Source organism: Sesamum indicum, linkage group LG5, assembly GCF_026168435.1.
Source record: "Sesamum indicum cultivar Baizhima isolate 11 linkage group LG5, ASM2616843v1, whole genome shotgun sequence".
NCBI classification, from domain to species: Eukaryota; Viridiplantae; Streptophyta; class Magnoliopsida; order Lamiales; family Pedaliaceae; genus Sesamum; species Sesamum indicum.
This window is the reverse complement of record NC_142661.1, coordinates 13806958-13879046: the sequence shown is the minus strand read 5'-3', so window position 1 is coordinate 13879046 and position 72089 is coordinate 13806958. Positions and strand designations below refer to the sequence as shown.

Genomic DNA, 72089 nt, shown 5'->3' with positions numbered 1-72089 from the left:
TCCAATCCACTAGAAAAGGTGGTCGTGAACTTCAAATCCTTGGATCTCCGCACCACGTTGATGAAAATGGCTGGGAGTTGTCTCGTTAAACTCACAAGGAAGAGGTGAGTCAAATTGTGGTGGTCCGCGATAGCCGCTGGTACGGATTGCAGCGAAGAAGGTAAAAGCCCAGTCTTTGTGGTGATCGAAACTTAAAATTGATTGAGGGGTTTTGTTCATCTTGAGTTGGGAGTCGAACGATATATGTGGCTCTCAGCAACTTTGAGTGACGGTGGCAGATTTTTAGAAAGAAGTGGCGGTGAAACTAGGGCAAAAATGGATTGATTTTTCGGCGAATTGGATATTTTTCCGACAAAAAAAAAAAAGTCCCAAAATTGAGCAATTAAAATACATAGAGGACCAAATCCAAACCCTAACAAGTTAAAGAACTAAAATGGAATTTGACTATAGCTAGAGGACCAAAATTGCATTTAATCCAAAATTAAAAGTATGCTAGCTCTTAAAATATTCGTCCTTGAAATGGGTTGAGAGAATTTATACTTTATTATTAAATGAGAGTCTCGTTTTTAAAAGAAAAAAAAATACAATAAGATTAAAATTAACAATTCTAAGCCCTAATTTAAAAATTACATAATTTTATCAAACATAAAAAAAATATTTATAATTATATCAAATTTCAAAAAAACTGACCGTAATTTAGCACGAAAAGAAAACACCCTTTGAGAATGAAAAGGAGACAACAATCACATGAAGAAGAAGACATTTGAAAGAAGTATGATTGAGAATGGGACCATATCATTAATTATTTTCAATTGTTTTTGTAACCTTTTGTAGATTCTCTTGTTATTATTAATGTTTTGGTGGCACCAATTGATTTGGTTAAGGTTCAATGTCCAATCGAAATCCACTAACTCTCATGTGGTTCCAATTATATTATAATATAATTTATCAAATCACATCAAACTTACATATTAAATTCTAACACGCGTCAACTCTTAATTATCACAACTATGAATTATTAAACAATTATTATTTATTATTTTTTTAGATTAATGGGATTGTCATTTCAGTCCGCATCAAAGCTAAAATCAAAGATAAATTATTATATATGTGTTGAATTGATCAAAAGTTCACTACAAAAAAATAATTCAATTGTATAACGAAAAAAATTATAATATCGAGCTGATTATCAAGTAAATTTTTTTTGTTAATCGATAAAATTTAATATAAAAATTTACTTGTTAATGAATTTAGCAACAAATATTTATTTGCTAATGAATTTAGTAGTAAATTATTTAATATATATATATATATATATATATATAAGATAATGTAATTTAGTAATGAAAGGTTTATTTATTAATTAGTTCGAAATTGATTTTAGTATCAGATTTAATTCAAATTTGATTTTCTTAATACACAACCGTCGCATTTAATATTTTCATCAACATCACACATAAAATTATACTAATAATACTACAAAAAATATAATATTTAACCATGGTTAATTGCATGATTAAAAATAAAATAACTATAGCAAATAGTTCTTGATCATGATCATTTAATGGTTATTGGCTGTGGTATCTATGAGTGTGGCTTAAAATATTTATCATGATGACATGACAAATAATTTTTTTTATGAAAAATCTATGTTTTTATATTACTTTTATTTAATTGTGATTAATAATAATTATTTATCATGATTTTTAATTCATTGCTACTGAAATTATAGACAATTATATTATTTTACATTTCAAGAATTAGCATCACATTTCCAATAGCGTCAGAAGACAACTTTTTCCGGAAAGTGTTTATAAAAGCGTTCTTGCATCATATTTGAGGATGTTAAGTTGTTAACTACTATTTAATTAATATCTATATTATTATAATATAACTGATGAGTGGTGAATTTGGTATAGAAATCTTTACTTTATAGTAGTTAACTAATTCTCATGCTTTTTTTTTTTTTTTGTTTTGGTCTAAGAAAATTTTGTTAAATACAATATTTATATGACCTTATCATTTTTATACAATTTTAATTGTTTTGTTTATATAAAAAATAAAACAAAAAATAATATAATATATTTTATGCCACAAAAAATATTAGGCCCATGGAGAGGCCGAAAGCGGGGGAGCCCAAGAAGAATTTTAAGGTTATAGGCAGTCTAAAGGACGAAACTCTCGATCCTGATCCTGATTGCTCGTGGAAGCCCATTAAACGAGAAGGCTGCTGGAGATCCAAGAAGGAACAAGGACTCCCTTTAGGGCCATGAGCATGAAAGCCAGGCAAGCCCTAGAAAACGCCTAAGTTCCACATGAATGAGTCCTATTCGAACAACTCGAAGTAAAGGTCGTCCTCCCGTGCCATAAAGGAAGATAGAAGATCTAGGAAGGAGGGTTGGTTTGCTATAATCGTCCTCTCCGAGAAGCTGGGTGACCTTATCCAAGTAGGAATTCTATTTAAAAGGACTCGTCGTCAACAATTAGGAATCCGAGTGGGAGATTAAGAAGATCCCTCTGACAGTTGGAGTTTATCTTCACTAACAACCACTTCCCCGAGTACCAAGGAGACTAGACTATACTATCTGGTAGGGGCTCAGCACTATAAAAAGGGCCAATAAGGGTATCGTTTTCTTAACAGAAAATATTTTTTTGTGGTCCTTTAATTTTGCCCTCGATTAAATTTGGTCAATTAAGTATTACCATTATCAATTTTTTACCATCAATATGTAAAAAGATGTAAATTTAGTCCGATTTAGGGTTTTAACTCAATTTTTCGGCAGTCTTTGTTGGAATTTGCCACGTGTCCGTCAAAATTTCCACCTAGGTAATGAAATTGATGATGTGGCGATGATATGGCATGCACTTAAATGGTTGGAAGCTTCTGTTGCTCATGGGGTCTGAATCTTAGTCACTTAAAATAAAATTTGATTCCTTTACCACTTATGCTACAACAAACTTGTGTTTATAAGCTCAACTATATTATATAACCTATATATTTAGAAGTATTTCAATATAAATTGATAATAATATTACAATGTATTAAATTTTTTTAAACAACTAATATGTTATATTATTTTTTTTATAAAAAATTTATACTAAAAATATGAAGATTTTAGCAGAAATATATATTTATGTACTTGAAAATCAATGTATTGTTTTTAATGCTAATATTTCTATATTATTGTATATTATTATTCTTATTTAATAAATTTAGCAGAAAAAATATATCTATGTATTTTAGAAAATAATGTATTACTTTTAATGTTATTATTTATATATTTGACATAATAATTTATATTAATATAATATATTAGTTGTGTAACAATATTTAATATATTGTACTATGTTATCAATTTATATTAAAATACTTCTAAATATATAGATTATATTACATAGTTGAGCTTATAAAGCACAAATTAGTTGTAGCCCTACAAGTGGTGAAAGGTTTAAATATTATTTTAGTTGATTAGGGTTCATATGGGCAACAAAATTTTTCAACACTCAAGTTCATGCCACATCATCAGTTTCATTGTCTAAGTGAAAATTCGGATTACACGTGGCAAATTCCGACAAAAGCTGCTTGAAAATTGAGCAAAAATCCTAAATTGGACCAAATTTACATATTTTAATAAATTAATGGTAAAAAATTAATAACGATGATACTTAATGGACCAAAATGAATCGAGGATAAAATTAAAGGACCAATTTCTTTTTCCCTTTTCTTAATACTTACACAAGTAGAAACGCCATTTTCAAAATACTCTCGTACCGAATTGCTACTCTATATTATGCTTTTTCAGTTTTAGTTCTTGTTTTCATAATCATATACTAACTTGAGCGTTAGAGTTTTAACATATTTTTTTATAGATCTCCTTTCCAAGACATGAAAAACTAGGCCTAAAGATCTCAAATTGAACTTACTCAAACGACCAATTTTTTGCTCTAGCATTAATTTTATTTTAATGATTTTAAACAATTATATACGCACGTAGAGTTTGCTACAAGTTGTTGGTGTATGTTAACAAGTCATATGATGCTAGATGTGTAAGTATATATATACATATGTAACTTATGTATGTATTGTAGGTATACACAAGAGGGTGTTTATCTGTGCACGTGTGTATATATTTCGTGCAGTTAAAATTTCATTAGGTCAATTTTCTACCATCGAAGTTAACTCAAAATTTTCTATTCAAAGTCGGATCAACTTAGGGTTACCTCAAAATCAAAATAAAATGTACTGGTCATATGCCCGTCTCAAACTCCTAATTAGGAGGGTTGATAATGCTGTCAGACGTCCTACATTAATGGCAGATAAAGAACTCGTATACCTCTCTCCAATAGAATACAAAAATTTATAATACTTCAATTAAAATAAATAATATCTCACACAATATAATCTTGATAGCAGCACGAGTCCGTATTAACAGCTATCATTTAGAATTATATGGACCTTTAGTTGAAATACTGACAAGACGTGTCCTTCACATCAAGTCATTTCGATAGTGCAAATACGAACTATATATTAGTAAAATGTTGACAAGACTTTGTCCATGACATCAAATATCGATAGTAATTTATGTGCATACAGAAATATGATGGTAAGACTCTTGATACACTACATCTTATATGTTGGACATTGGGTCGGATTTATGAATTTATAACTCAACATGTCGGCATGTGAGATAGAGTTTGAAATATGTCAACTTAATATTAGAGTAAAGACTCATTTTGGATATCTCGATCTGATAGAGTTTGTAATCTCTCAAATGTATGATGGGATAAGTACTCCCCTTAAATACACCGTATCTAAAATACAATTTGTAGTCCTTCAAATATATGCTGAAATAAAGAATTCTATTGGAATAAAGTTGAGTACACCTATAACAAGTTACATGACTGTGATCACAGAATAAAAATACAAATACTTGATCATATTATAAAAACTCTCCAAATATTCTGACTCGATACTTCTCTTTATGTTTTTTCTTGAAAAATCATCAGAGATGAAAAATTAGAGAACAGTGTATCATAGAAAAAAAGATGTTCATTGCAGCTCTGACAAAGTAAGATTTTCTATGTTGTCTAAGTTGTTTGATCTACGAGAATCTGAGACCACAGTAGTCAATCAAGCAAGCTAGATGTTTCCTATGTTGATCATAGAAGAAACATGAGTATAGTAGATACATAGATATCAAGTCTGGGATGGGAGTTGGTCGAGAATTTCATACCCCAGATATTAATTGGGAGATAATGATGGAAGGAAAGTACTTGTATAGCACATTCACGAGTTTATAGGGTCACACCATTTTCACCTATTTCTAGTGTCTTGGCCCGTATTAAATTAATCTAGTGCAAATAGTTACCAAATTAAGATGCACAGTGATGCAAGCCCAAATTTATTAATTCATTAACTAATCAATTATAATGATTATAATTAAAAAATTTATTACTATTTAGTTTAAATATATTTAAATAAAAAATTATATTTAAATTTAATATGTTTTTTTTTTATTTTTAAGTTTACAAACAATTAAAATTAGTTTTATTATTTTGAAGAATTTAATAAAAATAATTTTTTTTAATTTTTTTAAAATCTAGGCGAGAGTGGTTGGCGTCACCTAGATCTGTCATCAACAGATTCAGGGGAGACGGCATCGACATCATCGTCGCTCCTTTATGTTGGGCAACGGGGGAGGCGGTAGGGGTTAATTTTATTTAATTTATTTTTTAGAATAATATTTATTTTTTTTATAATATACATTTACAATTGATCAAATCTAAGCATTCAATTTTTTTATAGATTTAAAATATAATGGTTTAAATTAATTTATTAGGCCCGACGGCTCTTATAAAATATAAAAAGATCCAACAGTCATTAAAATAAAAAGATGATAAATGATTATAATTTTAGAAAAATCAATATTATTTACCACATCAAACAAAAAAAGCGTGAATTTTGACCCAAACTACATCTAAAATATTATAATAAATAAATAGAAAAAAATGCAATTCCCTTGTTATATGAAAAATGAGTAAGAACCCCATGTGAATAATAAAATAGCAAATTACCCCTTGTACTTTGAAAAAATGAAGCAAATTGCCCTCTATTAATGCTTTGATAGGGAGTAATTTGCTTCATTTTTCACAGGGGGGCTATTTGTTCATTTCACATGCATATCACAGGGGGTAAGTTGCATTTAACTCTAAATAAATATTATCTACCAAGGTCAGACAAAACGATGCGAAAATTTAAGTTCTGATCACGATTAATTTAGATTTGCTGTGATTTTACCTATGCCTAAATATTTACAACAGATTTTAGTTGTAACAAATATTTTTTGTCGCTTGCAAAAACAACGGGTAATAACACTTGGACAACCGTGATTTTTTATTTTTAACTATGATAAAAAGCCATATTTCTTCTAGTGCCATGATTTGAAGTATAATTTGATGTTCTAGCCTCACTTACAAAATTAAAGACTCAAAAATATTGCATGGTCGTGTCCAATTAATATCCGTAATAATTTTTATTTTTGGTTATAGTATTTTACCATAACAAAAAATCATATTTATTTTAGTACATGAAACAAATAATACATGAAATCAATTTGAATCTGATTAAATTAAAAAAAAAAACAGAAAAGGAAGAAGAAAGAACATCAATAAATATAGCAATTATATATATAATATTAAAGTAAATATTTTTAACTAATATGTATTAGATTTGCTCATTCATTTCACTTAATTTAACAAGTGATAGTTATAAACTAGGACGTATTTTTTTTTCTCTATTAAATTAAAAAAGAAAATACTACGTAAAAGAGATCAAATCCCACTTTATGTAAGATGGGCTTTTCATTTATCTATATTAATAAAAAAAGAAAATTCCTCATGTACTCATAAACGGTAGTTAATGATATATATCATTGCACCAACTTTATTAAAGTAAAAAATGCAAAACACCCTTCAACTAATAAAATAACTAATTTATTCGACTATACAAATTTTACATTAACAGATAAATTAACTTTCTTATTTTTTTTTAATGTAATATGTTGGTTTATATATTTTACTCTTATTTATAATATATTTTAAAATATAAAAATCCATTTATTATATGCACGCAGGAACGACGTGCTATAACAACTAGTTTTAATATAAAAGAGAAAGTCAATTTTCACTTATAACTGACAATTTTTTATATCACAATCGAATCTTAAAATACCAATTATACTTTTAAATATTTGAACTAATATAATTACTTATTTATTTCAGATGGCCTATATCATCTTTTAATCGTCAATGTATTACATTTATTTTTTACTTTCACTCATGTTAATCGCTTGATTCGCTTTTAATAATATATTGATTTTTACTTTTAAAATTTGGATCATATTTATTTGATTATATGCGTACAAATATTATGTGACACGATAACTAGACTACAAAAAAGAAAAGGAAAAATGATAATGAGATTAAAGTAAGAATGCTTTCAATGAAACTAGTGTTAATACTAATTAAACCTAGAAAAAAATATTATTTTAGTCCGCTAAGTATGTTTAATTTTAATTTTAATCTGATAACTATGTCCATTTTTTTTAGGTCCAGCAACTTACGAAATTGCTTACTTTTAGTCATCTGACAGATTTTCGGACAATTTTACCCCTATGCAACTTTTAAAAGGCAGTTTTAGTTCATATGCACTCATAGGGGTAAAATTGTCCGAAAATCTGTCAGATGACTAAAAATAAGCAATTTCGTAAGTTACTGGACCTAAACAAAAATGGACATAGTTATCGGACTAAAATTAAAATTAGACATATCTAACAGACTAAAATAATAATTTTCCCTTAAACCTATACAAAACATTATCAATATGTTACACATGCTTTGGATTGGACATTAAACAACAAGTGCAAAGTGCACATCATCATCAAAACATGAAATGTTTGGCAAAACCTAATAGTTTGGTCAGTGTTATTACTATTTTTTGCACTCCAATTTTGATGTATTCCTAATCTATACAATTGTTAGTATAAGAATAAAAGTATTAACCTAATTAAATGTCATAGCATTTATTTCAAACTTAATTTTCAGAATTAATTCTTATATCAATTATCAACGGTTAATTTGAATTCCGTTGCAAAATCTGTCTCTAATTTTATGATACAACTTTATTATATGATAGGCTTAAGAAAAATGCACTTGAGTGAACAGACGAGCATGCTAAAGCAGTTAGGTTAATAACATAAAAGGTTAAATTACTGCCGTGTCTAATACTTGCTAATCTTAATTGGAAAAAGATAATTGAGACAGATGCTTCTGAAATATAGAATTTGGAGGAGTACTAAAGTAAATTGATGATAATATGCAAGAATATTTCATTAGATTTCATTCAGACAAATGAAAGACAACCTAGTTAAATTATGCCACTGTGACTAAAGAAATCCTTTGCTATTGTTAAATGTATTTTAAAATTTCAAGATGACTTGTTAAATCAAGAGTTCATTATCAGAACAGATTATTATGCTGCTAAAATCCATGTTCAGTAAAGACTTTAAACATGATATCTATAAAAAAAAATATTTGTGAGGTGGTAAACACATTTAGCCTTATTTAATTTTACTATTGAATATATTAAAGGAAAGACTAATAGTCTTATGACTTTCTATCAAGAGAATATTTAAATGGATATAGATCTTGAAAATATTAATGAGTTTGTCGATGAAATTTTTAGAGGAACAAATTTCTCGTCTAAATTCCCAGACACTTGGACTGAAGAATTAATTGAAGGTGAAATTTACTTTGTGAATGGAATAAAGTGCCCTGTTTATAAATTTAAATTTTGGGATGAGCCAATTGAATATAAGCAAGACTCGAAAGAATTCAAACAATAACAAGAAAAGAGTTGTTAGGACCACAGAAATTATTTCGGAAATTCTTGTTCAATTTCCAAGTATAGATGTTTCTAGCGAAAATTGTATAAAATAACTTTAGATAGAAAATTTGCTATATCAACATATAATTGCTAGTCATTATTCCGAATAATGAATTATCGTTATTTTGTAAAAATGCTTCCTCAAAGTGGAAGAGGAAGAAACTTCTCTAATAAAAGAGGAGGTAGATTTCGACCAGGCAAAATGATATGTCAAGGTAATAGGTCATTGCTCAAAGATAATATTTTTGGAATTGGAAAATACAATATGATCTCTGAGGAAGAGAATGGACTTTTCAAACAATTCCTTGAATTCAAGAAAGAGCAGAAAAATTCAGTTGCTAAGGAATCATCATCGTCTTCGACATCCTATGCAAAAATACTGCTAGAAGATGAGGATGAGTTGGTAAAATATAAATTCAGTGCACATTTATGAAGTAACTATACTCCAAGAAAATGATGAGTTAAGATGGAAAAAAGGCCCATGCTATCTAATGTAAAGAAATCGTGATGTTGCTTCATTGACAATAGTATCATATAAGTCAAGGGACCATTACGAATATATTTTTAAGGCCACCTAATGTGTTGAAATTAATCACACCTACTCCAATAACGGTAAGGAGTTTATTTACTCCAAGGCAGTATTAAAAAAAATTGTCATTGTTGTTGAATTAGAAATTAACCCAGGGTGAAAAGGAAAACATCCATCCAGATTCAAAAAATACAATACAATTTAATTATTGAAATTATGTAGAGACCTTCAATAAAACATTTCTCTATGAAAATTACAAGAGGAAGTACATATAGTTTTTTAAAATTTGTCCATTAATTTTTCCGCAAGACATACTAAACTGGGTGTTTAAGTGGTGGTTGAATTAGGGCCCACCAATTTTCAATGTCCTTGAAAATTTTTAGGAATATTATACGGAATGAATCAATTATTCACGTAGAAAAGTCCAAAAAATGGATAGAAGGGATAGTTTCTCTTTACTTCTTTATGAAATTTTCTTTACCCTGGATTTAAAAATAGTTACCCGAAGTACAAATTACCCTACAAATATTTTCTTGCATTAAAAGGAGATCTTATTTAAAATTTTGGAGCAAATTAATGCAAATCAATTCAGAGACAAAAAAAAAAAAAAAAAAAGAAATACTATGGCCAGGAGACTGTAGGTGAGATGGAGCAAAAACTCCAAGAATATAAAACCCTTATTCAGAAGGAAGAAAACCAAGTTCCCAGCCCCTTTTAGCAAATATCTCAAAAAATCATAAACAAAAGAGGTGTTATCTCTGAGGAACAGATGAATGAAGAATATCTCAATCAAGTCCAAAAAGATCTCAAAAAGAATTTTTCAAAAATTGAGAAAGGAGAAATACAAATTAATTATAATCAATAGACTTATGGATAGTTAATTCAAAACTTGCATCCAAGAAGGACTGAATTTATGTAATGAAATCAGGTTAAACCAACAAATTAAAAAATAAAATTTAATAGAGAAAGTCAATTCAGGACAATTTTGTGCTCAATTTGAGATAGAAATGAAACCATCGCAGAAACAAAAATTACTAAGTATAGAACTCCATAATCAATAGACAGATGTTGGCTGCAATCTTTCAGGTGTCAGTTGTCTTAATGGAAGGGAATACAATTCCTTTGTGAAATGAAATTTTGAAGTCCGAAGAATGAGTCTTTTCCTTTCTTGTCTGTAAATAGACCTTTTGTAATTGTATAGGGGAGAGCCTTAAGAAGTTTTCATGAGTTGAAGCTCAAGTATTTGTAAAATCTTTTTTTTTTCAGTATAAAAATCATCTGTAAGTTACTACTGTTGAGTTATCAATGACAATGGAGATTGCAAGATATAAAAGAAATGAGTATTTTAAATTACTAGTAAATATAGGGAGAAATTTGATGAAAAGGAAAAAGAGGCCCCTCGGATCGTTGAGTTAAATTATAGGTATGAATGAAGTTTGTGTTGCCATTACTGCCCGATTTTGCCGATGGATGGCATTGTTTTGGGCTTTTGTGTGGCATTTTGGACTAAGTTCATACTTTCTAGTTTAAGAAAATGTAAAACACTTCCAGAATAGTTTTTTTTCCAATTTATTCGACTTTTCTTATATCTGTCATAATTTAAGATATTCTTTTATTAATTGTCTTTCGTCTACATGGTCGGATTTTACTGCGATATTATTTTTTGAGCATTTTTTCTATCCTTTGCCTTCCGCCTACATGATCGGATTCCATTGTGATTTTTGTATATTCTCGATCCCCTATATCTTCATGCTATGACTCCTAAAATACTACAATACTATATTATGAACTACTATAAGAAAGTATAATTTATGATAAAGGATTATTAAAATACTCCAAAATACTATAAACAATTGTAACATATTAGAAATACTATAAAAACTAAAAGGCAAACTTAAAACGATTTTAGACCTCCTCAAATGTTAGACAACATTCGCATCAGACCACCTCAAACGTTAGATCAACTCCACTGTTAATGATTTTTTTTTCAATTATTTGTGTTGAGGCATGTGTGTGGTGTTTATTAATTCATATTTTCGATTTATTAATTCATAAATAAAAAAACAATAATGCATGTTATAAGTCATAATGATGTTAGGCCACACGTTTCATCCACATGTGCAAGCAATGGAATCGATTGTAGCTAGGATACGCGTTAACCATAGCTACATTCGTCTCCATCTCTTTCACAGATGTTCTAAATCTTAGACCAAAGATGTTGTTAGAAAATGACACACAACACTGAAAGAAACACATACACACAACTTAGCATAACTATACTACAACCTCAAACGTCGTTAGGAACTTACACACACACATATAATGTACGAAGATAAGGAATAATGACGTCAGGCACAAAGCGGAATATGCCTCACCGACGTTAAGGCTATTCATACATTAGGCAATAATGACGTTAGATTTAACGACGAATAGTGCTAACAACAAATAGACCTCAAGCACATACATACTATAATACAAACACGTTAAGGGTATCGTTGGGAAATAATAGTTAAAATCGACTCAATTTCTTAACAGGTGTTCTTACCTTAGACCAAAAATGTAGTTAAGGAATGACACACACACCATATACACTCAAACACACATTATGCACACTCAATAAACACACGGTCAAGCATGACATAACTTTAAGCAACATGACAGCACACGCATATTCATTACCTACAAAAAAGAAACAGAACATAAAACACACTAGAAATAAAACTAATAAATTTTGTTATTGTTCTTAGGTATGACTAGAGGTTTTGGGTCAGCTCCATCGAGTCATGGCCGAGGATGTAGATGCGACCGTGGCCAAATGGTGTAATGTCCTATCCAAACTTCAGTTAAATTTCATCTTCATTACCTTCAAGTGAACTCATTTTTCAAATTAACAATCTTTAATATATATCTCTCTCTTTTAGCTCAAGTACTATTGGAGACTGCCCAGACAACGAAATATAGAAGGTTTTCGGGCAACATACGGGATTCTACCTCAACTGAAAATGCAGTAATGCTAGGAAAACTTTAAGCGATGGCTGAGGAGGTTTAGGCTAGCTGTGCAAGTATTGGGCCTCCCCCAAATTCAAGACCAAAACCAAGAAGAATAAAGCCGACAGGGCAACGAACGCAACATCAGTGTCTACTGTGTACCATGGACTTAATTATAAATTTCATGGGCTGAAGGATTTAAAATTTTCAACAGGAGTCCCAGCTCAGCAGGTTAGTGATCTTCTTCAGATGCTATAGAAAGAAAGTGGACCAAAATTGGAGCGGCTGTACGAAACAGGTGTTGGTAAGTACGCGACTATTATATAATGCTTTTCCTGATTTCAGGAGATATTGTAAAAGCTCCTCGAGTACTAAGCTGATCAGGGGCAAATGCCTAGTCAGGAGGCTCAGTCTTTAGTAACCTTCCTCGCCTTGTTGGAGGAGTAGTTGTGGGTTAATGCAGCCGTGTGCCCGAACAAAGCCAGGATCTTCGGTTTGGGCTTAGAGGTCTGAAACTCCATTGCAAAGGAGCGTGCCACAGCCACTGACATATGACCTGAGGATTGCCGGACTCAAGCGCCCGATGTCACGGATGGAGGGGATGATGTGGAAAATATTGACACTCTTCAGCATCCCACCATATTCGGAGTTGCCCGAGCATCCACTCGATGATCCTGCCACAACGGACAACACCGATCAGGGCCACCAGCAGACTAACAATGAGCAATAAGAGGAGATCCATTTAGATTAAGATTCTTTTTTTTTGTAGTATTTAATTTCAAAGCAAGATTATATAGATTACATTTCTTTTATTGATACAATATTCTTGTTGGTTTTTAAATTTTGTATTTAGTTTAATTGCATTCTGAATGAGCAAAAAGTTACCCTTTATGTAGATCCTTGACTTGGGTCTTTTGAGCCAAGTTTCTTGCAAGCTTGGATAAATCGACCTGCAAGAAAAATATTAGCACTCCGATGCTTAAAATAGTAAGTAGTTGTATAAGATAAGATTTAGCAAGATAAGATGATAATGAATGGTGAAGATGTTGGATTCATGTTTTCAATAGAGTGGTTTCCTGTGAATGCCAATGGGAAAGTGTGTTACTTTTAACTAGGGTAGGAAAGCTTGCTTTAGATTCATAGTCCCCACCAACTGAAGAAGTGTGACCCTTTGGGACTCGGCTCGATGGTTGTCACAGATAAGCTCCTTCAAATTCCAAAGTGGTCGGCAGAAATCTCGAAGGCATCCTCCTAATTAGGGGAACCTTGCTCGGATAAGCCTCTTAATGGATAAGTTATGAATTCCCAAGGAGTTGTTGGAATACATGGGAAACTCGCCCATATCTTTGAGCCTCGTCACAACCTACATGACTCTCTTATCTCTCTAGTAATGAAGTTCTTTTTCCATTTATGGAGGTGGCCAACCTAGCAGCTAGGCCGACATAACTTCTTGTCTTCTTATGGGCTAACGGGTTTTTTCTGCAGCCCATATCTCCTTAAACTACACGTGGGTTCTTGGGTTGAAGGTCTCTTAAACCCTCCCTCTTGGGCCTCGCGCCTTCAAGGACTTCTCTCTGAGTCTCTTCTTAGGCTAAGTGTATTTTTGGGGAATCCCTCAATGTCCTCCCCCCCCCCCCAAACTATGAGGAGGGAGCCAACTCACTCTTCTTTCCTCTTCCTTCCTTATTGTTGTCTTCTCTATTCCTTTTCCTCATCTCCCTCCCATGATTTAGAGAAAAGAAAATCATGAAGCTCTTGAAGTTTTCCTACCTGTTTTATTATCCTCATAAGTGCTTTCATTTATTTTTACCTTATTCCCTCTGTGTCTACATCTTTTTTTTTTCTTGTTTGATTTTCTTACTCTTCTTCCTTTCTTGGACATTTTGTTTGAGTTTTCACATTTTCTTAGTCCGTTAATGGCGTCTTTCGACGAGTTTGTAAGGTTTGTAGGTGAATGGCCAGGAAATGAGCACAATAAGGCTACTTTGTAGGGAATGGGCCATAGCTCGTCTTCTTGCGAAGGGGCTTCTCGATGGAGCCTGAGAAGGGTGGCTGCTGTATAGTATCACTTGGTCGATGAACCTGTTGACATAGAAAGGAAGGTCGTTGGTGAGAATGAGGAAGAGATTTCCTCGAGGGAGGATGAGGAAAGAAAGGAGTCTATAGTGGTTGGTGGTGAAGGGAAGAGGCTACTAGCCCTATCCTGAAAGATAGGGCTCCCTTTTCTTTCCAAGACACGAATGCCCGCTTCTAGAGGAACTACAACATCCCTGACTATTTATGGATACTCCTCTGGCATCCTAAGAGTCATCTTGAGACCCTCCCCCCCCATACTAAACCAATATTTCCAAAATTGGACCGGTGATTGAACTGGATAAGCTATTGAATCATTACGTTACTGATCCAATTGGTCTAATCGGATTGAAATAACTTGTTAATCCAGTATATATTATATAAATGTATATATATTGGTAACATATCAATACATTATATCCAATTTATTAAACTCTATTGGTTGCTAGATGTGATATTGTCCATATTGAAAAAGTATAAGTCAAACTTAAACACATTAGACTATAAATATAAAAAGTTTAAGTCAAGCTTATTATCCCACATTGAAAAAACATAAGCCAAAACTTAAGGCTATGTTTGTTTTTGTGTTTTTGCCTATCTTCACAAAAATAAGTTTGGTTTTGTAACTTTACACCACCACTAGGTGTGAAAATTAATTTTTATATGTTTTATTATTCTTTTTTTATTCTTTTCTCTCTCTTCTTTCTTTTCTCTCACTTCTAACATCTTGTCGCAGCTTTCTTCTCTCTCCTTCTTCTCTTTCTTTCTTTTCTTCTTTCTTCTTTTTTATTATATGTATTATATATTATTTAATATATAATATTTGTGAAATGTAATTAATAATTACTACTAAAATATAATTATTAACTTATAAAATTATTGATATTAAAGATATTTAATATCAATGCTATTTAGTTAAAATATGTAAAAATTTTCTACCTAACAGAAATATTGTAGCAGTTGCGTACACTGCTGATAATATATCAGTACTATATACCTAATTCGTATTTTTATTACTTCAATTATCTATTAAAATTTATCAGTTCACATAGAAAATTCTAATAATGTATTTTCAACATGTTATATAGTGCATTTAACTCTTGATTATAATTTTTTTCAATTTAGACCATTTAAATCTTTTGTACTTATAATTTTTTCTATTTCACTCTTAATTCGTAATTTTTTATTTAAATTTTATATATTATATTTTTTCATTCCAAAGATAAAGTCTAACAAAATCATTTTGGAGACAATACTAAAAGGTATGTAATTATGCATTAAAATTATAATTATTATTTAAAATATTTTTAGAAATTCCTCAATAAAAAAAATTACTTAACATAAATATATATATATATATTTCACTAACAAACAAAATACTATGTACATACACACATATATATTACTAAATATATATATTAAAAGACATGATTTGACAATGAACAGTAACTCCTGTCTCCCAAATATCAACATCCAACCTACACCACTTATTTTACACTATTTTATATTATACCAAAACACAAATCCAAACATACCATTTATCTCAAAACACATGCTTACTTATCTCTATTTTTCTCTCTCTATCTCCAAAATACCAAAACAAAAATATCCAAAACATTAATCCAAATATAATGTAAACATTTTAGACTATAAATATGGAAAAGTTTAAACCAAGCTTAAACCCTCTTGGCTATAAATATAGAAAAGCTTAAGCCCAAAAAAAATTATATTTCACTAGATAAATATTTTTTTTAAATGGTCAAAATGGAATTTTGGCCGATTACCGGGTCATTGATTTTGGTTTATTTTGACTAATCCAAACCAGTTTTGAACATATGAACCAGAATGGACATTCGCCCATTCCTGGTTGAACCACTCAAACCTCCCGATCTGATCCAGTTCTGAAAACACTGCCCCAAATTGTTTGTGCTTCTTTACTGCTTGGTTCAAGGTAGGTCTTTGTTTTCATATTCCTCATTACTATGCTGAGTTTTCCATCATTTTCAAGGTTTCTTGAAACCAATTAGCCCCTTTTCTTCTAGTCTTTTGGCAAGTTTTTCCATAGTTTTTTATTACCATGGTGTCTCCACTACAGTTAGGGATATTTTTATTTGTTTTCAATTAAAAAGAGTTAGAACCTAGCATTTTTTAGTTAAAAAAATCAGAACCTATTATTTTTCACTTCCCCCCCCCCCCCCCATAAAGGGGTCTGTTTCCTCCCTATTTCTAATGCCCCAAAGAATTGGAGGGGAAGCTTCTTTCAAATGGGCGAAGGGGAGTTCCTCCAGCCAGCCCCTAACAGGAGTTCCCCTCTACAACTACTCATCCCCAAGTGCTCCGCCTCCTCCTTCTCAAGATGCGAAAGGGTCTTCCCTCCCCCGAGGCCAGTAGTTTTCCCCTGGTTGGAGCTTTTATATTCATCAATTCGGTCAATAGAAGCGTGAGGGAGAGTTTGGGGTATTCTCTAAGCTTCTTAGGGGGATGCTACTGCCAGAGAACAGGAGGCTGCTATCTTCCGTCTCTAGGGATGAGTTGGTTGACCTCATGTCTTGCCATGTTACCAAGGTAATCTCTTAAGCCCTTTATTTTTGTTGTGGATGTTAGTGGATTTTTTGACCTTCTCGTTTATCTTGTGGCCCCCAAACAACAATGGTGATAGAGAAGTTGCTATCTTGCCCTCAGGCCACACCTCATCATTCTCCTCCAGCATACAGGCAATGAAAGACATTGGATGATCATGTAAAGCGCCTGGTGGAAGAGGTGGACCGACTGAATGAGGCCAAAATGGAGGCCTTGGGGAAATTCCAACCACTGGAGCTATAGCAGCAGCAGCTGAGCTTGAAAAAGAGTCAGCTCGAGGCTCTAATGAAGGCAACAAATGATGCTTGTCTAGCTTTCCCTAACTCTGATGAAGGCCAATCGTATCTATATTTCTACTGGTAAAATCAATTGTTGGACTGCCAAAAGTCAGTGGATTTCCAAAGGGAGGTGGTGAAAATAGTGACACCCTTTTTCATGCATGGTTTCTTTGTCAAAAGCAATTTGCTAATCATGAATACCCCCTTCCTAGGATAGAGGTTTCATTTCTCAACCTTAAGCCTACCCTAGAAGTGCTGCAAATCCCTTCGTGATAGCCCCTCCAACACCTGCCCCTGAGTCATCCCCAGCGGATTTAAGTAACAGACGTATCTGCCTTATTTCTCTCCTTACTAAGATCTTTATGTTGCTTAATGACATATCTGACTACTGTCTTTCAGATGAAAGTTTAGAGAATATCTTGGGGTTGTGATGTAGGAGGTGCCAACCGCCATAAAGGTGGATGCTCCTAGGGAGCATTCTCTAAAGCCACAGCCCAAGCCAATGCAGGCCTGACCCCCTTAAGAGAGCCACACCCCCTTTCAGAGTAGGAGAAAACACTGCATATGGGTAGAAATAATATGTAATTCCCTCCCCCCATGTAAGAGAGAGGAGACAAAATAGTTTGCTGGGATGTCCCTTATGTTTTGGGGATGAAACAGTTATATTTATTTTTTCCTTTCCTCAATATCTTCCCTCCCCATATCATGTCTCTAGTGATCGAGAAATGCAACTCGATCAGGGTCGAGCCAGTTATTGTAATGCTTCACTCACAGCTACAAGAAGGTTCGAATCCCTTCTGCCTTAATTCGTACGCATCTTTTTCTTTGCCTTTTGTGCAGTAGTGTCTTTAGCTACTAAAGTCTTCTATCCACTACATCCCTCAACCTAGCAGATGAAAGACAAAGAACCTTAACAGTTGACTACCAAAGCCCCCTCTAAAAATAAAAATGCGGCACCCCATTCCCGAGCCCAATGGTTAATAGAAAGGGCTTGCTAGCTAGAAAGTTGTTGTCCGAAAAAGCGATGGAAGAAGCTAGGACAGGGAAGCTTACCTTCTTGTTTACTTGAATCCCACTTGCTAAGTTTGATTAGGGGGTTTATATGCATTTATCTTTTTCCAACACTTTTTCTTGTTTGCATGCTTGCCATCTATGGATTATTTCTATTGTTTGTTGATGAGGCTTGCCACCTTTAGTATGCTTGTGCTACCTAGTTTTGTTGGTTTTCCTTATGAGGAACTATTAGAGAGATGCCACCAACTCCTTTCCTAAGCCTTTTATTACCTAGTTATCCTGGAAATCTTAAAAGTAAGTCCAATATTAAGATAAGGGGTTACCATTTAATGTGCTTGCTCTGAGTAGGGCTTTTTTTCTTTTTTGTAAGGTGTCTATTCTGAGCAGGGATTTCTTGTGAAACAATGCCTGCCAAAAAACAATGGTTGTTTATTTAAGAATCTATACCTTAAAATAATTGTATCGTAAGCGCCCGTCCAAAGACAAAACTTATTCTGAGAATATACTTATCTAGCATCAGGATTTATTTTGAGATGAAGGATTTATTTTGAAGGAATACCTATCTGGGAGTAGGGATTATTCTAGATGACACCTGTTTCGGAGGCAGGATTTGAAGGGATACCTACCTGGGGGCAATAATTATTCTGAAAGGGTATACTTGCCTGGGGGTAGGATTTGTTATGAAGGGTTGTACTTGTCTGGGGGGGTAGGATTTTGAGAGGGATTTTCCAACTTAAGCATATAATTGCTTAAGGTTATGTACTTTACAAAGTCGAGATAGAGGATGCCTTTCAACATCTTTTAACTCGTGAGCCCCATGTCTGCACATTTGTGATTTTGAACGGACCTTCCCAATTTTCATCCAATTTCTCTATGGGTTTCAATGCATTGACGCTTCGGAGCACAAAATCTCCTACTTGGAAATCATATTATTTTACTCGTATGTTATGAGCATTTATCATTATACTTTTATAATGTTGCATTCAAATGAAAGCATTCTCTCGAAGCCCTTCAATTAAGTCTAGATTTTCTAGAGGAGACCAATGTTATTTCAGCTTGAATGGCCACATTTGTTCCATATACTAGAGTAAAGCAACTTTACCCTATAGATGTTATAGGGGTGATTCTATAAGCCCAGAGAACACTGGTGAGCTCTTTGACCCAATTTTTCCTTCTCCTGATTCCTTATACTAATATACGATTAGTAACTTCCGACTGCCCATTGGCCTAGGAGTGAGCCATAGATGTGAACCTTCATTTGATGTGTAAACTTTTGCACTAGTCTTCTTTTTATTGCCTTGAAGTTATCATCCATTATCTAAAATAATTTCACTTCCGAGGCCAAAACGAAATATTATGTTCTTCCATATGAATTTCATAACTTCTCCTTCATTGATCCAAGAAAATGGTTCAGTCTCCACCTATCCAGTAAAGTAATCAATTGCCATCAATAGAAACTTTCTCTGGTCGGGGGTTAAAGAGATGACCTTACCATATCCATCCCACATTAGGGAGACAAGGACAGTGGGGAGAGTAAGATGGTAAGTGGTTCTGCTGGTTGGTGAATACGGGTAGAATATTTTTGGCATCGATCACAATTGCCTACTAGATGCCTTGCATCCTGCTTCATAATAAGCTAGAAGTAACTGTCTTGCAAACCCTGCTAAGTCCAAGACCCCTATGTGGGCCCCACAGCATCCGCTACGGATTTTCCTAAGATGTCTAATCCTTCTTTCAAGGGCAAGCATCTCAACAAAGGGTGTGTGGAATTTTGGTAGAGTGGGTCTTCTTTTAATAGGAAACAAATAGCTCGAGCCTTGAGCCTGGCCACCTCCCATTGATTTGTTGGGAGAAGCCCCTTCCTCAGCCTGACCAAGATGGGTTGTCTCTAGTTTCGGGGTTAACCACATGAACCTCCAAGAGGGTCCCTGGCCTGGGATGTGTTATATGGTGATTTGCCCAGTCCTGCAAGTTTCTAGAGCACTAGCTAGTTTAAACAAGCAATCGTCTTTAGTGTTTTATTCTCGAGGAACTTGGATGAGTAGGAAACTCTTGAATCTTGATCATAATTCCTCAATTCATCATAACTATTAAATCATACTATCTTCTTTGGCCTCATATACTCTTTCAATCTGCTTTTGACTATAAGTTGAGAATCTAAATAAGCTATGAGGTGTCTTGCTCCGACCTCCCAAGTCACTTGTATACCCAACACAAAGGCTACATATTCAACCTCATTGTTCGAGGATTTAAAATCAAATTTAACTACAAATGTTATGTCCTCCCCTTTAGGGGAGGTGATAACTACCCCAGGCACATTCCCTTGGAATGTAGCTAACCTGTCTATGTGCAACAATCATACCTCCTTGCTGGGAGAGGGATTTGACATCTCAAAATGCTTGAGCCTTAATGTCTGTCTATAATAAGTAAGAGGTGTTATATTCACATGACTTGATAACCCATTTTATAAATCTCTCTAAGGTGTCAGGTTTTCTGAGGGTTTGCTTCAGAGGATGGTTGGTCTTTACCTCTATCAGGTAGGAGAGAAAATACAACAGAAACCTTCAGACTATAACTACCAGGGGAAGGCTATATTTTCAATAGGGGTGTAACATCCTTCGGTTTGTTAAGCACCTTACCAAGACAATATATATGCATTTGCCTCTCTTCCTCCTCTTGAAGAAGGATAGAACTTACTGCCTGACTCATCATGGATATGTATAGGTACAAAGTGTCTCTTGGAGAAGTTTGACGAGCAGCAGGAGACCTGCCAAGTGCCTCTTGAGTTTTTCGAAAAAAGGGGGGTAGACTCACTATCACGACCAACTATACCCAATCCTTTAGCATATTAAAAAAATGACTTTACCTTAGGCAGATAGCGGGAATCAAACCCGCATCTTCTCCTTGGCAAAGAGAAATTTTACTATTCGACTATATCAACATTTTTTCTTCATAATACACAATAGATCCACACATATATGATAATACATACCTGGATCATATTTGTGCAGTGTCGGGCCAGAGACTCTCTTCAGAGTGATTCCAATTATTTTATTAATCTAATGAATTGTATTTTTTTTTCTTTAAAGAAGTTTGACCCCCCTCTATTTTTCTTTTTTTTTTTCATTTTATTTTGGGGACTTAATATTAAATTGTAATGTGTCTCACAATCGAGAAAATTCTTTTTTGGGGTGGGGGTCGTTCTAATTTTGGATCTGGGACGAATATGTTCAAGAGATGATGTACCAGAAAATACAATATTTTTGTTACTTGACCAACCATCAGGAGAAGCAAATACGATGGGTGCGCTAATCAATAAGATTGATGAACTAGCAATTAATGCAAAAACAACCAATTGAAAAACAAGAGTCATGCTTTTAATCCTCCAAAATATCAACAAATAAACTATACCATTTGATCCCTCTATCAGCCAAAAAATTGTAAGGAAATACATCATCAAGGGATTTTTCTCGAAAAGGTCAAAAGCTTCAATCCTGAATTGCTAGTTTTAAATCTCGTCCGACGGGGATAAGTCGGAAACAAGGCTTCCAAAACTCTTCTTCATGGGGATGGAGAAGTTGAGAAGAGGACGGAGTCCCGTCTTCTCCCTTTTTGGGAGAGATTCCTCTTTGTGCCTCATCGTTAGGGATGAACTCTTTCGAACAGAGAATGTACTTTAGTAATCCGGCCCTCACTCAAAGTTCTTAGCGTTCCTCAACACTCGAAAGAAGTGTAGGCTTTTCACGATGGATTTAGAGATGAATCGACTGAGAGCCGCTATCCTCCATGTGAAACATTGTACTTCCTTGACATTGGTGGGAGCCTTCATGTTTAAGATTGCTTTAATTTTGAGGGGTGTTCTCCCTTGATGCCCCTCTCAATCACCATGAATCCTAGAAATTGTCTACCTTTTACCCCAAAGGCACATTTGGCATAGTTGAGTTTCAACTTGTACTTTTGAAGGACTCTAAATGTTTCTTATAGGCCAGTGATGTGATCGCTAGATTTTTTTTTTTTTTTCACTAGCATGTCAAACATATACCTTTACGTTTGTTCTGCTTGAAGAATGTAGAAAAACTATGAATATTATGTTGTAAAAAAATATTTAAAATAAAGTCTTCGACATTATATAACATACTACAACTTGCAACATAGGTGCATCTCCAGGTTGTTACCCACTTTTCATACGCCTGTCAGTAGATAACGACACAAATTTTCGTGTTATATTGTAGTACTATTCCCAATACTCCCATTCTTATTCTCTTCTATTGGACATATATGGCCTTTGTACAATGGTGCCATATCATCTTTGCCATTTAGTGATGTCTTATATCTGCTATAGGTTTCAAATCTGTGCCCGTATGATTTTTCGGGAGATCTGATATAGGCTCATGTTTCGAGTATCTGTCGCTTTCTGAAATATTCTATCTTATCCCGAATTGGCAAAGGACCCGTTTTGGACGATTCATTTCCACTATTGCGTAGATTACTCAATGACATAATGATCTCCACAGTTGGGGGTTTAAATCAGCGGTTTAAGCCATAATGACATATGAATCCATGTCATCCGACTGTCAGATGAACTGTAATAAATAAAATGATGTAAATTAGTGCACATTTAATTCACGATATAAATGTACGTATAATATTAAATAAAAGTTACTTGACCCGTCTGATTTCATCCAATATATCTCTTATGATTCGGACAGTAGCTCGTACTGTTCGGGTGAAGGTGTACTCACACAATTTCATGTAGCACCATACTGTGCTAATAGGAGTCAGCGATTATTGTTTGTTTGGACTTGGCCCATATATAATCGTTTCGTACTAAGTCCGGGTAAAGTGGAGTGATCAGTGACCATATCCAAATCTATATAAATAATACAAACATGTATTATTAATTAATATTTATAACAAAAATAATTGTCTATAAGTTATAATTAAAGTTTACCTGTAACAATTGCAACACCACCAATTACAACTTTGCCATTTGAGTTGGCATTGCATAATTCACGATATGTGTATTTTGTAAAATAAAAAAAATTTAAGTCAAGTCACGGATGAACATATTTTTATTAAATATTTTATATAAGTTATATATATATATTTTAAATAATTAACCCAATAAACTTGCCCAAGAAAGTAGACGAACTTCTCCAACGAGTCAACAATTTCCCACCTGTACTCCATCAAACTATATTCGGATTCGTTGAATATTAGTACCAAAGACTAAAAACTAGCAAAATGTCTACACACATGGAAAGCGGAGCCCACCATTTTTCTGCGATCCTTCCACCTTCGGCCGGTCTATCTAACTCTCCCTTTGAGTTTTCTCTGACATTATCACTAGCAGAATTAAATTATACGTCCAAAATAGCCATATGTTGATGTATGCATAAGTTTAACTTCTTTTGTTTCTGTGTCGGCAGCCGCCTTTATGAATCAGGTTTGATGTTTGACTTCAATAAATGTTTGACTTGTATTAACTGCCCGCATATTTATATGGATAAATGAGATGTTTCTGCTTGTTCTTGGAAATATGAACTAATATATGAATTTTTATGTAAAATTCGTTTGTTTTCTTGGGTTTTAGCTGAGGTTTTGTGATCTGGGCTTGATTTATACGTACTAGTGCTGGTCAAAGCTGGGTGAGAAAAATTTGGTGGTTGCTAATCCATTGTATTGGTAGGGTATATTGATTGGTTGATAGGAATTCTGAGGTTTTAAGGGCCTGTGCTGGGATTTGGGTTTTGTCTTGTTTGTCGGTTTTGGTGATCTTATTTCTGATGGAATCTTGATGGCATGTGTTTGGGATGTGCAAACTGCCACTTTGAGTTCAGGAAGTATCAGTTGGAAGTCTGAGGGTATTATTTCAGGTACTTGGTGTTTTGTTCATCTGCAGAGCAGGAATTGTTTGATGGTTATTTGGTATTCAGTTTGAATTGTTTGATGGTTATCCGGAATTCAGTATGAATTGTTTGATGGGTATTTTGGAATTCAGTTTGATTTTGTGGTTTTCGATTCCAGTATTTGAAATTAGTGCAATAGTACTAAATGCTTCGATTCCGTTGTATGCTTTCAAGGTTTGGTGTCTTTTGATGGAAATTTACGGTGATGGTTTGTTGCCAGTGTTGAACTGTCAAATTTTCGTCCAAATACTAGAAAGTTTGAAGTTAAGGGTACTCTGGATGTGCCTTTTCTTTATTTGATTTATTGGTTTCTGCATCAGTTCATGAAGGCCTTTTCTCTTGGTTTATCAGGTAAATTGTGGAGACTGCACTTGCTAGATCAGATGAACTTGTGAGCCTTGAAACGGACGTTGAGTTTCGAGCTTTCTAATTGAACTCATGCGGCGTTTCTTTGACTTGCCTAGCTGGACAGAGTCAAACATTGTGCCTCCTTGTGGAGATTCATAGTTGAGGGGATTCTTCCGCGGCTCTTTGTTGAAAATGGCACTGGTTTTGTTGATTCTTTTCATGCTTGTGCAATCACCTAGGATATTTGCTTCTGAGTTGTGGAAGCATGGAAAGGCCTGTGGAACATACCATATCAGCCACTTGGATGATCCTGGTCATGAATTGTTTCATATAGATGGGAAATTGGTGGACAGATATTTCTTCTGTAAGACTTTGAGAGGCTATCATGAGAGACATTGCTTCATCCCGGAAAATATCCGAGACCGGTACTGCCAGTCATTAGGTATCATGAAACTATGGCATTTGAATATTTTGCTATCTATCCAAATACTGTGTTTGGCTAATGTCAACATTTAATACAATTGGTTTTTGTACTAATACTTCATTTTATAAGTAGATAACTTTTCCTATATCTTGCAGACAAATTGCCTTTGCTGGCAGGAAGAAAATCTTTGAAAACTGTGGTTGGAGAGGGATATAGTGAGGTTGGTAATGATAAAACATCTGTGGACAGAAAGAATGAGTATGATGATTCGATACTAAAACCCAAAATGCTGGCCATGGCAGTACCAGCTTTCTTCCTTTTATCTTGTGCATTCTTTTGTCCGTGCTTCCAAGCAAGGAAAAGAGAAGCTGCTCATACTGTTCTCTCTAAGGAGCCAATTTCAAGTGAGTAATCATTTCCATTGTTCAAATGCTTACAATTCTTTTATTTCAGCTTTGTCGTCTCCTAAGCACTAATGAACAAATAGAAGATGGGAGGTTATCTTTCTCGGAGATATGTGTGATAAAAATGAATGGTTCTTTTACTGGCAAGAAAATGCTTCATGCACATATGTGATTAGGTTATATAATATATGTTTTCTATATGGTTAACTTAGCCCATAATTTTCACCTTCTTTCTCCTTAGAGTAGTTTCTGCACAAAAAAGAATTGTTGGTGGCACCATACAAAGGTCAAAATGAATGGGTTCTGAAATTATTCTTTTTTTTTTTTTTGGCTTCATGTCTTTTTGTATTTATCGCTTTTCTTGAATTTTATGGTTTTCGGTTTCCGGTTCTGTTTTCCCCTTTTCTCTTGGTATTATTTTAAGTGTTACAATTAGATTGAAACAAAATATTAATCTATATTTGCATACTCAACAGAAAAGAAAGGTTCTAGTTAGAATTTTGAGATTTATGATAAAGTCATACATTTTTACCATAATAAGTCAATAGAATCTTTTTTCGGTGAATATAAATATAATTCTGTGAATTCTTTAATCATTATTTTTTAGAGGCAGCAAGATGTTCATTACTGGATGGAAGAATTTAATAGTGAATATTCATAAAATATGACTGACATACATATATACATTGTAATGATTTTACTATACTTATTTATATGCATTCATTTCATGATTCATATATTTATATACTATTTAATAAAATCTCAGCCCCTTTTCAAATAAATATTTTTCTTGCCATCCTTTTATTGGCTTAAATGAAATTAAACTTTCTTTCTCACTTATATAGTTATGCCCGTAATTACTTAAACCAAGTACCAAATAAATCTTCGCCCCTACTTCTCACACGCATCGAGTGGGCTCGACTAGTATGTATATAGTAGTTGACATATTTTATACCTGTCACTAAATATAAATTTATATTTACATATAACATACTCAAATTATTACACTAGTGTATGAATTTACATTATCCAATCATTATATAGGATAAATAATTAAGACTTTTTGAGAAATAGTCAAACTACGATCACCTCAATATTGGGATAATTATACTGACAAAAAGTAGTAGTTGGGAAAAAAAAGGACTTTCTCCCCGGCTTCAGTGACAGCCAAATGAAAAAAAAGAGGTCCAAAAATAAAAAGATTATGTGGATTTTTAACCCTTTTGTTTAAAATTTAAGTTACAATTCTTTCTCCCCATTTTAACTTTTCTCTTTACAACATTTACATCACACACACACACACACACACATATACATATATATATATATATATATTAATGCACACACAAATACAAACACAATCCCCGTGGAAACACAACACGTACACATAGATAGTATACACATCCTCAAAGATACACAGACAAAGACCATCGTTACAAATATTTATCCAATATATATTATGTAATTCTAATTAAGTAAAGTTTAAATTTAAAAGAAAAAGAAGAAGTGAAGAAGAGAATAAAATATAAAAAAGGTTTATACTTTTTGTTAAATTTTGTTCCCGTCCAAAAAAAAAAACAAACATATCTTTCTCATCTTTATACATCTATAACTATGTCAGTAAACAAAACCAATCATAGATTACTAACCCCATACATCTTTAAAGTTTCTTGTATATTGTGTTTATGCAAATTTATAGTGAATAACAAACTTCTGGATAGAGAGATTGATAGAACAGATAGAGCAACGATTTCCTCCCTTTTGGATTGCGTCCTGTATTATCCACCTCAGAAAAACTCTTTTTGTCTTTAACTATTCGATGCCTTTCATTAAAAAAAGAAAGAAGAGAAAAACCAACATCATCGTATCATGTACCTTTCTGTTTTAAGTGGACTATAACTTTCATCCAAAATGTTCTGTTTTACTACTTTAAGGAGAAAATCTTAAAATGCATTAAGATTTGAATTACCCAGAACTTAGTAGTAATAAAAATAAAAGAGTTGGATTAATTTATGCTGGTTCCATTTTTAGTGGGATATGACCCAATATTGAGGTTTAAACTTTGTTGTCAGGAAGCTCTCCTCAAACATTTTCCTAAGTAGTGTATACCCACCTTATAAAAATCTGTGATGGCAGCTTACTTATAAAAAAATATACCTGATTATGAAAATGTCTGGTTTTATCTATCTATATTTTCATAGCATCTTCTCTTGGTGCAGTTTTCATGTTCAATGGCAAGGAACTGCTAATATCTTTTAGATTTTGCTCATACTGCTTCATTTCTGTATTTACAAAATATTGCTCTTTATTGTAGTGGATTCAATTTCATCTTTGGAAATGAATTCTGCTTCTGAGAAGTTTCCTGGCAGTCCAATGAGAGTTCCTCCCAGTCCAATGAGAGTTCCGCCCAGTCCTTCAAGATTTTCCATGTCACCAAAACTTAATAGGCTTGGATCCATTCATCTAAATATGAGCCAAGTTGCTAGGGCAACAAATAATTTCTCTCCATCATTACGAATAGGTGAAGGAGGGTTTGGAACAGTCTACAAGGCTGAGCTACCCGATGGCCAGGTTGTTGCTATCAAGCGAGCAAGAAAGGTATTAACCTGATTCTTTTGCAAAGGCCCATGTTTGCAGCTTCTGCTACCTCAGCTCATAGCTCTAATTGTTGAAAGGAATTGCTTGAATTGGCTGTCGCCCAGGAGTATAAACAGAGGCTTTTTGTTGCATGGGTCTCCTGTTGGAATATAAACAAAGGCCTTGCTTTCTTGATGTTGCCCAGAATTCCATACATACATAGGCTGATAGGTAGATAGGCATTTGACTTGAGGTCATTATGCTGGTATACTTTCATAAATTTAACATTTGCCTATCAAATGAAATTATCATTATGTCTTGAGTAAAATAGTGGTATGTTGTTAGTTTCAAATTGAGGAATTCGCAGCATGCTGGATAAGTAAATTCATGCAGTTATTTTAAATTATCATCCTACAGTTGCTTATGACATATGTTGAGAATTTTTTAAGGAACTTTGACCTTGCCTTGTGTTATTTTGTTTTCTTACATATAACTGAAAATAGTGCATCAAGCTGAAGAAATATATATTCTTCCATAGTGATCCTCTCTCATGAATTTTTTTGTCAATAATTCTCTCATTGTGGGAACAAACGCAGGAACATTTTTCTGCCCTACACACTGAATTTAGAAGTGAAGTTGAACTTCTGGCTAAAATTGATCATCGGAACCTAGTCAAGCATCTTGGCTATGTTGAAAAAGGAATGGAACGTCTGATTATCACAGAGTATGTGCCCAATGGTACCCTCAGAGAACATCTAGATGGTAAAGCTTTAAATCCCGGCAATGCTACCAATTTTCTCCTCATCCAACCACTATAATGCCACATCTTGACTAATGTTCTTCGTAGGTCTTAAGGGGAAGATTTTGGATTTCAATCAGCGCCTTGAGATTTCCATTGATGTTGCTCATGGCCTAACATATCTCCATCTATATGCAGGTAAGAACTAATTCTACAGACACGATTTGTTTCTAATTTGTTTTGGAAAAATAATGGAAGAACTTCTACCAAAATGGAAAGAGTCAGATGATTTCTGCACCAAGACAAAGTTCTCTGATGTACTGAACTGGGACATGATCTTGTTGAGCAGCTCTGAATCTTGAATTCACTTAGTTTTCAATTGTGTGCATAGAGCAAATTATAAGTTCGATCATCGTACTATATTCTTGAATTATTGTACCTTTGTCAGCAATATCTTCTCTCAATCTGGCCTACCTTTTGGCGTGCTGTCTTTATCTTTCATTTTTCTGGTGGTTCATGGCTTCTTTTTTTTATCTCATTGCAGAGAAGCAAATTATCCACAGAGATATTAAGTCCTCCAATATTCTCTTGACCGAAAGCTATAGAGCTAAAGTTGCAGACTTTGGTTTTGCGAGGCTAGGAGATGACTCTGACAAAACACATGTTTCAACCAAAGTAAAGGGCACAGTCGGTTACCTGGATCCTGAGTATATGAGAACATATCAACTCACAACCAAAAGCGATGTTTACTCATTTGGGATATTGTTAGCAGAAATCTTAACTGGCCGCCGACCTGTGGACCTGAAGAAACCACCTGATGAGAGGGTGACAATTAAATGGGTAAGCTTTTCTTTATAAATCTGCTGTATCAGACTCATTTGAGCAAGAGCCTTGGACAATCTAGTTTCAGTTGTAGAACCACTTGTTTTCTTTCATCATAATTGCATATATAAATATGCAGGTATTTCGAAAATACAACGAAAGACGATTTGCAGAGATGGTAGACCCTCTGATGAATGAAAGTATAAACGAGGAAATCCTGGTGAAGATGTTTGATTTGGCCATCCGATGCGCTGCACCTACACGAGCTGATCGTCCGGACATGAAAGCAGTAGGGGAGCAATTATGGGGTATTAGAATGGACTACTTGAGAAGTGATAGGAGAGGGTGATTGGTTGCATGAACACAAAGTTGTGATGTGTGGATGGTTTCTTCAACAGAGTGTGATAGAATTGGTTGTATCAGTTGGTTCTCAAGGAAATCTTAGAATTTGTCATGTTTCTAATTCAGGTTGCCTTTAGTAAATATTCATCTTCTTTCCATTCTTCTTGTTAACCCTCTCTCTCTCTCTCTCTCACACACACACACACACACTCACTCACTGAAGTTGAATTGAATTAGTCACACCGTAAGTGCAATATTCTTGTCATATGTTCATCAATCTTTATTTTAGACATCAAATATATTACAAGTATATTGCATACTTGTTGATTGATTCCGGTATTGCGGATTCAAATTCAGAACAAGAATTCTCCATTATAATTTTTTTTTTAATCTAAATTACGTTTGGCCTAATCGAATCAATATAGCAAGTGAAATATATTTGTTATGTGATTCATAATTTTCTTAAACTGTTAATCAATTATATAGTTAATGTGATAGGATTAAGTTGAATGATAATTAGTCTCATCATCCATTATATAGTGTTTGTTTGATTTATTGTATGTGTGACATCCATATGATAATATAATATATTTGGTTGGAGGAATTACAAAGTATAATTAAATGTAAAACGACCATTAAAATATAATTTTTTAAGTTATTTTTATTTTAACATTGAGGCTTGTGAATAAATTATAAAAGAATACAAAACTCTCTGATATTTATTGAAATACAATTTTAAAATAATAATTTTTGTAGAATGTCTCCTTTTTTTTTCCTACATCCATATGGCTCAGAAGATCACAATAGACATTTAAGTAAAAGAAAAAAAAAGATTTCATTTTATTAAAAAACTTATAAAAGTATGACAAAAATTCTACTTTTTAAATTTAATAAATAAATCAAAATTCAAATATTAAGTCCTAAAATAATTTTTTATTATATATCTGTTATTAAATTAAATTATTATAATTTAAAGTACATTCATTTAAGCATACATGTATTTCACACGTAAGGCAAAAATTAAAAGAATCAAAGACAATTTTCTAACTTCAGGTAATTTTTATTTTAGTTTTGTAATTTATTAGGGTTCTATTTTAGTCCTCTATAACTTAGGCTAATAAAAACAAAACCCCCAATTTAAAAAATCACGTGAAGGCCATGTGACTTTTTTCGGTGACTGAGGCAAATTTTCGACCAAATGTGTACCAAAATTGAGCTTTTTTAAGTTATAGAGAACTAAAATGGAACCCTAATAAGTTATGGGACTAAAATGAGAATTGCCTGAAGTTAGGGACTAAAATTGCCTTTAATCCTTGTTAAAACTGAATTTGATTAATACTAAGCTCTAATATTGTGACGTAAACATGTGATTATGCATGATAAATAATCTTATTATACTAATCATATTAATTAAACGGGCTTAAGTGTTACATTTGTAGTTGGTTTGACCTAGACTTGTAAATAAGTTATCGAAGTTTTATTGTTCGAGTTTGTTTCAATAACTATTGAACTTGAAAATCTATGTTTGAGGTTGATTTTACTAATAATCAAATCAACCTCGAATGAGCTTGAGTTAAATCAGGTGCAATTTTAATTCATCCAGTGCATATGCTCAGAAATCAAAGAGACATTGTAAGTGCAAGTGAGTGCGGTTAATGAATTCTAGAAGAAATAAAATGAAATGAAAACAACATGCGATATATATATATATATATATATATATATGATTTTTTGGAACGGCTTTGCGAGCGGCTTTGGGGGCGACAAAAATAGCCGTTAAAATATAGTTGTTAGACTAAGTCATTATTGGTCCATCCTTCGTAACTAAAAATTGTTTTCTTTCATAGAAACGTCGTACCAATAGGGACGGTTTCTGGACTAGCCAGGTAGTATTACAAACTTCAAACAGCATTTTACACGAGAGCTAGAATGTAATATTTTGCGTGGTCGTTACATTGCGAACTAGGCCATCCCAAATAACATTGTTTATTTTCAGCGGCCTCCGTTCTGTAGCTGTTTTTGTAACGAACATGCTATACTACAAATGTGTAACGACTTTTTACACGATTTTTGGAATAATTTTTATTACAGTCTGATGGACAATTACAAATCAATGTGAGCCGTGCCAAATAGGTGTTTCAATATAACGGCCTAAAATTTGTAATGCCTTTACGAACACCACCATTTCGAATATTTTTAGAACGACCTTTGTAATTCTACTGCCGTTATAAAAATTTCAAAATTCAATTTATCAGCCACAATACGTCAACAAAGATTATTTGTCCTACAATAGTTACAATAATCGTTCCAAACAGTGTTATAAATTTCATATTTTTTGCATTGCATTAATAAATCTTTCTTTTTTTGGTAGTGCAAATTAGATCCATAACATGATTGGTTGCAAAATATCAGTTGTGGTTGGCGAAATATTGGCACAAGCGGCACAGCCCAACTTTATTACTCAAACGGAGAGCATGTGAATATCATCAACTAAATATTAAAGGTGAAGGAAAAGCATATATGCATGTGAATTGTGAAACGCAGAAACATCACTTTTACCCTCTTACTTCCTCCACTTTACCAAGAAATGTCAAACCCCACACGTTCATCATCGGAAATAGTATTTTTTTAGAATATTTTTACTTTTAATTTTATTGATTACGAAATTTTTTTTTTTGATCCCATAATTTTATAAAGGTATCAACTTTGGTTCCACGATACATTTTCACTAGATGTTTACGGAAGAATGCTACGTGGTCGTTAAGTGTATGAAATCAAAAGTTCTACTTTATTAAAGTTATGACCAAAAGTGATAATTTTGTAACATATGGAATTAAAAGTGTAAAGGCTCTAACTGGCATTTGCTAAACACGTGGCATTTTCCGTTAATATTTTAACAAAAATATGTCATGAGATCAAAAGTGCTACCTTTTAGAAATTACAGAATCACAAGTGATAATCACGTAACCAATTGACCAAAAGTAGAAAAGTCCTAAATTGCGGGACAAAAAATGTTGTTTGCCCCCTTCATGACCAAACCTCTCGATAACTCTTCGTGTATATACACACACATATATATATATATATATATATATAGAGAGAGAGAGAGAGAGAGAGTGAATGAACAAATGTACTCTGGTATTGCAATGGGGTTTGGTGGGGAAAACCCTTATGAATGGAGAGGCAAGATCGACGCCATGAAGAAACGAAGCAATGTTTTCATTGAAGAAACGAGGAGATTGGGAGGATGGGGATGGAGGAGGATATGTCGGGTGGGACAAGATGATCCGCGAAGGCTTATCCACTCACTCAAAGTAGGGTTGTCGTTGACGCTTGTTTCCTTGTTGTATTTGATGGAGCCGTTGTTCCAAGGCATCGGACAGAGCGCAATCTGGGCTGTCATGACTGTTGTTGTTGTGCTCGAGTTCACTGCTGGTCAGTACCTACCTAGTTTCAATCATTCATTCATAAGCACCACTTGCCACCATAGAATGTTTGATCGTCTCAATGTGTATCATATCACGTCAGCATAATATGACCAAACCCTTAAATATATTTTTGGTTTTGTAATTTTGATATTTTGCTTGTTTTATTCTTTTTTTATAGAGTTGTGAAATAGCCTTGTAATTTTTTTGGATTTGTAATTTTGGTCCTTTCAATGTCGAATTTTACAAAAATTGTTGGGATAAATCATGTGCCATCGCGATTTTGGCATTTTTATCCTTTATCTTTGTAAGGGTTGTAAAAGAATCCTATAACTTTTTTATCTTTCACAATTTTGGTTCTTCTAATGGCCGATTTTGCAGAAATCGTGAAATAAATCATGTGTGTCTCACGTGGTTCATTTACATTGGGGTTTTTGTTCTTTTTCATTCACTTTTGCCGACGTGGATGAAAAATTAAAAGAAAATAAAAAAAATTGTGACACATGATTTATTCCAGCAACTTTTACAAAATGCGGCACCGAAAAAATCAAATTTGCAAAATGTTACAAAATTGTAGGACGTTTTTGCACCAAAGTGACAAAATTGCAAGAACAAAAATAGATATATGAGCCTAGCTATGACAAAAAACAAAAACCCTCCTTTAAAGATAATAATAGGTGAAAAAAACTGTATGAAAAAGAGAACACGACCGGCCGAAGCAACACTTTGACGTTAAAGGTAGCTAGTGAGCTTCTTTCTAAAAAGGGAAAAGCACAATGTTAGTCATATAAAATGGCTAACATTTTTTGTTGTCATGAATCGATTTTCGCTATTTAATTCTTTAATTTTAAGATTTTAATAATTTTAGTTATTTTTCGATCAAATTAATCAAAAAATTGCATGTAATTTGCACATAATTCAATTAAATTGGAGATTCTAGCGGAAAAAAAAAGGACTAAAACTGCCAAAAATTTAAAGCTACATAACTAAATTGAAATAATCAATTTGTGCAGAACCAAAAGTATTATCAGAGGACTAAAATTGTATTTTCCCTTCTAAAAATTGAGGGGACATTGTCATTTTATTTGTTCATGAAAATTTTGTGCTAGTTACTATTTTCATAGGTGTAAAATGCAATCCTCAAAAAACAACTAGGGTTTGATACATTGACACCAATCTTATGTTTGATTTGATCTTCAATGATGTGTAGGGGCAACATTATGCAAAGGTTTAAACAGAGGGATTGGCACGTTGTTAGCTGGATCACTTGCTTTTCTGATAGAGTACATAGCTCAAGAGTCCGGTCGAGTTTTTCGCGCTATATTTATTGGAACTGCGATTTTTGCCATTGGTATGTTATAAATTGACCATAAGTGTTGTCCCTATATATGTATCACTAGCGCTTTTATGTATGTTAATTTATTTGCCTCTGATCAGAACGTCGATGTGCTTTCTTGTTTGTTGAACTACAGGGATGGCAGCTACGTACATTAGGTTTTTCCCTTACATAAAGAAGAATTACGACTATGGAGTGGTGATATTCCTCTTGACGTTCAACTTGATCACCGTCTCTAGCTTTCGAGTTCATAGCGTGCACAAGATAGCGCACGATCGCTTGTACACGATCGCCATAGGCTGTGGGATTTGCCTTCTCATGAGCCTATTGATTTTCCCCAACTGGTCGGGCCAAGATCTCCATAACTCTACTGTGTCTAAGCTTGAGGGTTTGGCTATCTCCATAGAAGGTAATCGTACAAGCTCATGATTCATACCATACTTATATGGCCAAATTGCATTTCCTGCCCCGTACGTTAAAGGGGTGGCAATTTAAGAACTCTAGCTATAGAAATGATATATTATAAGCCATAGTTCAATAATGTTTAAAAATTATAGGACCCCAATCACTGAAGTTTTATAATTCACAAAATATTGCTGATGTAGAGGAAATTAGGGTTTTTTGAATTTAATTTTTTGCTGGTGAATCATCCAATCAACCTCCTAGCTAGCCACGTACGTAAACCATAAAGTGCATTTTATGTCATACGTGTATGTTAGAGGCTATCCATTTAGAGACTGCAGTTACAAAATACTATCAATTAATTACTCATAATTCATTAATTTTGTGCGATCTCATAACTCTTTTTTTTTTCTTCCATATCATCAGCTCATATACATTGTTTTCACTTGATAAATGACTTGTAGGTATAATATCAATTTGACTGATTTGTAATAGTATAAGCTAACAACACGGTATAAAAGGAAAAATTATTGTTTAATTCTTTAAGTTTGTCTACTATTAATTTTAGTTTTTTAAGCTTATTCATTTTAGTTTTAGTTCAGTAACTTTCATAAATATGTAATTTTATTCTTCTGACCCAATTTTCGAATAATTTTACCCCTGCGCAGCTTTTTAAAGAGCAAATTTAGTTCATCTCCATTCATTTTGCATCTTGTAACTAATGCTCACATAGAAGGTACGAATTTATAGAGAGTTTAGTTTTATTTCAAAAGCATGCTAGCTAGCCCTTTTAAGAGTATTAGGATGGATTATTAGACTTTATTATCAAAAGGGCAAACGAGTTTTAATTAGGCTAAAGGACCAAATTTACAAAAAATTAATAGATAAAGGACTAAATCTAATATTACCAAAGTTAAAGAACTAAAAGGAATTCAAATCAAAGTTATAGGACCAAAATTTTATTTTTTCCCAGTATAAAGATACAGGAAATAAGTTTCAATATAGATTAATATAGTAATCTGAGAACTATGTTTGGAACAAAGTTATACAAAATTATGTAAAGTTCTTCACATTTGGCTTCACAAAAAGGGGACCAAAATATTGTTCACAAACTGGGCAACAAGTTCACAAAAACAGACATATGCTTGAACTGTCATTATAAGAAAATGACTAACACCCACGAAAGAAAATCAGGATCGAGCTAATTAATAAGAAAAATTCTTGAAAATCCTACAAGAAATTTACTTGCTAATGAATTTAGCAACAAATTGTTTAAGTATTTCGTTGCTAAATTCATTAGCAAGTAAATTTCTTGTATTAGAAGATATAGATTAACGTGTTTAGTAAGAATTTTTCATACTAATTAGCTCAACACTAATTTTAGCATCAAAATTTTTTTGTGGCTATTGATCTATTTTCTTGTATTATGTGCAAAAACATACGTTAGCATACTGATAGCTTGTAACTCGTGCAATCGTGTGTTCTTGTGTGTGGCACAAAAACATTTATATTCTTGATCAATTCTGATAGTTTGATTTGGCATCAAATGCTGGCAATTAATATTTGTGAAGCAACATTGCAGGTTGCGTGAATGAATACTTCAACAGAAGTGGAGAAGCAGCAAAAGAAGGGGAAGATAGAGCAATGTCAGAGGATCCAATCTACAAGGGTTATAAGGCCGTGCTCGATTCTAAATCCAGTGATGAGACTTTGGTATGCGTGATTGTGTGTGTGTGTGTGTGTCCTATTTATCTTATAATGATTAATTGAAATTTTGATGGGGGGTGGGGGGGTGAGCAGGCACTGCATGCAAGCTGGGAGCCATGCCATTCAAGGCATTGTTACAAGTTCCCATGGAAGCAGTATGTCAAGTTGGGAGACGTTCTTCGCCATTTTGGTTACACCCTCGTTGCTCTTCATGGATGTCTTCACACTCAAATTCAGGTCCCACTTCTTCTTCTTGTTTACTATATATGTATATATATGTGTGTGTGTGTTAAATTTGGTTTCTGAAGACACTCGTTCTGATCATTACACTAATCATAATCATTCTTCTCCACGCATGATTTGATTGAAACCTCAAGACTCCAACGTCAGTTCGAGCTCTTTTCAAAGATCCATGCATTCGGGTGGCCGGAGAGGTATCAAAAGCACTGAAAGAACTAGCCAACAGCATTAGGGAGCACCGCCAGTGCTCACCCATGATCCTCTCCGACCACCTCCACGAAGCCCTACAAGACCTGGACGCCACCCTGAGATCCCAGCCTCGCCTCTTCCTTGGCCGCAACACCAACGCCACCACCAACGACCTCGCCCTGGCTGCTGCAGCCAGCAGCCAAAAACCCTCAAAGTACTCCGGAGTCTCTTTGTCAAGTGTTAAGACTGATTCATCGGCATTGCTGGAGTGGAAGAAGTCGAAGAGGGTGGAGGCCGCGGAGAGGAAGGTGTTGAGGCCAACCCTAAGCAAGATTTCCATAACAAGCCTGGAGTTCTCGGAGGCACTTCCATTTGCCGCCTTTGCGTCGTTGCTGGTGGAGGCAGTGGCGAGGCTTGACCTGGTGATCGAGGAAGTGGAGGAGCTGGGGAGGGTGGCAAACTTCAGAGAGTTCAGTGAAGGAGATGATCAGATGAGTGTAGTTCGCCAGAAACCTGAGAATGGGAGTGGTCCAGTGCCGATGGAGAATCACTTGCCTTGCCATGTTGCAGATTGTTGATTATGGGGAGCAATGTGTGTGTGTGTGTGATTTCTCGTTTTGGGGGTATCCCTTGTATACTAGGCTGGATGGTATATCTGTAAACAAATTTGGGTATTTAATTTGTATGAATTACTATATGAAATTCTTGGTGAGTGCCAAAATTTAAAAAAAAAAAAAAAAAAAAATTAGTGGTGAACGTTAGAAGCGGATCCTCATTATTTTGATGTGTGTGTGTGTGGAGAGAGAGATAGAGACCACAGTTGAAGCCACAATTTAGGTACACAAACAGCAAATGAAGCACTTGGGGATCAAATTTAGTGATTCAGCCTCTGAACTTTTTTCCTATTCAGTAACCAAAATGTGCAGCTACATATGTTGGCTGAAATTTCGACCAACCGCGAGGTTTTACATACTATGTTTAGACCTTGGGTTTTGGTGAGGAAGAAGGTAACGGAGAAGTATCAAAAACTAAGTCATGAGAACACATCATTTAATAAAGTATTTTCCCTTGGGGTGCATCTGCATCGAGTCTTGTGGATTTAAAATTTATAGATGAATTCCGTCTAACTTGTTTAGCTCATAAAATAAATCAATACATTTTAAATCCGCTCAGTTACCTAGTCATTTTAAATTCTCTTGAAATGCTTTATAAACACCAAATGAATTTGAAATTCTTGTACAAATTCCTTATAAATCCAAATAAGAGATATGAAGTACGTGGCTTTGAAATCAGAGGAACTTAAATTCCATTTATCTCAAATTCTTAGCCAAATCCAAATCCAACATTCCAAACACAATGGTTTCCTCGCTAAAATCCAAGAAGGAAACACTACTGTAAAGGGATCGCCTAACATACGATGAGATATAGGCAGATGGCTTGACTACGAAATCATAAAAGTTGAACCAGGACAGAGTTTTCATCTTACCGATCAGCTCATGTTTCCAAACCTACGAGACGAATGCCATTGTTGGAGATCTCTTGCAGCTTGCCTGATACCAGGAAAAAGAATAAAGTGGTGGTGCATCATCTGGTGACTGTACAACTGAGGTTATGAACAAAATCTTCATGCACGTGGTCCAGCAATTTGATAGAATTCTGTCAATAAGTTGTCAGCTCAAAAATTAAGAGAATTGCAGTCTCCACCTTCTCCACCTGTTGCGTGACAACCGAGGATGCAGATTTTGGACGTGTTCTAGCATGAAATCATGCCTCGTTAATATACCCACAACTGGAAGCCTCTGCAAGAAGCAAGCACGTTATTTTAGAAAGGTGAATATAACCAACATTCGCTCAATAATGCATTGCATTGTCAACACAATTGGATATATACATATATATATCACAAATAGTTATGGAGGAATTTCATTGATGCATAATTCTGTCATCCATGATGAGTCGTTAGAAAACAAAGAGAGTCAAAACAGCTGACAATGATATTCTTGGGTTTACACTCAAAAGAAATATTCAGTATTTATAATGAGCATTTATTAAAAACATCACGTCTTTCAGTCATCAGAAAAGGAGAAAATAGAAGGTTGTTCAATAAGAGTAAACAAAAGCTGACCAAGTTGATAATTTTGGTATCAGAAAACATCTTACCCCCGAAACCTTGGGAATTACCAGGAGATGCCTTAAACCGACTTCCCGGAAGAGTATTAGGGCTTTCGCTAATGACATGGTCTCTACCACAGTGTAGGGCGATGTGTTAGTAAAAGGATGCAAATCTACAAACATTTCCATCTCTTCCTCGGACAGTTCTATATCGTCAATTTGATCGCAATGGCCCAAATCCTTTGTTGTGAAATCATCAGCTGAAAACTGTAAGAAGGCATCTAGGCCTACTGGAGTGGGTGTTTTGAAGAACAATTTCTTTCTTAACAATGTAACAAGATGGCTTCGGAGAATTAAACCATATAACAGGGGAGACAAAGACAGGGGGGGCTCGTCTACCACAGGAAACCCATTATGCCCTGTGGTTCTGAGAACATGCACTATATTACCAACCTTCTCGATGCCATGGAAAATCTGAAGTGGGCCTGTAACCACATCACCAACTGTCAATTGCCTCATATATGGCTCAGCATGAGGTTTCAAGTAGGGAAGGCCCTTCAAAGTCATTATGATGTCATAAATATTTGCATCAAATACATCACCCACAGTCTTGGAAATGAGAAGAACAAGCATTATAAGTGGCAGCAGCAATAGATTGTCAGTCAGTTCGAGAATAATCACACACAAGGAAACTGTCATCCTCATGGATCCCCCAAGAAGAGATGCAGAACCAAGAACTGCAAAGAGGCCATGATTTAGATTCAAATTAGAACCGACACACATCCCAACGAAACGTCCATAGGCTGCGCCTGTCACAATAACTGGCACAAAGAGACCAGTAGGAGCCACAATCCCGTAACTGAAAGTGCTAAGAAAAAAGCAGGTAGTAAAAAATATAAGCATTGATGAATGATGAAACTCAGTGTCAGTGCCTTTGCTAAAGAGGTTTTTGATTGCATCATCATTTGTGTTGAAAAAGAGGCTGGCAAGATCATTATAGTAACCAGGGGGACACTGAAATTTCTTGTAATTTCCAGACCGACCAATTGTTGGACAAGGCTCTGATGCATCAGACGGACACAGTCGACAAGAAGCAATCCAAGGGAGTCCAAATAGAAGACAAGAAGTGGAAATAGAAATGAAGCAAGCCAATATAATCCTGTAAGCAATTCCTTTCCTGTCACAGACAATAAAGAAACCATTGAACTTGTATCTGGGAATAATTCGAAGGGTTGAAAAGGAAATCTGATGTAACTGACAAGTATGGCAAGAAATAATTGAAACACTTACGTATTAATCATATTGTAAATTTGGAGAACCTTATTTAGTAGAAGGTTGTAGATACTTCCTAAAAGGCCCCCTATAACTGCAAGAAGAAGAACAGCAGGCACATCCCTGAGGTGGTAGGATATATTTGCAGAGGTGACATCATACATTATCAGACCACCTTTGCCAAATAGTCCACATTCACCTCTCAAACAGACATCGATAAGACCCCGAAGGACTATAGCAACAACAGCAGTTGTGAAGAAAGCTCTCCACAGCAAAGCACTTCTCCACCTACAGGAGAAAGTCAAGACTAACCTCTACAACATTATAAAAAGCATAACCACATCATTACCTTAACCAAAGTATCTACTTTGTTCCCTGTAATCAGGCAATTGTATTTTTATTGCTACTATCATCACTGATTAAGCATCTATTTTGTTCATCATTTGTGCCTCAAATAGAGCAGCTAAAACAGAGGGAAAACACCAAATAGGACACAGTTTAACATGGTTCCAGTCAGTGTCATTTGACAAATGATCAGTTCCAAAGAAAACTTATCTGGCTTGGGGCCTTAAGAATAGGAGTACAGCAAAGTTAAACTATCACGGGTAAGGTAATAGTACCAAGACGCCATTTCTTCAAGAGCAAACAGAACCCCACCAACTGGAGCACGAAACGCAGCAGCTATCCCTGCAGCAGATCCGCATGTCACAAGATCCCTCCTGTCCCTATCATTTTTGAGAACCTGCAACCACTTGCATGTCAACCCAAACTTCTTTGACCCACCCTGACCCATTATTGCAGCTACGCAGGCACCAGTATGGACCATGGGCCCTGCCTTTCCAACATTAAGAGATGAGGACACAGCTAAAATGCTTCCAACTATCTGCATCATATATCACCTTCAGGTAAGACTTCAACACTTTCAAAAGAAAAAAGAGAAAGGTATAGATACAGACTTTTAAGAAGGAAAAAGACAAAAGAACAGAGAAGACTTAAAATTCTTGGTTTCAACTTCAGATATATAATTTTGCAGCTTTGCTACACTTCTCCTGAGCTTTTAAGACTTTCCCAAAGGCAATTTAGTAAGATGCCTCCTATTGGTGGAAGAAACATTGCAGTTTGATGGACCAAAGACACTCAGATCCTATATGCCCATCCTGTTCCAATTACCATGATCCCCTATCCTTCAGAAGTGCACTTCGCACGACTTACTCTCTAGGCTGAGAGAGAATCCAACAATATAAGTAGATAATGAAGGTTATGTAATAACAAGAAAAGACCTTCTTTCCTGCTTGTTTCTTGCATTCCAGTTGTGCTGCATGGAAATGTTTCTCTCCCTTTACAGATAATGGTTTTACAAAAAGTATAGAGGATTTACAGCCGTAGCACATTCATTCACCGCTTGTTACTTAATGCCTGATTGAAATCTATATTTTCTAAGTGCTGTGAGAGAAATGAAAAGCAAATACACAGTCATATTGATTTCACCAATAACAGCTATAGCATCAGTTTTCCAAATTATTGAAATGCATTCCTCAGCTGCTGTTTTCATAATGTTCCATGTCCAGAGGCTGAATTTCAATTGATGGCGGTTAAGGCTTGCCACTGAAAGTGGTAATATTAGTATCCAAATGGAAGAGTCAGAGAATAGAAGCCACGGTAGTATGGAGTAGTGGCACAAGAGAAGGAATAAATGTGTTGAACTTTATGACAAGGGAAGTGATGGCTAAGCAAGGTCCATTTATTGAAAACATGAATCATTCAGCCCCTTTTAAAGCACAAGCACATATATGTTGATTTGATAAAAATACCTTTTAACCTGCATTTGAGAAAATGATATCCAGACCATTTTATAGAGGAGATTAAAAAGCCAAAAAATACTTTCACTGCCAATTATTTATTAAGAAAAAAAAGAGAGATAACGTGGGGAACTCTCTTTAAAATTAAAGAAATAAATTCACAGAACCGCGCTTCTCTGGGGAAAAAAGAAAGGCAAGGGTTGGTCAAATTGACCAGCTGCTGCATTAAAGGCAGCAACCTCAATTCCCACCCTGACCCTAGTTCTTTTTCCTCCCTTTCACTTCTTCCTTCTTTCTCCCAAAATTTCTTTCATTTGACACGAACTTTGTCCTTTTTATTTTCTCTTCTTTTATTAAGATTGGTAACTTTTTGTATATAATTCTATTTAGTTAAAAATATGTTAAGAAGTATTTAATTGAATAAATGGTGCTTTTATTGTTTGTTGCAGTCCGACACTTCTGTACAACATTTTGCATGAAATAAATTTATTCATAAAGGAAATTATTCTCTTTTGCGAATGAATTTGGTGGAAATTTTTCGTAATTATTGAATGAATTGTTTATATTTTGTATACAATTTACGGTTGTTCATATTTTTTTTGGAATGTATATGATTTATTGTAATTTGTAAATATTTTTTTATATATATGTTAAGTGAAAGATTGTTTCAGATGAGTTCAAATTATTTTGTTGAAATGCATGTGATTTATTGCTATGTTTGTGGGTAATTTGTTGTTGTTAAATATAAAAACAAAAAGAATTGCCTTAAGATTTTCATTTTTTCTCTTTAAGTTTACAAAAATTGTTTTATTATTTTTGAATTTATATTTCCTTTCTTAAAACATTTCATTTTTTATTTTTTAATTTCAGAATATATTTTTCTAAGATCCATTATATAAGTATATATAATATTATATTGTTCAACATTTTTGTTTATGTAAATATAATTAATTTTATAGTTTCAAAAGAATTGTTCATATATATGACATAAAAGCTATGTTATATTTTCAAACAATCATTATATAAAAAATAATTACATTTACAGAGACAATTGTATCCAAAACTAAACTTACTTAAATAAAAGAAAATATTAAAAAAATAACATCTTATATATTTTATAAACAGAAGTTTTAGAAACCAACATACCGAAATTCAAAAATAAATTAAATTTTAAAAAATAAATATAAGTTCGAAAATAATGAAAAAATATTTTTTTGAATTTAAAGAGAAATTAATGGAAACTCCTAACTTTAACCAAATTTTTTTGTTTTTAAATTTAACAGCAATAAACCACAAACACTTAGACAAAATACCTGAATTCATTCAACATATATAAAGAAAAGTATTTACAAATTACAAAAAGTCACATATACTTCAACAACATATAAACAATTCATTCATCAATTATTAAAGAAAAAAAAAGCTCCGACAAATTCATACTCAAGAAAATAATTACCTCTATGAAAAATTTATTTCACATAAAAATGTTGGAAAAGTGAAACTCCTAACTGCAACAAACAACAATATTCAAGTATATATTTCTTAACATATTTCTCAAATTAAAGGACTTATATACAAATTAATTTTTATCACAAATCAAAGCATCATTTGAACGGTCGATTGCACTCAAGAAGGACATTAAGCGAAGATGAAAAAAGTTTAATTTTTATCACAAATAAAAGGATCATTTGAAGGGTGGAGTGCTCTATGGGAGGAAAATAAGTAAAGATGAAGGGGGAAATTTTATGTAAAGCAATGCCATGCAAAATGAAAGAAAGATAGAAATTCTGAAGAAAAAAAAGAATTCAGGAAAAAGGAAGAAGAGGGGGGGGGGGGGGGGAGTTGTATTGTCTCTTCACAGGGCAGAGACCAGAATTCACTCACTTGAGAACTACTAAAAAAGAACAAGAAATGAATGAGAGTTTTGGCTATTTTTAGTTAATTTAGCAAACGTGGGATTTTTTCTGGTTCTTGAACTCGACATGGACACATTTTTTAGAATTGGAAAGGTTGATCTCCTCTCCCTAGCTAGTGAAAATGACTGAAGGGGTTCCAGCAATGTTGGGTGTTTTGCTATCCTTTTCGGCAAACTGACTGAAGAGGGTTATCAGATATTTTAAGGATGAACCTCAAGAGACTAAGAGCAGGCATGCTGCTCCAACCAACTGGCATGCATGAATTGGGGCACATTTTGAAGGTCTAGGACATGAAATAGAAAAGTATAACTTTTTCCAGCTTGAGTGCAGCAAGCAAAAGAATATACTAAATGTTACACCATACCTCCCCTCGATAAAGGCATTCCTTTAGAGCACTTTTTCGAGGAGACCACGACATTCAGGTGTATCATTTGCAAACAATAATGAGTAATATTCATTTCATATTGATGGCACAATTATATAGGTCTAATCAAGGTTCAGAAATGCAGTCAACACCAGGGCATCAAATTTATGCATACTCAGTCATACAGATAAATAGTTAATTTGGCAAGCTTCCAGTAACATAAATCTATGTGAGTAGACAAAAGGATCTACATGCATACATACGTACCTTATATAATATATATATATATACCTATACATATATATATGTTGAGAGAACACAATTCAACAAAATTCTGAAATACCTTGACAACCAGAGTTCGAAACGAAAATATTGCAGGTGCATCTACACCATTCAGGTAAGCCTTAACCTCTGGTATACCTGAACCAGCAGCCTCTGGTGCTATCAAAGCAGTGACCAAACTTGATAAAAATGTCAAGCCAAGATTTGAAGAAGCAAACACAATGAAAGCAACAACAAACCTGTCCACAGATTTTAAACCTGATAAATATACAGGAGTATACACATATACCCTCCCAACAAAATTGGGCAAGGAGACAAGGGAGTAGGGAAGAAAATGTAGCAATCCCCAGGTTGGGGCATCAATCTAGATCTGAGCAAAATAACAGAATCAAAGATCTCAACCAAATATGAAATAGACCTTTTCCTTTCAGTTTGGTCTACAGACCTCCAAAAATGGAGTAATTAGTAATGCTGAAAGATATGCATATGAAAAGGCATGATGAAGAAATCAATAACCATAGACCAAGAAGGTTTAACTGAAGCTCGACAAGATAAACATATTTCGGAAGCATGTGAACTTAAAAAACAAGAGATTTTCTTACTTTCTAGCCAACATCATATTGGAGGTTATAACAAACTTTACACCAGCTATATTTTCAATGGCAAGGTTGTTGAGGAACCCAAGGAGACTCACAATAACTCCAATAAGAAAACAAAGTGTCCACTTGATGAATATATACTGAAATATATCAACTGTTCCCATAGTCCTCCAGTCTTGCTTGAAAAAATCATTCTCAATAATCCTGCAAATAAAAACTTCACTTCAGTTAGATGGCAAAAGCTGTCTGATGACCAAAAGCCAAAGGACAAGCAATAGGAACAAGAGGTAGATGATTCTCAAATCAATTTCCCTGTTAAGGTAGGATCAATGTAAAATTGAACACGATTTATGTCCACTGGATTAATGGATAACTCAGACAAAAGGCTAAGACATGATAGTATAAAGCTTGCTTTGGCATTAGAAGAAAGGAGGCTTTCACTTTACCATCTCATTGCAAAATTTAAATGTCTGAGAAAAGTTGAAAATTGAGGGGAAACGAATGAAAGAGAAGTGAATTGCAATCAATTTCCTGCAATTTTAGAATTGAGATGAAAACCTCCAAGACCAAAGAACTCAAAAGCTTTAGCGTGTTCAACGCAAACAGAAATGAGTAATTTTCAAAAAGAATAACTTTTTTCAATTCGCGCAATTAACTATCATAATGTCCTCTAATCTGTTTATAGCTATTAAACCTTGAAATAACTGAGAACCCGTCTCCCATAGTCCTTTGCACTTCAATTCAAGCGCAGAATGTATTCCACAAATCGTTGATAACTTCCCATTTACCACGAACTAAACACTCTACTAAGCTACTCAGGAAACATCAATTACCCATTTCACATGCGCGTTCCCGCAAATTTCACTCACACAAATTATTTAACAATTCACGTACTTCCAATCTAAAAAATTTGGACAATAACTCACAACCACAACATTTCTCCTACTCCAACACATGCACACACATCAAAACAAACAACACGCACGTTATAATCGCAGCAAAAATGAAATCACACCGGCGATGCTTGCGCGAAGTTTACAAAAAAAAACCGCAAAAATCGCATACTCGTAGTCAAGGCTCTCGATGGGGCAGAGATCGGAGCCAACAATGGCGACCTGCGACGTCGTATTGGACCGCGACCGCTGATCCTGCAGCAGCAGCAGCGGTTCCCGCAGCACTTCCGAAAACTCCTCGTCCGCCACCGACTCCATGCCGTTGGGAAGTGCCGGCAGCATCATATGCCCGTACAGAAGAAGAGAGAAGCAACCGTTTCCTCCGAGAAAAGGACAATCAGAGAACTGCAACAATAAATACGGTGCAGTGAAGGATAAGCAGTTGGCGAGCACATCAAGATTGGCCGCAAATAAAACGTGTGGAAGTGCAGACAGAGATTCCCCACACACTCTCTTCATAATTCTTTGGCAGGTCAAGTTGTGTTTTATTATTTACATTTTTGGATAATTACACCTCCCTCTTCCAAAATTTAATATAATTATTTTTTATAATTCAAAAAATTATATCTAATACTTCTGAAATTACTTCCATCTAACAAATAACTCTCTATATTAACCAAAATTATCATCATACATTATCAAGTTTTAATGTACGTGGGGAGGTATAACGTCATTGTTATATAAGTAGTTTAGTTCGAAAATATTTTTTTGACTTATAATAAGTCAATTGAGGTCAAATATCAATTTTCATACAGTTTTTTGTTAATATCAACAAATTTAATGAAATTTGACCAATTGATGAACTTTTTTGTTAGATGAAAACAAAACTCAAGAGTGTTAAATGTAATTTTTCAAACCACAGAGTGTTTATATATAATTGCACCAAATCTCAAAAAGAGAAATTATAATTAGCTCTTACATCTTTTCCAATTATATCCAACCACTTTTGATTGAAAAATACTAACAGTCATCACCCCATTTTTGCACACATATAATAAATATTTTTTTATAATTTAAAATTATAAATAAAAATAAAATAACACGTAACATTCTAAGAATACTATAAACACAATCGAAAATTTGCTCAATATGCAATAAGTCAATCGTGGATAAATATAATTTTTTATTCAACTTTTTTAATATTATCACATGTCATAAATTTTAACTAATAGAAAAGACTTATTTATTGCATAAAAATAAATTTAAAAAATATTAAATATAATTTTTAAAATCATAAAGGGTCGATATATAATTATAGCAAATTTTATGGGAGAAAATGTAATTATACTTAAACTTTAATATCTAAGTAAGAGTTGATGAAAAGTGAAAGGAGCAGATAAGTTTAGTCTGAAAACAGAGGAATCTTCTCGTAAAAGAACAAGTGAGGAAACTTCGCGAGAGCAGTGGGTTGGAATCTATTTGGGATACACAATCTTAGAATATTCCAGAACTGGGATTATTAGAATTTAGAATCATGTTGCCACTAATTTAATATCATTTTGTTTTAATAATAATAATAATTGGGATTATTACACTCTTATTCTCTGAGATTTTGTGTAATTGTATGTAAACTTTTCGTAGTTTGAAAAATTATATCTAACAACCATAAAGTTTGCTTTCACCTAATAAATAAGTCCCACATCAGTTAAAATTCATTGAATTTATCGATATTAACTAAAAAAAAAAAAAACTGAATGAAAATTAATATTTACTCTCAATTGACTTATTACTGACTTACACACATGCATTAATGCGTGAAGACGTATGAAGATAATTTGGTCAAAAGAAAATTATTTGACCTACTACAAGTCAGTTATAAGTCAATCGAGATTAAATATAAAATAAATGGGATTAAATGTGAAAAAATATAGCAAATGGGACTAAATTAAAAATAAACTTAAATTCTTATCCCATTTAGGCCATTTTTCTAAAATAATTTTTTTTAAATTAATTATCTCATAATCAATTATAAATAATTTGAAGTGGGTTTACAAGTTCACGTGACTTTACTATAAATAAGATTAAAATTTATATTGTCGTCCGATCGAGTTTGGTCATTAGTGTCATATTGCATTAGAAAAATATAATTTTTTATTATAAATAATTAACGTGGTTAATTATTGTACTAGATAGTATTGATTTACTTTGTGGGGAATAATCAATTTTTTTGTAACGTTGGTACCCGAGTAATTGTAAATACTCAATCAATTTTCGAGTTTCACCGTTAATATCACTTGGTACCCAATTGACGTTTTTTTTTTTTTTTTTGTATTTTCTTTTTTATGTAATGGCCATTTTACCTTCAAATAAAAAATTAAAAATAAAGAATACCAAAACTAATAAAATCTAATTGATATATTTGTCTTTATTTGAACCATCCGACTTTAATTTTTTATATATGAGTATTATATTTGATAATAATATTTCATTAATTTATGAGCATAAGTTATTTAATAAAATTTTTTTCTATAAATACCGATAAATAAAGATATATAGTAGAAAGTATCAAATAATAAAAATATAATAATCTTAATAACCAAATACGAAAATGAATGTCAATTGGTTCAAATAAAAGAAAATATATAGAAAAAATTTTTATGCAAATTTATTTTCATATATTTATTGGTTTTTATTTTAATATTTAAGGGTAAAGTGGCCTCCATATAAAAAAACAACTGCAAAATAAATTAAAATTATGATTCAGTACCGAATGATATTAATCCCAAAATTCGGGTATTAATTGAGTCATTTGTAATTACTCAATACCAAAGTAATAATAACAAAAAAATTGAGTCATTTGACAAATTCAGTCTTTTAAAGACAATTTGGTCCCCATCACATGTAATAGATTCATTTTTGTCCTGTAACTATGAGTCGTTAGAACCGAAATTATCAATATAAAATTATAAGAATTTACATTAATAATTTTAAATTTAAATCTCAGGTTCTTAAAATTTTTTCTTTTACTAGTAACATTAATTAAATTACAACAACTAATTTCAATAAATTGAGCAATAACATCTGTTCAACCAATACAACTAACAACGATAAATAAATTACAATAACTCATATAAAGCGAGACAAAAACCAACATGTCCAACAAGATTCAAACCCATGTCTCGAACATATTCATGAGACCGCTAAACTAAGACATCATTAGTATTTTCTTAATATTTTTACTGAGTACTATTTTTGGCAGAAATTTGTAATTAATTTTTAGGGAAAAGTATTATTTTAGTCCGTTAAGTATGCCTAATTTTAATTTTAGTCCGATAGCTATGTCCATTTTTGTTTAGGTCCAGTAACTTACGAAATTGCTTACTTTTAGTCCTCTGGCAGATTTTCGGACAATTTTACCCCTATGAGTGCATATGTACTAAAACTGCCTTTCAAAAATTGCATAGGGGTAAAATTGTCCGAAAATCTGTCAGAGGACTAAAAGTAAGCAATTTCGTAAGTTACTGGACCTAAATAAAATTGGGACATAATTATCGGACTAAAATTAAAATTAGGCATACTTAGCGGACTAAAATAATATTTTTCCTTAATTTTTAATAGGAATATACGATTTAATATATGTATATATTACTACTTTGAAGAACTATTAAATACCATATAAGTAATAATAAAATATAATTTAGTCCATTTAGGAATCTCAACTTTCACATGTGGACAAGTCTTTGTTCCAATAAGGTTATGAATATCCATGAAAGGCAACTATACCTGCCCAATTTATTATATATATATAGGACACTCTGAAAAAATGGGTGAACATCTTTTGTTTGTATTAGGTGTATGGTACGTCCAATAATGATTATTATTATTATTATGTTGTTGTTGTTGTTGTTTAATTATTGTAGGGTTCATCATAGATATTTTGAGTTTAGTTCTACCAATGGATGATACGTACAAAGGAGCAACCAAATTAACTCCTACTTGTAAAATGCTTATTTTTTATGAATTAGTGAGAGGGTGGGCTTAGATTTTTGAATTGGATTAAAAGATTTAAATTTAAGTTTGTTTAACACGAGTTTGATTTATATGAGTCTAGTCCACTTTAGATTAAGCCCATGACCTTGTTTGACATTGACAATGAGAAGTTGGCTGATTTTGGGCGTGATATGGACGAAACTTTGTAGCTTTTTTAAGGGAATTTTCACTCACACGGAGTGCGTGAGGGTTGAGGTGGTTATCAGAATAAGATTAAGTGGTTACCAGAGACTAGGTCTTTCTATATACTTGTATTTATGATTCCTAATATTAATAGTCAAATTCGTCTCTCTCTCTCTCTCTCTCTCTCAATCTTATTCTTGTTGGTTCTTTTGTTATAAAGAAGGAACGAGAAAGAAAGTCGAAATTGTTAAGTCATGACGTGTTTTTGATTTTCTCCTTTCCTTTCTTTATCTTGCTAGCACGAAAAAAGGAAGATCTCCGGTTATTGGAGTGGACTATTTAGAGGATTTCAAAGATTGAAACCTCGTGGAGGAAGATTCAATTGAAAGGGACTTAACGCGAGAAGCCGATTGAAGAAAACGATAACATGCTCTCAGTTTTCTTGATTATGTTCTAGGCGTAATATTATGTTATCGGACACTGAATGCCCTGGCCGGTCCGCTTCCTTTAGTTGCTATGTTGTTGGGCTGCAGTTGGGCCGGGCCAGGCCATCCCTACTGGGTTGTAGTACAAAAAAAGAGAAGATTAACGACACAACCATTCAAGTGACAAATTTAATATGGGATAATTACATCGTCCTCTCCTAAAGTTTGGTATAATTACACGTACACTTCTTGTGGTTTGAAAAATTACATCTAGTAATCTTGATGTTTGTTTTCATCTAATAAATAAGTCACTTCGTTAGTCAAATTTCACTGAATTTGTTGATACAAATAAAAAAAAACTAAATGAAAATCGATATGTACCCTCTATTAACTTATTATTGCTTTATTAAAGGTCAAACAAATATTTTCTGGTCAAACTACACTCATAAGGGTGAAGATGTATAAGGATAGTTTAGTCAGAAAAAGGTTTATTGACATTCAATAAATCAGTAATAAGTCAAGTTAGGGATAATATGGATTTTCATCCATTTTTTTTTAATTTTGCTAATATCAACAAATTCTGTAAATTTTCGCTAACAAAGAGACTTATTTTGTTAGACATAAGGAAATCTCAAAGATACTAGATGTGACTTTTCAAATCACGGGAACTCTACTGTAATTACGTCAAATATCAAGAAAAAATGATGTAATTATCCTTTTTAACGTTGTTACTAATTTTATATATTTAGTGACAAAAAAGATTATGGTCACGAAGTTTATAGTGTTGTTAGTCATAATTATATCGTGAATATTATCATTAGTAAAACTTAATGACAAAAAGTTGCCCGTAAAATTGTCGCTAAAAGCAATGAGTGACTTTTTATAGTGACAAACTAGTAAAAATAATTATTAGTCAAATATATCATAATATTATATATAATTTTTGTCACTAATATATATATTAGGAGAAAAACTAAAATTATTATTACTTACTATATATTTTAGTAATAAATTTTAAAATTATGAGTTGATATCTTATCACTAATATTATATAGAGATAATTATGCCCCCACACTAAAGTTTGGTTTAATTATACCTAAATCTCCTGTGGCTTGAAAAATTACATTTAACACCCCTGAGGTTTGTTTTCATTTAACAAATAAGTCCATCTGTTAGTCAAAATTCACCAAAACTGCTCATATTAACAAAAAGATTGGAAAAAAAATCTATATTACCCCAATTGACTTATTACAAGTCAAATAAATTATTTTATGACTAAATTATCCTCATACGTCTTCAGGCTATAATGCATGTGAGGTGGTATATCTCCACCGTTATAAGGGTGATTTAGTTTGAAAAAAATGTTTGACTTGTTATAAGTTAGTAATAAGCCAATAGAGGGTGAATATCAATTTTTATTCAGATTTTTTTTTTTTTGTTAATATCAACAAATTCAGTGAATATGACCAACGAAGAGACTTATTTGTTAGACGGAAGCAAACTTCAAGAACGCTAAATATAATTCTCCAAACTATATAAAGTTTACGTATAATTATATCAAATCTTAAGATAGAGAAATGTAATTATCCCTATTATATATTTTTGTAGAATGTCCGAAAAGCCTTTTGGGCTCTTGGGCCTCCTCCAGCAGGTCATATGTGGGGGCATCATTCAATCCCTTACTCTAAATAGATGAGAGCAAGCTCAAGTATTAGAGTAAATTCCTTCCTATCATATCATCCGTGTGGCAAATCCATCCCAGCTTGAGGTGGTGGAGGAGTCTGCGTATCTGTCGTTGGTGAGCGAGATCAGCAGCACAGTGCTTGTGGTGCAATCGTTATGTGTGTACTTCAAAATGAGTAGTTGTGAAGATCAGTGTTTTTAGAATTGGATTGGATTCATGGATTTGATTAGTTAAACGGAAACCAATCATGTATTCAGCCGGTTCATATGATCAAAATTCTTGTGGACCGGCCACAATTTGTCAAAGTTGGTGACCCGATAAGATCAAATTAAAATCAATTTTGAGTATCTTTTTTGGGATTAAGTCTTAAGCTTTTCCATATTTATATAGCCAAAAGAGTTTAAGCTTGATTTATATTTTTTCAATGTGGGACAGTAAGTTTCGCTTAAGCTTTTTCATATTTATTGTTTAAAGTGTTTAAGTTTTGCTTATGCTTTTCAAAATGTGGGACAATAAGCTTGATTTAAACTTTTTCATATTTATAGTTTAAAGTGTTTAAGTTTTGCTTATGCTTTTCCAACGTCGGATAATAAACTTGGTTTAAACTTTTTATATTTGTAGCCTAAAATGTTTAAATTTGGCTTATACTTTTTCAATGTGGGACAATGAGTCGCATTCAACAGCCAAAAGGGTTTAACAAATTGATATATAATGTATTGATATGTAATAAATATAGATACATGTATAATATATATATTTTTGGATAACTGATTTTTCAATCCGGTCCGATGGGTCCGACCAATATACTAGATAGTTTATCGATTCAATCACCGGTTCAGATTTCAAAACATTGACGACTAATACTAACAACCAAGAGCTTTCTTAACTTAGGGGGGGGGGGGGGGGAGGGGTTCCCGGGTCTCTTCTCTACCTTGGTCCCCCTGGACTATTGTTAAGTTGACAAATGGACTTCACCTTGGGTTGCCTATTTGTGACCATATCACCTATAACTCTACTGGATGGTGTAACTAAAATAGTTCTTGCCCGATGAATAGTTTCTATTTCAAAATGTACTTCTTAATGAGGTGATAACCCATGTAATCTCTCAAGGTGTATTTGGATCAATGGATTTTGATTTGAAGAAAAAGATTTGGAGAAAGGATTTCAAATAACCTGTTTGAAAGAAATTTGAAATCCATCCATATTCATCAAAACTTAGTTCAAAATTAAAATAAAAGGAGTTGAAATTCCTTTACATTTAGAATTATCCAAACATATCCAAAGAATTTGTTATGATGGATTCAAATCTTTCAATCCAAATGCAACCTCATTAAAAAGTATTAAGGGATTATCTAACTATCCTATTTGTTCATAACAACAGCCTACGCTTTTTCTTTAACTCTAATCATGCCACGACTAATGAGGCTATGAAAGGGTAAAAGTAGAGTCCACACTATATTGTTGTCGATGGAAGGCTTGGATTGATCGAACAATTCAAGTTTTACCTATTAATGGACCTAATATCATACTTGGACCATCCAAGTGGGAGTTGAATTTAATTACGACTGAGACCTCGTCACTTGTTTATGTTTTGCATGCTTTAGTTTATATTTAATATAAAGTAAACATACAAAACGATCACATGCAATAAAAGACTAGCAAGCCCCTATTAAATGGTCACAACCTATTTTCTATTACCCGTTTCAAAATCCGTTCGAGATTCAGTCCTCTCGTTTTAAATTCATTGAAAACCATTCCAAAGAATTGCTTTTTATAGTGAAACATTACAAAATTTGTAAAATATTTGGATGAAGTGGATAAAAGAATTTGAAAAACTATAACTAAAATTAATGAATTGGGCTTGTTATTAGACATTTATTAAAATTAGTAAGTATTAAAAATTTCTTAAATAGCGAAAAAATATTTATAATTATAATAAATTTTAAAAAATATAATTGTTACTTGATATAAATTGTGTCGGTAATCGCTTGATACGACAAACCCACAGTGACACCACTTTACCCCCTCGATTATTTACTCCACTCCCTTCAAGCAAATAAAGAACAAAAGCAAAATTATCAATATATTCTTATAACTTTACCATTTGCATACAAAGATATAACATCTTCATCTTCATCTTCCTTTGATTGAAATTCATGTAAAAGGACAAAATTAAGTTGGAGAGTGAAAGAAACAAATAATTAAGCATGTGATTTTGTATAAAGTCAGGAGGTTGTTGGTGTATTTTAACATAATCCTTGGGGTGTTAATATAATTTATCCTAACAATAATAATTTATATTTTAAATTATTTTATTTGAATTGCAACATTAAGAGGTTACAATAATAGTTTATATGTTTCTCTTCTTTGTTTTTTTTTTATATTTTGGGAAGGGGGTCTTAATTCTTGGTGCCACTAAAACATAATAGTCATTTAGTTCAAATATAGTCATTAAAAGGGGGTGAAATATATAGAGAGGGCGTCCCCTTAGGATAGAACTCTGCACACCTCCTTTATTCTTGAAACATGGGGTGAAATATGTGGAAATAAGACAAGATTCGATCTTATGTTCAATTGATCAGCTCACAACAACACGTCTATACCTAGGGGAGGACTCCTTTCATGCGATAACTCCTATCTTGCTGGGACTCCTTCTAAGTTTAGGAATCCTAGGTTTTGGAGGCGCCTCTCTTCTCCTAGGCTGTCCTGGTTATCAAAGGGGGTCCTCCTAGGACTAATGTAGTTCAATGTGGATGTTGATCTCAGAGTTGATGAGATGCCACGTGTGTGGTTCTTTTGGGCCGAATATCTATCAGGCTTTAATCATAATTCGAGTAGGGAGATGCCTTCAACTTCCTTTCTTTACCAATCTGTTTTCTAGGGGCACCCACCAAGGCCGCTTGCCAGGCCCTCTTAGGCTTCATAAAATGTTACGGGCCTCTCATTTCTTTCTTCTTTTTAGATCGCTTAGGCCTCTTTGGGCCAACCTATTTTTATGCACATCAATAACTCCCCCCCTTGCCCCACTCTAATAAGTGGAGATTTCGACGTTTATTAGAGTAGGTGTTTTTAGAGCTGAGGTCCGTAGAAGGAACTTCTTCCTTTTTTTTTTGTATTCTTGCAAAGAATGTTAATAGCATAAGTATGATTAGAATAAAAGACAGCTTACTTTGTGCCTGTATCGAGCAGAACTTTTTATGAGGGTGTATCCATGGAGGAGGGCTTAACGGGTGCCTTTTGTGCCTGTATGGAGGGGCTTTTCTTAGAGCAAGACTTAGGAGCCTCACCGGAGGAAGAATAAGGTATCGATTGGAAGCAGGGCTTAGATGCCTCTACGGAGGAGGGCTTAGGTGCCTGCACAGGACAGAGCTCATAAGTCCCTCAAAGAAGGACCTAAGTGCCTGTCCGAAGGACGACCTCTGCGCCTGTGTGGAAGACAGGGCTTTTTATGAGAGGAATGTCTGCTTGGAGGCAGGGCATTAATTTGAGAAGTTTGAGAAGGATGCTTCTCTCATGAAATTCCTACAAGAGGGCACATGTTAACATATTGAAGGTGGTAAAATAAACCTCCATTATTATTAAATTAAAAAATTAAAGATATTCCTTGAGGGAAGCTTGTACGTGAAGATTTATTCGCTGAGGAGGATGTCTGCTTCAACGTAGGGCTTATTCTGAGAAGGATGCCCGTCTGCTCTTCTAGGGGGGACGTCTTGCACATTAAAAATTGAATTAGTGGGAACATTAGAATTAAATAACAATGATGATGGAGCTGCTGAAATTAGGCTTTGAACAAAGGTAGTATTCAGTCGTAGGAGATCCTCTAGCGTAAGGGGACTGTCCATTCGAGGGAGACCTCCAAGGAGGTGTGGACTCCTTCCATTATTCTCACATCTTAGATCTGTTTTCCCACAGACGGCGCCAATGATGCGTTTAAAAAACGCATAGATCCAATTGATATAGACTATGCTCAAATCTTAGGCCGAAGCAAATGCAAATCTCGAAGGAGAGATCTGTAAAAAAGGCGTTAGCACTCCAACACTCAAGTTAGTATCGAATTTAGAAGAAAAATAAGCATAAGAAATAAAATATAATGAGAAATCATAATAGGGTAAGCAGTTTTGTGATAGAATATCGTTCTAAGAGTGCAATTCGAGTGCTAAAGTAAAAATAGAGAGTTGGTTTCCAGATTCTTGAGGGTGTCTCCATAGAGGGATTGAAGGTATCCCTGTTTGGGGACTGCACTTGTATATATAGAGAGAGCGTCCCCCTAGGCTGGGACTCTGCACACCTCATTTGTTCTCGAAAAAGGGGGCGAAATATGTGGAGATAAAGTAGGATCCGATCTTGTCTTCAACTGATCATCTAACAACAACACATTTTTGCCTAGGAGGGGATTCATTTCATTAGAAGACTCCTATTTTGCGGGGACTCCTTCTAGGTTTAGAAATCCTAGGTCTTGGGGGCGCCTCCCTTCTCCAGGGCTATCCTAGTTGCCAAGCGGAGTCCTCCTAGGGTTAATATGGTCCAATATGAATGTTGACCTAGGGATTGATGAGATGCCATATGAAAGTGGGCTGCCACGTATGTAGGCCTTTTAAGTTGATATTTATCGGGTTTCGATCATAATCCGAGTAGGGGGATGCCTTCAATCACTTTCCTTTACAAATATATTTTTATGGGGGGCACCCACCAAGGCCGCTTGCCAGGCCCTCTTGAGCCTTTTAAGATGTTACGGGCCTCTCATTTCTTTCTTCTTTTGGAATCGCTTAGGCCTCTTTGGGCCAACATATTTTTATGCACATCAAATATTAATTTACTTAACAATTTATCTTTTTTGTATTTTCACTCTTTTTTAATATTAATATCTCAATACGTTATATTAATATAATAAAATAAATTTAAAAACAAAGGACCCAAGTACAACAATAGTGTACAAATATATGACAATTTTGAATAACAAAAGTCAAGCCACATTAAGAATTTGAAAAGTCAAGCTATGACTCGTTGGGTTGAGATTGGGAGAAAAAATTAGGTATTTTAGGGCTCTATTTATAGTAAAATACATATTACCCAATTCAACTGACCTCAATATCGGTTTACTTGATTCACCGATCCAACCATCAGGTCAATTTGTTCTTACCAAAAAGAAAAATAAATGATTTTTGGAACCTTGCAGTTTTCTTCATTCATCGACTCCATTTTGCCGATTCATCAATGATTCAGACTCTTCGACCGTCTAAATTAAATTGAACTGAATTTCGAAACATTAAATTCAACTTTAACTACTATCGAGATTCAAAATATGCTCTTAAAATCATTACTTACAAAAATACTTATAATTACACACGAATGCAATTATTATATTAATAGAGAAAATCAAATTCACAACCATGTCTGCGAACCCACATAATAAAGAGGATGCATACCAACTTCCTAAGGCAGGTAGGTCATGTGGTAGGGATAGGTCAACTCCTTCATATATATATACATATATATAGGAAAATAAATGTAAATGAAAAATAGTTTCTTTAGAGATATTTAAATTGTTAGGTCATAATTCAAGCTCACGTGTACAAATGTCTATAAAATACCTTATCTAATTTGTAAAATTATAAATACGTCTTATAATTTTATAATTATGATTATAAGTATAATTTTCTATTCAATTGCTAAATTTTACCAAACAGCCCCTGATGTATATTATATTAATGCCCCTCAGTATTATAGAAATCAACATCGGCTACGTTTCCAATCCTGTTATTATAATAAGTTACTTAGTATGGCATATTCTATGTATGTGCATAATTTTCATAAATATATTTTTTTAATTATATATTTACTTTTTAAAGAGTTAAAAATTATAAAAATGTATATAAAAAAATATATATATAAAATAAAAATAAATGAGAAAAAAACTATCAAAACGTAGTTATTAAAAAAAACGATGATAAGCGTGAAAGTTATAAACAATTATTCAATTTAAAAACAAAAAATAAAAAATTAACATACTAATAAATTAAAGACACTAATAAGGTGTTTTTCAATTATATATAGTAAATTAAGATAGATACTGGAATTAAATTATTATAACAAATACCCCTTAAATTATTTTTGGCCAAAGATAAAATTACAACCAGCTCTATTGAGATTTAACATAATTATACGTACCATGTTATTGTTTGAAAAATTATAAATACCTTACTGATTTTAACGTCCAGATAATGACGAATCAACCCTTTAGCTTCTGCTAGATTTTCATCTAATTTTTGTAATAAATTGTCTAAAATACCCTTTTGAATTATGATTATAAATCTTATATATGTCTTAAAAAGATTTTAAAATATTTTGATGACTAATATGTTCTTAATGTACCCATCCTCAGACTTCTTTACATTTTCCCAAATATTTGTTTTTAAGAAGAAAAAATATCAACAAGTGTATAGTAGTAATTTATACATCACTCTTTAGGAGTTACATAATTATTTTTTATTTATAAAAAATATTTATAATTTTTTAAATAATAAAATAGTATGTATAATTATATCAAATTTTTAAAAAAATAATTATAGTTTACCCGAATTAAATGAATTGATGTGGTATTAGAAATCAACATCCATATCGCGCCAAATTCAACAGCCATCTCTCCAAATCTTGTGTAGGGGTGTTCACAGTTTGGTTAATCAGTGAAAAATTGGTCGAATCAAAATTTCAATTATGATAAAAAATCGAGTCGAAGTTTTGGTTCGATTTTTTATTTTATATTTTAAAAAATCGATTTTAAAATATGTTATTTTAGTTTATATTATCTAATAACAAGCTAACAATAATTTAGTATATTTTGATAATTTTTTAACGAGCACATCGATGTTATTCGCTCTATGTATTATTTAGATATTGAATATTGTAATATCCAATTTGAATTTAAATTTTTATTTTAATTTTGGATTAAATGAATATTGTTATCGTGTTCTTTTGCATTCATAAAATATTTTATTTTTTAGTTTTTCATATTTTCGTACAGAAATTTTTGGAAAAAATTAAAAAAATATTAAAATTATTTAGATAATTTTTTTAAATAATTTCAATTAAAAAACTGAAAAAAAAAATTATTATAATTGAACCTTATCCAACTGAACTTTCTATTAACCGAATTGAACATACCTAAATGGGCTAAATTCTTGCGGACTATTGGGGGATAACCCATGTGATGACGTGGAGGATGATGATTGGCTGATATACTTTAATTATTTCTAGCACTAGGGTCAACTCAGATGTCGGCAAGCCGACCACATCTCATGCCCTTGAAAATCGCAGTGGACCTGAATACGAGAACGATGCACCACTTCTCTACTTCCCCTAAAATCTTTGCGCATAAGCCCATATATTTACGAATAATTACATTTTTCTCCCATAAATTTTGATGCAATTATACGTAAATTTTTTAACAATTTAAAAAATTAGATCTAGTAGGTTTATGTTTGTATAACAAAGATATTTTTTTATTAGTCAAAATTTACTGAATTTATTGATATTAATTTTAAAAAAATGAATGAAAATTGATATTTTTACCATCAATTAACTTATTATTAACTTATTGCAGATCAAATATTTTTTTCTAACCAAACTACCCTTATAACGATAAAGTTACACATCTTCACGTGCATTAACATGTGAAGATATATAAGGGTAATTAGTCAATCGTGGTAAATATGAGTCTTTATCCATTTTCTTTTATTAATATAAGAAAAATATATTTTAATCAACAGAGGTGGCGACTACATAATGATATATAAAATTTAAAAAATGCCCTCAATCTTTTTATTAATGTAAAATGGATAAAGATTTGCACCTATTTTATTCGGGGCATACCGATTCGGTCTTGATCCAATTTAAATGCGAGTATATGCAGATTTATGATGACTATATGGTTATCTCTGAGTAAATCTTTCGTGTGAAATTGTGTAGCTCGAAAACATTTATAGATATTAATCATTTATGCTCTAAATACAACTTTTGCTACTCCGACTATTCCTGACTGTGATGGAGATTTCTCGACGTTGTTCTTACTTGTTGCTTTAAAGTTTATTATGTTTTGATGAATTTAATAATAAAACAAATAGTTGGTCACAATTGAAAAAAAAAGATTAAAATTAAATATGTATGAATATAAAATTAATGAGTTAATTGATTAAAAAAAATGGATGTTTTGTGAATAAATTGATGTGTTAATGGGTGTTTTTGTCAATAAATATTTTAACATGTTAGTTACTTCAAAGTTTTCCCTTTAATGAAAAATATAGATTTATTTATAATTTTTTTAATTAAAAAATGTAATTTAGTATGTTTTGATTTATTTCAATTTATTGTATATTAATTCAAAATACGAAACAAAAAATATAAAAAATTCTAAAAATATGCAAACACTTATTTTTATGTTTTTCTTTCTGCCAATAAATAAATAAATAAAACACCTTAAAAATAAATAAATTATCTTTTCTTGAAATGATGAGTTAGTATATTTATCTTTAATTATTTCAAATTTATTGAGATGAATGGAATTTTGGAAAAGAAAATTGCTTTGTAATTGCGTAATAAAAATATAAAAAAAAATGCTTTAAATTATGTGTGCATAAATCTTGCAATATATTTTGCCCCATATGCAATAATTGTTTTTAAATTTAGATAAGTGTATGAATGATTAATTTTATGCAAAAGATTTATCAAAATTTTATATGATTAAGTATTCTTTATTTTATTTAAATTTAAACAGATTATAATAATTTATCACATCCAAGATTTTCACATACTTTAAGTTTATTTTTATAACTATCAATATTTTTTTTTATTGTTATTATCATGATTAAATTTAAATTATTTACCAGTTAGTCATTTTGACATTATAAATTATGTTTGAATTATTTATAATTATTTTATTTTATTATGTTGGAATACAAAATCAAATAAACAAATGAAAGAGGAAGCAATCGGGAGAAAATTGGGTTCTCCATTTTCTGTAAAGATCTCTGTAAATTCTGTTACACAGAGGAAGACGAAGGCTGATACAATATATATGCATGACACATCAGCTAACTACCTAATAACCAACTAACAGAATTAATAACGAGCTCGCCCAATGGAAACACGAATAAATTACGCGACACTCCACATAAGCAACTTATCAACAATACAAAGAAATGTGTTTCTATAATACGACTTCACCCTGTATCTAAAAGTCCAACGCCTTCTTCATCATCAACCTCAAGCTGTTGTTCCTTCTTCAAGTGCATAGACTGTTGCTGCTGTAATTCAGGTTGCTGAAGGTGAGTAACTCCAACAGCCCCCCTCACAAGTGGGACAGGGATCGAAGGAGACCAAACCCAACTTAGAGGTGAGTGACAAGAAAGACTTTAACGACACAGATTTGGTAAAAACATCAGCCAATTGTAGAAAACCAAGAACAAGGAATGTGAAACAAAGCCATCCTTGTAGGCATCTCTAACAAGATGGCAATCCAATTCAATGTGTTTAGTTCGCTCGTGGAAAAAGGGATTCGCCATTATATGTAATGCGGCCTTATTGTCACAAAACAAGTCAATAAGGAAGAAACAAGAATGCTAAAATCAGACATTGTATAGGAAATCCAACGAAGTTCACAAACCGTCGAAGTCAAGCTTCTATACTCAGATTCTGCAGTAGACCTTGAAACAGTTGATTGTTTCTTGGTTTTCCAAAACACCAATGCATCACCAAGGAAGATGCAATATCCAGTAAAAGAGCATCTAGAGTCTAGACATGATGCCCAATCGACATCACAGAACGCACGAAGAGTAAAGGGATTGGCTGCTGGAAAATAAAGCCCCTTGGAGGGATATCCCTTAAGGTATCGTACCACATGCAAAGCAGCCTTCCAGTGTGAGTCACAAGGTTGATTAAGGTACTGGTTGAGCTGCTGTACTGGATAAGAAATATCCGGTTGAGAAAATCCCAAATAGAGCAATTGCCCAACAAATCTTCGATACGAATCAGGGCGAGAGAAGAGAGAATCAGAGCCTGCAGCCAACTTTAAACTTGAAGGAAAAGGAGTCGAAGCAGATTTTGCTTGAAGTAGACCAGTGTCGTTTACTATATCCAATATATATTTAGTTTGAGCAATGTAAAGACCTGAAGCACTTCGGGCTATTTCAAGTCCAAGAAAATATCTCGCATCCCCCAAATCTTTGATAGTGAATAAGTTGGTGAAGATAGTGCTTAACTTGAGTAAGTCAGCAATAAAAGGCCTTATGATGAGAATGTCATCCACATAAACGAGTAAAGCCATAAGACCTGAAGAAGATGGTTTCACAAACAAACAATGATCGTGAACTGACTGGATGAAACCATAAGAAGTAAACTTCAAAGTAAACTCGCATTCCATTGGCGTGAGGCTTGTTTAAGGCCATATAATGAAAGTTGTAGCTTGCATACCGTATTGGAAGGAACATCATATCCTTCAGGGGGGAGCATATATATGTCTTCCTCAATATAACCATGGAGAAATTCGTTATTTATGTCCAGCTGCTGAATAGGCCAAGCACGAGCAGCAACAATGGCGAGGAAGATGCGTACAGTGAAAGACTTCGCAACAGGCGAGAAGCTGTCTGTATAATCGACGCCTTTGATCTAATTGAATCCTTTGGCTACCAAGCGTACCTTATACCTCTCCACCGTACCATCTGCACGAAGCTTGGTCTTAAAGACCCATTTGCAGCCTATGGCACGTTTACCTGCTGGCAGAGAAGAAAGCTTCCAAGGCCTGCAACTCTGTATTCATGGCCTCTCTCCACTCCTTGTGCTTTACAGCCTCAAAGGAGGAAGTGGGCTCTTGCAAAACAGACAAAGAAGCTACAAACGACATATATGCAGGGGTATGTGAGTGCAGAGAAGAAGGATGATTGGCAGAATAGACAAAATCATTTAACCAAGTAGGAGGACGGGAAATTCTGGCTCAACGTCTAAGTGATGGTGTAGGAACGGGAATATTTTTAGAGGTTGAGGGTGATGATTCAGATGATGAAGGTATATTGTGAGGATCATCTTGGGTAAGAGCACGGAGGTCAATAGAAGGATGGATGACTGGAAGTGGACAAGAAGGAAGTTGATCCTGCAAAACAGAGACTGAGTATGGGAAGATATTCTCATAAAAATGAACGTCTCTAGAGATAATAACCTGATTGTTGTCCATATGAAACAATTTATAACCTTTTTGTGTCATTACATATCCCAAAAGAACACATTTACTACTCTTGGATGGAACTTCGATTTGTGGGGATCAACATTGGTTGCAAAACATAGGCTTCCAAAGTTACGAATATGATGATAGGTTGGAGAGTTTCCAATTAATTTTTCGAAGGGTGTTTTCCATTGAAGAATTTTGGAGGGGGTCCTATTGATTAGGCAGGTTGCAGTGAGTATGGAGTCAGCCCAGAACTTAAGAGGCATCAATGTTTGGAAAAGCAAAGCTCTAACTACATTCAAAAGTTGCCTATGCTTGCGTTCTATTCTCCCATTTTGCTGGGGAGTGTAGGTGCAAGATGTTTGGTGCATAATCCCCATCTCATTGCAAAAGGTTTGACATTCCTTGTTCAAGAATTCAGAGCCATTATCAGATCTAATCACCTTGATTTCTTTAGAATACTGGGTTCTGATCATGGAAACGAAGGACTTAAGGACAGAAACTACTTGGGATTTTTGCTTTAAGAGGTAAGTCCAAAGGGAACATGAATGATCATCTAGGATAGTTAATATGTAGCTGCAGTTGGAAATTGTACAAGTAGTGTAAGACCCCCAAACATCCAGGTAAACCAAGTCAAAAGGAGCTTTAGATTGTGATAAACTCGAAGGAAAAGAAGTTCTAACTTGCTTAGCTTTGTGGCATGTCTCACAAGGTTCAACAGAGTTTGCAGTAACAGAATTGAGAAAAGGAATATGTTTCATTATTGGCAAAGGAGCATGACCTAACCTGTGATGCCAGGTTTGAAGATTACAATGTAAGTCTGCAGCATTACAAAGTACAGAAGTGTAGAAAGGACTTCTGTGAGACAATTGCCTAACTATGTATAGATTTCTGTGTGCATGTCCCTCAAGTAAGATGGCTTCATTAGCTTGGTCCTGCAAAGAAACATCTTGAGTCAGTAAATTGAAAAACATAAGAGGTATCACGACAGAGTTAGCTAACAGACAACAAGTTAATAGAGAAGGAAGGAAGGTATAGGACTTGAGTGAGGGTGATATGAAGATTTAATCGAACTGTGCCAACATATGCAACTGTTTTATATGTTCCATCCGGGAGATGAATGTGTTTGGGCTGTGAAAGAGTTGTAAGTAAATGGAATAGATGAAGATTAGTGCATATATGATGTAGCTCTAGTGTCCATAATCCAATAATTCAAATCAATCCCTGAGGGTGTAGAGACTAATACCAGCAAATTCAATGTCTTCACTGCAAGCAAAATTCGAATAGCTGGTGATAGGATCATTAGCTGCGTTGTTCCTTTGCATTAGTTTGATCAGGTCAGTCATTAAATCTGTCATCTTCTTAGCATTATTAGTTTCTGCAGGAGTGTGTTGCTCATTTGTTGCTGCAGCTGCAAAAGACTTAACCCCCAAGACCTTCTTCTTCTTCTCATTCAAAGTCTTGTACCAATCTGGTATACCATGTATTTGAAAGCAAGTATCTAACGTGTGGCCTGTTTTATGGCAATGCGCACAAATCAAAGTTTTCTTGTCCACATAGGATCTTCTCTTATTCTGAAACCTATCAGCACAATCTTTCCTGATATCTTTTGAATCAAATTGATAAGCCACATGCTGAGGTACAACAACCATTTCAGTATGTATTTGTCTTTGCTTTTCAACTGTGAAAAGCATAGAGAAAGCCCGTTCCAAGGTAGGCAAGGGATCCTGCATTAGCACCTGGCTTCTTTCATTGTCAAATGTCTCATGGAGCCCCATAACTGCATCAATTGCACGTGCTCATTCCGTTCTTCGATCGCCTTATTCACCCCACAGGTGCAACAACCACAAGTGCATTTTGGATTTGGTGCCAAACTTAAAAGTTCATTCAAAACTTCTTCAACTCAGTCACATAAGCAGTAAGGGATAAATCATGCTACGTAATAGAGGAAATTTCGCGTTATATCCGATAAATCATCGGTCCATTGCTTCTGCCATATCGACTTTGTATTCCAAAGTTCCCGAGATGAGTTAACAAACATAAAAGATTCAACAATTTCTCTAAAAATGGAATTCCATATCCAGAAAGTAAGCATAAGATCAACACGACGCTATTGTTCAAAGGATGTTGATCCTATCAGGCCTTGGAAATGAACCGTCGATGAAGCCGAGCTTCATTTTCGTACCTAAGGCAACGTAGATAGAGAGACTCCAGGTAGAAAATTCGTACCATCCAGAGGAGAAGTAGCAAGTGTCAAGCTAGAATTCTCCGAGGGATGAATGTAAAGCGCTTCTCGTTCCAGCTGCTCCGCCGCAGCTTTGCTTGAGCTTGGTTCCGCCATATTTCTTCAATTCAAAGTATTGTGTAGTCAATACGTACCCAGAGACCTTCATATAGAAAGCTCTGATACCATGTTGGAATACAAAATCAAAAGAACAAATGAAAGAGGAAGCAATTGGGAGAAAATTGGGTTCTCCATTTTCTGTAAAGATCTCTATAAATTCTGTTACACAGAGGAAGACGAAGGCTGATACAATATATATACATGACACATCAGCTAACTACTTAATAACCAACTAACAGAATGAATAACGAGTTCGCCCAATAGAAACACAAATAAATGACGCGGCACTCCACATAAACAACTTATCAACAATACAAAGAAACGTGTTTCTATAGTACGACTTCACCCTGTATCTAAAAGTCCAACGCCTTCTTCATCATCAGCCTCAAGCTACTATTCCTTCTTCAAGTGCACAGACTGCTGCTGCTGCTGTATTTCAGGTTGCTGAAGGTGACTAACTCCAACAATTATGTTTAAAAACATACATTCTCAATGCCTTAGTACGCCGTACTAACTAGTTACGAAATATTTTAAATTCTTCGACATCTATATAATACGACGTGAACATATGATTTTATAGTCAAGGACTTCATTTTCGTTGCTTAAATTAGATTTTATTTAAAATTGTAATATTAACTTTTATTTAAAGCTATAAATGGAAGTGAATAGCAACATTAATGAAAATTGAGTTATTTTATAAAATAGAGTCTATTTGAAAAAGAAAATGTGAAAGAATCAAATCTACAAGTTTGAGAAAGATATTGGATTGTTACATTGCATAATACAAAGGGTAAATTAAGTGTAAATTAAGTGAATTCTCTTGATATAAAGCCAAAATATATAAACACCCCCTTATATTTTATGAAATTACAGCTGCATTCCCTAAAGTTATAGCTGTAATTACAACTACATTCTTTATTCAAATAGAAAATTTACACAAAATACCTCCTAAAAAATATTATACTAACACCATTTAGGAGGCATAGCTGTAATTTTATAAAATACGGAAGGTATTTTTATAATTAACCTAACTTTAGAGATATCAATATAATTTACTGTAATTCAAATAATGCTTGTTAAGGAACATAATTCATTATTTCTTGAATATTTTTAGAAAAAGACAAACTCTGGTTGATATTTTTGACTAGTGACAAAAGAGATTTTTGTCTATTTTAATAATACAAATATGGATATTTACAATCAATACATTATAAAATATTAATAATTAATATACAAAATTCAAATTTATAATAAAATAAAATATATGATAAGTTCATTTAAAAAAAAAAAACTTTCATCTAAAAACTCAATTCTACAATCTACAGAATTAATTTAGAGTTTGTCTGAAACTACATTCTAAATAGATTTATTTTTTTTTCAAATGACCAAGAAACATTATATTATGTTAAACGGTGGGTGTAATTTATAATTATAATAAAACTAGAATTAATTATACTTAGACCCCCTTTGAAAATACAAAATCACACTTTCCTACTAAAAAATTTTGAAATTAAATTTACATCCCTTCTAAAAATTCTCCCTTTACACTTGACATCCTTTCATTTGAATTTAGACGAAAAATGCTAACGCTAAAAAAATTACATAAAATTACAATTTTACCCCTCATTTAACATATCCAGGTATATTTTATACTTATAACGAGATAAAAGTAATATATATAAATATATATATATATATATATATATATATATAATTTAGGTTAATATCATTAAAAAGAATTTCCTCATAAGTGTAAAATTATTATATGAAAATATTAAATAAGAGGTAAAAATAAAAATTTATGTAATTATTTTGCTAACATCAATATTTTTTATCTAATTTCTAACAAAAAAGGGTAATGTGTAAATAATAAATTTTTTTTGAAGGAATGTAAATATAATTTTAATTTTTTTTTAAAAAAATATAATTTCATATTAAAAAAGGATCTAAATGTAATTAAACCTAAAAACTATAGCAAAATCCTATGTATTAGGAGCAACCCACCCAGCATTGGCCTTTCTGCCGTCCTTCCACGTTGATTTCAACGACAAAATTAAAACCTCTAACCAACACATTGCAGAACTCTAATCGCCATTACTCCCAACACACACTCACACTCAGTCTGTCGCTTGTATAAATTTCAACCATCAAAATCAAGTACACATCCACAGCTCTCTCTCTCTCTGGCTGTCGCTTCCTTTTGAAGTATAAGTATATATAGTTCCAGAAAAGGAAGTGGGAAAGAGGATAATCTCAAGTTCAAATTCGAGAATTGGAGAGGAAGAAGTTGAAGGGCCAAATGTCTTTTGTAGCAGGTTTAGTGATCGGTTTGGTCGTCGGCTTAGCGCTGATAGTTGTTTTTGTTCGCTCTGAAAATGCCCGATCCAAGCAGCGGTCGGACCTTGTGAGTTTTATTTGTAGTTGGTGTTCCTCTTTGGAAGTCTTGATTGGATTACTGTTTTAGAGTTGACAATTTTTTTTTTTTGGGGGGGAATTTTTTGGAAGGCTACTACAATTGCGGCGCTTGCTAGGATGACTGTGGAGGATTCGAGGAAGTTGCTGACGCCGGAGTATTACCCTTCTTGGGTTGTGTTTTCCCAGCGCCAAAAGGTTTGTTATTTATGGTTTAGTAGGTTTTTCAATTTGTGTATGTGAACTGCTGAGGCCAGTTTTCTTGTTTTTGAATTTTCAGTTGACTTGGCTGAATCTTCACCTGGAAAAGATCTGGCCGTATGTTGATGAGGTGTAATTTTATGCTACATTACTGGTTCTTTTTTTTTCTGATTTTTTCTTGAGTACGAGTTATTTACTTTTTTGTATTTATTGTTTGTGCATCTTGTCCATTTTTGGATTGTCTCTGGGATTGAAGGCTGCGTCGGAGCTGATAAAGGCAAATGTAGAGCCAATCTTAGAGCAATATAGGCCAGTTATACTGGCTTCTTTGGGTTTTTCCAAGTTCACGCTTGGAACTGTAGCCCCGCAGTTCACAGGTTTGGTTACCGAAGTCCTCCTGGTGCATGTTTATCTGTGTGTGTATATTTATATTGCAATTTGGGCAGAGAGTTAGCAAAATATTGTGGAAATAGGAAAAAGAAATCTTGGAAATTGGGACATGTGATGAAAACCTCTCAAGGTTGTTCATGAATTTATCTCGATTCCCTTTTTTTTCTTCCCTCTTGATTGAAATATATGTAGTTGTATAAGCCGAGCTAATTAGTGACGGCACTAGCTTCATCTGGATTGGGTGGTTTGTTATAACGTCAGAGGTTGGCCTTCTAATTACACCAATCAGTACTCATTGGCAACATCAGGTTTCCCTCTCCGCATGGTTTCTGATGTCTGTTCCCTCGGAGTTAATCATATGCTATTCTCTCCTAAGGACTAGAGGAGGCAGAGTAAATAACAAAGGTGAAGTTTTGACAATGAAAATTCATGAATATGGGCTTGCATGATTGACAATTATTGAAGTTAAGCAATCATGTTTGCGCCTGACAAATGGAAAAAGGAAGATTATTAGTGGATGCAAACTGCAAGCTTTTAATGGGTAAGTGGTAAACTGTATACTAGGATATTAAGAGTTGGAGATAGGCTGATAGAGGCAGTCTTTAAATCTTAGAATATCCCCGAGAGGTTGAATTTGGGTGGTCTCTGAGCTGACTTTGGCGCAAGAAGTTGTTTCTAATGAATGCTTCGTTATGGCTTTGTCAATGCAAAAATCTAAAGAATCAGCATCATATTCACTTCGTTGCCTTATATTCTCTTCTGATCAAACAAAGATTTTCAGTGATGGGCCGTCGCTCATGTTTGACATATGAGCTAATTTATGATATTGTTTTATGCTAATAGGCCTGTAGTTAATTGTTATTCTTATCTGCGAGTCCTCAGAAAAATAAGGTAAAACCTTGTTAGTGTAGCCTCCCAGCATTGTATGAGTGATAAGCAGGATTAATAAGAAGCTTTTAGATACACTTAATGAATTCTAATGCGCTTACAAGTTATATAGTGCTTCAGGTGTGTCGATCATTGAAGATGGAAGTGAAGGAATCACCATGGAGTTGGAGATGCAATGGGACGGGAACCCTAGTATAATACTTGATATTAAGACTTATCTTGGTGTTTCTCTTCCAGTTCAGGTAACTTGCTAATCTCTCTCTCACTTGCTCTCTTTATGTCCTTTTGTCTCTCAGTAGAGCTCTTCATATCTTATTAACAATCATAGAGGGCTTTCCTGCCCTTCCCATTGGTGACTCTATGAATATAAAGGAATTGATGAAAAGCATGCTATATGTTTACTGTCTGCTATGATGATGCTGATAATATAGGAACCCTTGAACTTTTTCCCCATACCACTTAATTTATTAGCATTAATTAATAGAAATTACTTTTAGAGTTATTATTATTATTATTATTAAGTAGGAAATTAATTGATAAATGTTATCGTATTAACTTTTTATAAACTTGAACTTTTCCTAGTGTTATAATTTTAATTATTGGATTCATTTTCATTGCCCTTTTTCAATTCTCAAGATGGCAGATATGTTTTTCTTTTCTATTGGTTTACTTCTGGAAATGAGAATGTGTTTTCCATTAATTGATGTTTTTTCCTGATGTGATGAAAGAATTTTGTTCAGTTACAATGGGTTAGCTAAGGTTGGAAATTTAGAATGTGAAACTATGTCTAATGAATTCTATGCAGAGTAATATTATAATATAGGGCGTTTCTTACATGTATATTTAATATGAGTAATGATTGAGTAAGAATATAGTTCACTTTTTCTTCTTTAACTTTGCCATCATTTGACAAGATGAAGCTGGCCCACCATTATATACAGGTTGTGAAAAACTTAAGATACTAATCAAGAATGCTGAAACTAGCTAGACTTATAAAGTGTTCCTAAATGCATCAAACACCAACTCATGGTAAACCTGATAAGGTGTTACTACTCGCTAGTTTGCCTCATCTGTAACATTGACCTCAATCCATCCTCAAGATCAATAGAAGAACATTTGTTTATAAAAATTAACTTCTGCAAGAAAGGAAAAGAGATTACAAGAACACAACCAGTACTTCAAAATCACTTGCCAAAGAGTATGCATAAAATTGCTTCTCTGTACAAGTATACCAAAGGTAGATCTCAGGATAGGCCTAAAGCCTTGCACCAAAAGGTCGCAGGAATTGTGGCTTCAAATGCAACTAGTATTAGTCCCTAAATGTTCCTACGTGCATTCCTTTGTAACAAGATACACCATATCGTAGCAAAAACAACTGATTTCACAAATAACTTAGTTTGCTTGCTTGGAACCCTAAGAACCACGTCAACAAAAGTTTCATTTATTAAGATGGAACTTGAACAAAAAATGCCTCCACCAAAATGCCTCTAGAACTGGACGCTGCTCTTCCTTATGGGTCATTTAATTGTGTCCTTTTGGAAATTTGACAATACTGTTGTTCCATATTATAATGTCTTTATTATTTTATGAATTCTTTTCTTTTGACTAGAGTTGCCAATTTCTTAGAAGTTACTGTTATGTACTTATTTTTTTCTTTATGTAGGTGAAAAATATTGGATTCACTGGGGTCTTCAGGTTGATTTTCAGACCACTAGTCGATGAGTTTCCTTGCTTTGGAGCTGTTTGCTTTTCATTACGTCAAAAGGTACGGTATTTCCATTACCAGGTCCTGTAAATCTTCAAAGTGGAAGTTCATTACTTATCATGATTAATGAAGTATAGACAGATTATAT

General features: G+C 33.5%; 4 protein-coding genes and 1 long non-coding RNA gene across 9 annotated transcripts in view; 4 read left to right on the top strand and 1 right to left on the bottom strand.

Annotated features, from left to right (window-relative positions):
* Window positions 1-12174: 12174 nt before the first annotated feature.
* Window positions 12175-13356, top strand: LOC148788158 (uncharacterized). The gene is made up of 2 exons (XR_016065575.1): window positions 12175-12291; window positions 12395-13356. It is a non-coding gene; the product is annotated as an uncharacterized LOC148788158 (long non-coding RNA).
* A 10284-nt stretch (window positions 13357-23640) lies between these two features.
* CRCK3 (calmodulin-binding receptor-like cytoplasmic kinase 3) lies at window positions 23641-30129 on the top strand. 2 transcript variants are annotated; one of them, XM_011080115.3, is made up of 8 exons: window positions 23641-23852; window positions 24667-25105; window positions 25243-25491; window positions 27806-28089; window positions 28665-28830; window positions 28916-29005; window positions 29352-29647; window positions 29769-30129. In XM_011080115.3, the coding sequence occupies exons 2-8, from the start codon at window positions 24856-24858 to the stop codon at window positions 29976-29978; spliced, it is 1545 nt and encodes a 514-aa protein (XP_011078417.1). In that variant the 5' UTR covers window positions 23641-23852; window positions 24667-24855; the 3' UTR covers window positions 29979-30129. The 2 variants fall into 2 exon arrangements, with proteins under 2 accessions (XP_011078417.1, XP_011078418.1); XM_011080116.3 differs by lacking the exon at window positions 23641-23852 and adding an exon at window positions 23907-24282.
* Window positions 30130-33027: 2898 nt separating this feature from the next.
* Window positions 33028-37972, top strand: LOC105162181 (aluminum-activated malate transporter 12). Its single transcript, XM_011080148.3, has 6 exons — window positions 33028-33406; window positions 34607-34747; window positions 34869-35141; window positions 36717-36847; window positions 36935-37078; window positions 37219-37972. Exons 1-6 carry the CDS (start codon window positions 33100-33102, stop codon window positions 37846-37848), a joined length of 1626 nt encoding a protein of 541 aa, XP_011078450.2. The 5' UTR covers window positions 33028-33099; the 3' UTR covers window positions 37849-37972.
* LOC105162151 (putative chloride channel-like protein CLC-g) lies at window positions 36928-47041 on the bottom strand. 3 transcript variants are annotated; one of them, XR_847822.3, is made up of 8 exons: window positions 46680-47027; window positions 45618-45818; window positions 45077-45254; window positions 41275-41537; window positions 40673-40942; window positions 39431-40559; window positions 38757-39069; window positions 36928-37925 (listed from the first exon to the last, which is right to left on the bottom strand). XR_847822.3 is itself a non-coding variant. In XM_011080117.3 (7 exons), the coding sequence occupies exons 1-7, from the start codon at window positions 47024-47026 to the stop codon at window positions 38953-38955; spliced, it is 2505 nt and encodes an 834-aa protein (XP_011078419.1). In that variant the 5' UTR covers window position 47027; the 3' UTR covers window positions 38560-38952. The 3 variants fall into 3 exon arrangements, 2 of the variants coding, with proteins under 2 accessions (XP_011078419.1, XP_088736578.1); XM_011080117.3 differs by lacking the exon at window positions 36928-37925 and having other exon boundaries at window positions 38560-39069; XM_088880452.1 differs by lacking the exons at window positions 36928-37925; window positions 40673-40942 and having other exon boundaries at window positions 38560-39069; window positions 46680-47041.
* A 21330-nt stretch (window positions 47042-68371) lies between these two features.
* Window positions 68372-72089, top strand: part of LOC105162152 (synaptotagmin-5) — a 9615-nt gene continuing 5897 nt past the window's right edge. The window contains exons 1-6 of one of the 2 annotated variants that reach the window (XM_011080119.3): window positions 68372-68749; window positions 68851-68955; window positions 69038-69088; window positions 69215-69335; window positions 70357-70478; window positions 71900-72001. In XM_011080119.3, the coding sequence (XP_011078421.1) occupies window positions 68645-68749; window positions 68851-68955; window positions 69038-69088; window positions 69215-69335; window positions 70357-70478; window positions 71900-72001 (606 nt within the window). In that variant the 5' untranslated portion in view covers window positions 68372-68644. Of the gene's footprint in view, window positions 68750-68850; window positions 68956-69037; window positions 69089-69214; window positions 69336-70348; window positions 70479-71899; window positions 72002-72089 lie in introns of those variants that run through there. The other variant, XM_088880663.1, reaches the window with a different exon arrangement.

Bases quoted from the DNA above. Each gene is read 5' to 3' on its own strand.
- CRCK3 (XM_011080115.3), top strand. From the start codon at position 24,856: ATGGCACTGGTTTTGTTGATTCTTTTCATGCTTGTGCAATCACCTAGG. The intron at 28,090-28,664 runs GTATTAACCTGA...GAACAAACGCAG, and splicing joins CTATCAAGCGAGCAAGAAAG to GAACATTTTTCTGCCCTACA. The intron at 29,648-29,768 runs GTAAGCTTTTCT...ATAAATATGCAG, and splicing joins AGAGGGTGACAATTAAATGG to GTATTTCGAAAATACAACGA.
- LOC105162181 (XM_011080148.3), top strand. From the start codon at position 33,100: ATGTACTCTGGTATTGCAATGGGGTTTGGTGGGGAAAACCCTTATGAA. The intron at 36,848-36,934 runs GTATGCGTGATT...GGGGGTGAGCAG, and splicing joins AATCCAGTGATGAGACTTTG to GCACTGCATGCAAGCTGGGA. The intron at 37,079-37,218 runs GTCCCACTTCTT...TGAAACCTCAAG, and splicing joins GTCTTCACACTCAAATTCAG to ACTCCAACGTCAGTTCGAGC.
- LOC105162151 (XM_011080117.3), bottom strand. From the start codon at position 47,026: ATGAAGAGAGTGTGTGGGGAATCTCTGTCTGCACTTCCACACGTTTTA. The intron at 45,819-46,679 runs GTATGCGATTTT...TTTTATTTGCAG, and splicing joins ATCGAGAGCCTTGACTACGA to GATTATTGAGAATGATTTTT. The intron at 40,560-40,672 runs GTAAGTGTTTCA...TGTCTGTGACAG, and splicing joins ATTTACAATATGATTAATAC to GAAAGGAATTGCTTACAGGA.